This window comes from Lissotriton vulgaris, chromosome 1_1 (assembly GCF_964263255.1).
Source record: "Lissotriton vulgaris chromosome 1_1, aLisVul1.2, whole genome shotgun sequence".
Taxonomy (NCBI): domain Eukaryota; kingdom Metazoa; phylum Chordata; class Amphibia; order Caudata; family Salamandridae; genus Lissotriton; species Lissotriton vulgaris.
In genome coordinates this window covers 1,265,858,535-1,265,930,623 of record NC_141685.1, presented here as the reverse complement: position 1 = coordinate 1,265,930,623, position 72,089 = coordinate 1,265,858,535, and the positions used below count along the sequence as shown (strand labels likewise).

Here is a 72,089-nt window from a genome sequence, read left to right as displayed (position 1 = left end):
TACTTATATACCTATATTGGCATTACACCCCAGCACACATCCTATTCACTTATGCAGTCATTCTACTCACTTATGCAAACAATCGATCATACTTACATTTACTCAGCTACACACTTAAACAAACACCACTTCATGTATTCATATAGATAGTAACTCATTCTTAGTGTCTTATAAAATCACTATTACAAGTATACAGTTATCCATACAGTTACTCATACAATCACTGAGTCTTATGTATACTTATTTATATGCAACTGTAACAGACACTGCCTTTTATTTTTCTACTGTGTTGGACATGTACCATTGAGAGATATATTTGCTCATCACCACACCCATAAAGACATTCACTCACCCAAACTGTTTCTACATGCAGTCTTAACCTCATATACCTACTGAATCAACTATTCACATATATTTGGACAGTCACCCCCCCCCCCACCAAACCACCTACACATTCACTCTCCCATACAAATACTCAGTTAACTATTCAATTACTAATATAGACTTTCACCTAGCTAGTAATCGACTGATGCAGTATTTTACACAACAACAGAGTGATACAGATATTAACACAGTTTAGTCACTATCCAATATGTTTAGTGAGACACTTTAAATTAGTCACTTAAACAGTAAATCACACTGCTTCTAAATCCTCCATCCAGACACTTATACATCCACTCATTCTTCAATGCAGATTGCTATATATATAATACATATTTAAATATCGAACCAAACCACATTTACTGGATGATGTCATCAGTGATGTCATCAGTGATGTCATTTGAGATGTCATCAGTGATGTCACTGACCATGTAATATGTGAATCATCGGCAGTGGATAACGGAGGGATTTTAATGGTTTTGTACTAGTGAAATGACGAGCTAACTATAACAGCCCTGGAACCTATGGTTTTTGCAGCGAATATATATATATATATATATATATATATATATATATATATATATATATATATATATATATAGCGCTCCAAAACTCCCAGGAAAATGACTCCAAAGGAAAGTAGCACACGCAGGGGAGGTTTCCACAGATGTTTAATGAAGAAACCAACAGCAACGACGCGTTTCGCCTTGGGGCTTCGTCAAGTTGCACAAGGGCGGCCTCATTAGATGATGGACACGGAGCAGTCCATCCAAACACCAGAAAGTGTGAAAAAAAAATGAAAAAAAAAGATGAGGCCAATTACTGGCAATGACGCTTTTATTCAGTATCAGCAGCACAACATCCTTCCTGTTACCTAACGTTTCAGCCTCACTGGCCTTGCTCACAGGTGGAAGGTTGAATGATTAACTCGCCAGGTGCGCTTGTGCATGCTTTTAGAGAGTTCTTAGGTCATGTGGCTGCATATAAAAATACAAATCCCATAGTGCACTGTCCAATGTCACAGAAATTACGATCTAGCAGTCCTTGTTATTTCAGAGTTTTGTATGTCTAAAAGGATATATATATATTTATTATTTTTTTCTTACAATGTGCCCGTAGCTTTCAGGAGTCACTTGACAGCTCGCCTCTGCCTCGACATCTTGAATAGCAGTTGCTAAGCCTGACGCGTTTCAAGGCCGTCCACCTCTCATCAGGGGCTGGCTTTTCACTACTGGTGCCTGAACGTTTTCCTTCATTTCTGCATACTTAATTAATTGATTGCCCCCAGTGGGCCACACTTCGTGCGCCGAACTGTATGCAGGGACATGTGGCCCCAGAGAGAAAATTGGTTACCCACAGTGGGCTCCAGGCGCCGAGTTCATGTAAAAATATTTCCTTTCCTTGGTAGGAGTTCAAATTAGTCGAGGCAATGTCCTTTGTAGTTTGGGCTTGCTGTGCTGCTCGGATTGACGTATTTCCCAGTCGCAGCCTCTACACTTCAGATGGTGCTCTCCTGCGTGGCCGAACAACCCCACCAGTATTTTTCTCCCGATGAGCACCATCTGAAGTGTACAGGCTTCGGCGGGGAACTATGTCCATCCGAGCAGCACAGCAAGCCCAAACTACAAAGGACATTACCCTTTATTATTTTGTATTCCAATCAGGTTTAATTGGGGCGCACTCCACTGCAGGACTAGTGTTGTTCACCATTAAAGAAAAATACTGAGTATTAACTGAATGTTGCGTCTCTCTCTCTCTCTATATATATATATATATATATATATATATATATATATATATCCTCCTCACTTCGCTTGGTGCCGCTTTCACAGCAATCACAGTCACTTCCAGACCGTCAAAGAAACGAAAAAGGCAGACCCATGAAATTTTCCAGTGCAGTGATTTAATCCATGTTAAAATTCAAAAATACAACCCAGCAAGCCCGCATGACGCGTTTCGCCTCCAGCCGGAGGCTTGATCACATGATACATTGCTAGTAATGGAAGAGGGTACTTAAGGAGTGGAGAATATTCGGTGGGCGGTACCATCCAGGTAAGAAACGCCCATACCATTGACCTCATGTTACATATATTACATGTATATACATTTTAGACCGTTTAGATCCTATTTACAAAAACCATAATGGTTCACAAACAGAGAAAATACAGGGCAAGTGCCCTCGTTTGAGAGTGGTCATAAACATAGTCCAATTGATGAATTGTCTGTAGATTATACGTGCAACATCCCGCAAAATACAAAACTGTACAAATATATAATCCATAATATAAACCAAAATTTTTTGGTACGTAGAAAAATATATATATATACATATATTTACATCTCTCATCCGTATATATCGATAAATAGACAGTTAGAAAAAGCCATATTCATTGTTATATGTACATTATATACACCTTGAAAGACCTACTGTTGAGTATTCGAGGTCTACTAGAAGATCTAACAGACTTAATTTCACCCATATAGACTAATTTACAACACACATTGTCCAATTACTCCTTATCTCTATTTATGGATCCATCTTAGTTTCCCATTCATCACATTAAAAAATGTGGACATGGTTGTATTGTATAACCCTATCAGATATGCAACCAGGGGCCTAGTTTAGTCCTAGTATTTGTTCTCTCCAATTTCGTACTAAATATAGCTCTTCCAAAAATTCCCCTAATAACCTAGTGCAAATAAATGTGCAAAAAATAATCTAAGCAAAAAATGTGCAGAATTTCTTATATGTGGTTTTAAAATTAATTTAATGGGAAAGATATGAGGGAATTTGGGGTAGGAAAGCTTTTGATTATTCATCACCCTTATCTTGTTTCGTATTTCCTTAATTCCCTTTACATAAAGAAACCTCAGTTCAAAAAGCATGGAAAAACCAACCTCAAAAAAGTTAAGGAAACTATTACTGAATGGAGTGTGGTAACCACTTAATATTCCCTGTAATCACTTCTACAGGCAGGTATACAAGTCTTCGCTCGCGTTCAAGCCCCGTGGGGCCTTACTATCGAGCTCAATTATATACCTTGTCTCCAACAGGCGAAGTTGAGCATCTCGATCTCCTCCCCTTTTGAGTGGTGTTACACAATCAATGGCATAATACAGCAGTGAAGAAGGATCACTATTGTGTGTGTTTTCGAAGTGGCGAGCCACTGGGTAAGTCTGATCTTTGCCCACAATGGCCCTGATGTGTTGTAGTACACGCTTGTGAACTGGCAAACGTGTGCTCCCCACATAGCGGAGATCACACGGGCATTGTAGAATGTATACTGCATAATCAGTTCTACAAGACATACGTTTTTTGATCTTGACGGGCTTGATTTTAAAAGGCACCGTATATTCTGTCTTGTTGCAGCCATTTTTACATGCCTTACAAACACTACACTTTTTGAACCCTCCTCCAATAGCACCCCAGGTGTTCGACACTCTTTTTTCCAGGAAGTTGCTCATTAATTTGTCACCCATTGAGATGGACTTCCTGAATGTAATGTCAGGTTTACTTGTGACATACTTCCCTATCACAGGATCCCCTATGATGAGGTCCCAATTTTTGTGAAAAATGCGTCGTAACTCCCTGTGCTGTCTACTGTAAGTTATGATCACTCTCGGTTTTATCTGCTTCTCCTCTGTTATTTGTACAGTCTCTTTACTTTTGGTAGCTAATGCTTCTTGTCTGGTTATTGAAGCCGCTCTCCTGATGGCTCTCTGAATGGTATTGAGAGAATAGCCTCTCGACAGAAACCGCGCCTTGCTCTCATTCTGCGACTTGGCGCATTCCTCAATATTGCTGCTTATACGTTTGATACGCAGCATCTCCCCGAAGGGAATGCTGCTGATCAAATGAGAAGGATGCCCACTAGACGCATGCAATATGGTGTTGCCTGCGGTAGGCTTTCTGTGCAATCTGGTGGCTATCTCTATATCACGTATATATATTTCCATGTCCAGGAATATTACTGATGTTGCATCAATGTTGGCAGTGAAACTCAAATTCAAATCATTATTATTCAGCTCCTTAACAAAATCATAGGCCTGCTCATGTGTACCTTTCCAGACCATGAACAGGTCATCAATGTACCTTAAATACAATAACATATGATTTTGGGTAATGTGTTTAAGGATGCCGTTGAGGACCCGCTCCTCCCACAGTCCCATGTGAAGACATGCTAGACTGGGGGAGAAGCAGGCCCCCATAGCAACACCCCTAACCTGCTGATAGAGTTGATTATCAAATAAAAAATAGTTATTCTCCAAACACATCTGAATCATAGTTAACAGCATTTTGTTGTGAGCTGAAAAGTTCATAGGTCTTTTGTTTAAGTAGAATTCCACTGCCCGTATCCCATCTGAATGTTTAATAGATGTATATAACGACGCGACATCTAGTGTCATGAGCAGATAGTCAGTGTTCCAAACCATTCCATCAATTTTTCGGATAAAATCTGCAGTATCCTGTACATAAGATGGTAACCCTTTTACCCATTCTTGAAGGAAAAAGTCGATATAGCGAGATATATTTTCTGTAGCGCTATTGATTGCCGAAATAATCGGTCTCCCAGGTGGCACATGAATGTTCTTGTGAACTTTCGGTATTAAGTAGAAAGTGGGTATAACGGGATGTTCCTTCTTCATGAAGTTATACTCATCATTTGAAAGTAATTTCGCACTACGCCATGCCATTAATTTTGAATTTTGGTCTTGCCAGGCAGCTCTAATTGTCATTAAGTTACTTTTTTTGTAACATGAGGTGTCGAAGAGCTGATTTTCTGCCTCTGCCACATACATTGCCCTTGGCCACAGAACTATATTCCCGCCTTTGTCTGCTTGGCGGACTATTACATCTTGTTCCTGTTCCAGTTTTTTAATTAGGTTGTAGTAGCATTGGTTTTTCTTATCAAAAATTCTTTGTTTCTTATTTGTATTGGCATAGAGTTGTTTTAAATCCTTGATGATTAAATCATGGTATACCTCCAAATTGTCATGAGTCAAGATAGGTTGAAATTTTGACTTTGGCTTAAATGGCGTTTGTATGTCTGCTTGGTCTTCACTAGAAACTACTAGAGGTAGATCGTTAGTTGTTGCTCCTTCGCATTGTAGGCTCCAGATTTCATCAAAATCCATACGATCTTCTGCTGCCAGTGTAGAAGTCTTTTGCGATGTTCCAATTGTTTTTTTCTTTTTTGGTTGTAAAAGAAAGAATTTGTTCAATTTTAACTTTCTTATGAAGCGATAAGTGTCCATTCTAGTATCGACATAATTAAAGTTTGAGGGTGCACAGTAAGATAATCCTAAACCTAGGATCATTTCATCATTGGCAGAGAGGGTAATTTTGGTTAAATTTATAATCGATTGTTTATTCAATTGGGGAGCTTTTTCCGATTCGATCTCCAGCGTCCCCTTGTGGCTTGATTCGCGTTTGGCTGTTTTCCGCTTGCTGCATTTTCTCCTGGCCCGCCGCTTTTGGTTGGCCCTGTAGCATTTGTCTGTTGGCCCCCTTTGGCACGAGATCTGAGTGTCTCCCGTCGATCTTGACATAGACACCCTACTTCTTGTGCTGGTGTTAGCTTTTCTGACCCCACCGTGGAGGGTCCCGCAGCCTCGTTTTCCGTCTCACTTCCTGAAGTTACACTAATGTCTGTTGATGAGACTGACACTGTTGTACTGTTTGTATTCAATTGTTTCGTTTTTCTTACACGTGCTTTGACGTTCTCGTACTTTTTAGCATACGTGAATATCTGTCCGTGTAAATAATCTAGACGGTCTCGCTCAAACTTGAACGCTTTGCGTTTTTTAATGATTTCTTCTTCCTTTTTTACCCTCTGCATCATTTCATTTCTGAATTTAGCTGCCTCCTCACTGGGTCCCAAACCCTGTATAACAGCTTCAAGTTCTTCAATCTCTGCTTGAATCTTCACACGGTCGCTCTCTGCATAGCGCACCAAAATTGCCATCAGCTTTGCAGAACATTCCAGGTTAGTACCTGCCCACTCAGTTAGCATAGCGGGATCCGGTGTCTCGTAACTTGGAGCCAAAGATATCCTCAGCCCCCTCGGAACTCTGCCAACTTCTATGTACCGTGAAAGTGATTTATTCTCCCACCACTTGGAGGTTTCCTTTTTGATTAGCTTCTCCAGCCTTCTGAAATGGTCTCTCAATGTGGGATTAGTATTGTCTTTGATGTTAGTAGCCGCCCTACTTGACGGGTTCGTTTCCCCAGCCGGGGATTTATCGAACATGCTTTCCGCTGCTTCCTCCCTCTCACGCAACGTATCCGCGGACATATTTATGCTTGCAACCTTTGGTTGTCAATGTTACGGGTAATTAATTAATGGATTCACTCACTGCCACAGCTGTAGCCGTCGCTTCTCGTCACCCGAGCTAGCGTATGCTCACAACCAGTCTGTGTGTCTCCCCACTGATATTTTCCGATGCGTCCTACCTTGAGTACGGGCTGCCAACGTTGCCTCCAGGTTTTCTTTCACTTCTGAAGGGCTTGACTCCCGTTCCGTTACAGGCAGGCGATTCACTCGGTTATCAGGGACCTTGCGGTGTGCTTCTTGCCGAAGCCGTGTAAATGTTTCCGGGTAAGCGGAACAGCTGCTTCCTACCGCCAGGCCAAACCCATGGGGGAGGGATCTGCCTTGCACCGATGAAGCCGGTTCCGGTGCAAACTATCCTCCTCACTTCGCTTGGTGCCGCTTTCACAGCAATCACAGTCACTTCCAGACCGTCAAACAAACGAAAAAGGCAGACCCATGAAATTTTCCAGTGCAGTGATTTAATCCATGTTAAAATTCAAAAATACAACCCAGCAAGCCCGCATGACGCGTTTCGCCTCCAGCCGGAGGCTTGATCACATGATACATTGCTAGTAATGGAAGAGGGTACTTAAGGAGTGGAGAATATTCGGTGGGCGGTACCATCCAGGTAAGAAACGCCCATACCATTGACCTCATGTTACATATATTACATGTATATACATTTTAGACCGTTTAGATCCTATTTACAAAAACCATAATGGTTCACAGACAGAGAAAATAGAGAATAAATATATATATATATATATATATATATATATATATATATATATATATATATATATATATATATATATATATATTACCTACTGGCGGTCGCCAGTAGGTATATATAGTTAGGATTTTTTCCCTATGGGATTTCTGAAAATTCTATGTCTAATAACTTTGGCGTTTGTGGACGGAATCGGCTGAAATTTTCAGGAAAATGGCACATTTTGTTTCTGAGCAGCCCCTGAAAATTTGGGGGGGGTTCGGCAAGGGGGGGCCGAGAAAAAAGGGGGGTCCCAAAACGCGTTTTTCCCATGTTAATTTCCATAGGGCGGTTGGCCTCACTTTTAGCCCGAACGGCTGAATGGATTTCCACGAAACTTGGCAAAATTGTAGGGACTGTTAGCCCGATGTGCCTTTGCTAGGTCTCAATATATGTGCTTCAGTGGATTTTGAGAAATTAACGTTTAAAACAAGATATATATCTGTAACAGCGCTCCAGGCTGCGCTCCGGTTCGCGTACTTTTCGCGTATCGGAACTTTGCGAAGCGAAGCTGATTGGCTCTCCGGTGTCTGTCAACATTCTAAACAGTCCGGAGCGGCCGCCATCTTGTCTCTCGGTAGGATCGAGAGACAAGAGGAGGCCAAAACAAAGGGGGAAATTAAGGAAAGGGGGCAAGGTAGACCCCTTCTGACCCCCTAGGATTGATGAGGGGGATATTATAGAGCCACGCGGGGCCCCAAAAAAAAAAATCCGATTTTTTCGCCGTAGAGACGCGTCTCGGTACGCGAACCGGGAAGCTAACCGGCAGTCTAACGGGAGTTTGAGGAGTAGCTGATTGGCTGTCAACATTGTAAACAGTCCGGAGCGGCCGCCATCTTGTCTCTCGGTAGGATCGAGAGACAAGAGGAGACCAAAACAAAGGGGGAAATGAAGGAAAGAGGGCAAGGTAGACCCCTTCTGACCCCATAGGATTGATGAGGGGGATAATATAAAGCCACGCGGGGCCCAAAAAATAAAAAAAATAAAAATTCCGATTTTTTTCGCCGTAGAGACGCGTCTTGGTACGCGAACCAGGCAGCTAACCAGGCAGCTAACCGGCAGTGTAACGGGAGTCTGAGGAGTAGCTGATTGGTAGGATTGAGAGACAAGAGGTGGAAAAAAAAGGTGTAAATGAATGAAAGGGGTAAGGCAGACCCCTCCTGAAACCCTAGGATTGATGAGGGGGCTATTAAAGTTCCCTGCGGGGCATAAGAAAAAAAAAATTGCGATTTTTCGCGGTAAAGGTGCTTCCTGGTACGTTAACCGGGCAGCTAACCGGCAGCGTAACGGGAGTCCGACATATTGTGTTTTTTGAACGTTTGTGATATGTGCACGTGTGGATTTTGTCTAATTAAGGTTAAAAAAAATATATATATCTTTAAGCGTGTTCTGGCGCGCTTACGTTTTGGGTTTGGTTTGCGCTGCAGAGACGATACGTCACGGTTATGCGATGCATCATGAGGCGTCTCACGGGCTACGTGATACGTCACTTAATAAAGAATATATTTTACAGCTATAGATATTAGCTTTTAAAAAACCAATGAAATTCACAGAAAAAACCATAGGTTATAGACCATATATAGTTAGGAATTTGCATTTACAAAACCTTGAAAATTCACTGAAAAAACCATAGGTTATAGACCATATATAGTTAGGGATTAGCATTTAAAAAACCTTATTTTATTTGCACAAAACCATTGAAATTCCATATATAGTTAGTTGCACTAACTATATATCGCGGACCCGCAATCCACTGCTAATGATGTCACATATTACATCATTCATGACATGGTCAGTGACATCACTGATGACATCACTGATGACATCTCAAATGACATCACTGATGACATCACTGACATCTCATTTGACATTACTGATTACATCACTGATGATATCATGTATGTGATAATACATCTTCAGACTCTAATATAACCTTAGATACACTCAGTGTAAACAGGCACTCACAGACTGTCACACATCCATGGAGTTACTCACACACCTAGTCAGTCATGCAAAGAATCAATCACATCTCCATTTCCTCAACTATACAGTTATACACACCTTACTTATTCAAACATATAGTAACACATATTTACTCTCTTATACAATCCTTGATACAAGTTCACAATGATTCATACAGCCACTCACACATTCACTGGCTCTTATGTTCAGTTATTTATATATGTCAACTCTCACATGGAGTGTGTTTTACATATGTACTTACTTTGACATGTAGCACTGAGATATCCATTCACTCACCAATATACTCATGCACACAGTCAACTGTCCATACAGCTGTTTCTACATGCACTTTTGAACCCATACACCTAGGGAATCAACTGCTCACACATCTATGCACAGAGTTATACACCTCCCAGCCACCCACACACATACTCAGTCTCCCATACAAATACTTGGGCAACCATTCAATAACCCATATAGTTACTGATATAGCTACTGATTTAAACATGCAGCAGTTTACAGAACAACATAAATAATGATTGCCAAATTAAGACATTTTAATCACTAACCCATACACTCAGTGAGACACATTTAATCATTCTCTCATACAGTCAGTCATGCACCTACTAAATCCTTCATCCAGACACTTATACATCCACTCATTCTTCAATATGTAAGACATATTTTAACTTTACAGAAACATACAGTCACTGGGTGTTGTCATCAATGATGTCATCAGTGATGTCATCAGTGATGTCATTTGAGATGTCATCAGTGATGTCATCAGTGATGTCACTGACCATGTCATGAATGATGTAATATGTGACATCATTAGCAGTGGATTGCGGGTCCGCGATATATAGTTAGTACAACTAACTATATATGGAATTTCAATGGTTTTGTGCAAATAAAATAAGGTTTATTAAATGCTAATCCCTAACTATATATGGTCTATAACCTATGGTTTTTTCAGTGAATATAAATATATATATACTAATCTCAAAATATACTGAGAAGCGAACATTGTTGACAATTTCAGAACCTTTAAGGAAATACTACAACAGAAGTAACTTACCATTACTAGAAAAAGTGCAGAGAACTTTAAATGAAGAGTCAGAGCAAAAAACAAACCACAATCCTTTAAAAAGGTTAAACGGTACATAATGATAGAAGAGAGGTGATTGTCATTGTCTTGTGGGGTATGTTAGAATCATTAGAAAGTCACATACTTGAATATCAAATACATTTAATGTTAGGTCATAATTAATATTGAAATGTTTTGCTAGTGAAAATGTTAATCTTATTACAGTTGATCTTTAGCAACCTGACAGGTACTCATCAAATATTCCTTGGCTGTGTGAGAGATTTATCAATTTAGTCCAGTAGGCTAGCGTGAGTGTGTAAAGGTCTTTGCCAATGTTACCCAGAACTGGTTCCACAAACAGAGTTGGATGGTTGGTTTCCATTATGGTTTTCAGTAATTCTTGATCATGTATTGTTTTGGAGAGTTACCAGGTATTCTTGGGTTTGCATACAGTATTCAGGTTGGGTCCAACATCACAATGCTAGAGCCATTTCACTTTGGAGTCAAAGAACTGTGCAAATTCCTCTGTCCTCTGGGTTGGGTCATCAAACTTGATGGAAGACATCACAACGCATGCTTTTACATCGCATGCTTTTACATCGCAAGTTTTACAATGCATGCTTTTACAACACATAGTGTTGAGGGGTGCTGGATAGTGAATAGTTTAATTACTATTCCAACTCCAGTCCCCGTGGATAGTAGGGAAGGTGTTGGATAGTAAATTACATCTATTCCCTATCCTAGAGCGCCCCCCAGCGCAATGCGTTGCAATGATTGTAAAAGTTGTGATGTAAAAGCACTGCGTTGTAAAGGATGTTTCCCGTTGTTACTGGTTTTGATCTGATTGAAAATGTATTTACATCCATTCGTAACTGAGTCTAAAAGAGAACTGAAATGTTTTGATTTTGATTGAATGTATTTTTTTGAAAAAATTTATCTAGCTTTTCGGAGACATGTGGGAAAAAAAGGCGGAGGGATATTGTCTCCATTTCTTCTTTGGGATTGAATTATTCCTGTACTAAAAAAGAGAAATTAACACCCCCACCCTAAATTTGGTGCCCACTTTACCTGTTCTTTATTTTCTTTTTTTTCATATACTTTAATATGTTCAGAGGGGTTCTTTGCTCAAAACAAAATGATTTCCTTTCTTATTTTGCTGGCAATATTTGTTAAAACAGTTAGTAACCAATGGTCTTGGGCATAAAAACCACCTGTCATCAAAATAATACTTTCTAAAGCCTCTAACTGCAGCCCGGATTTTTTTTTATTTGCATGCTGAGGGTCCTTCATAATCTGGTATTGGGAAACTGCTTTCAGACAGAGCGCAGAACCTTGCAGCCCCGGCAGTGCATGGGGATAACAAACCCTTCAGGGTGGTCCCTTTTTCAGCCAAAGGAAAATTATTATCTCTAACATATAGGAGACGCTGGACCCACTCTTCAGATTCTGCAAGGGGTCCTGACATTTTTAGGCCGATTCCGATTCGGTAAAATCCCTTACAAATAGCCGTACGGAGCATATTTCCCGTTCAAATCATACCCTTAAACGTCCCCGTACGTACGATGAAGTACGATTAGGATCCAAAGCAGATCTCCGTACGAATCGTACGAAAGACCACACGACTTAAAAATCCGTGCAAATTGCATTCGGAACACGCTTTACGCGACGTCCGTACGGATCAAAGCAGCATTTTCCGACCCAGCAAGTATGATTCGATTAGAATCCAGTGCCCCCCAAAGCAAGTCATTGTAACAATACTTCCATTCATACACTTCAATGATTTTACAATGTTATGTTATGAGCTGGTATATTATGATGTGATGTTATGTTATGCTTTTCCCCACAAGCGTAACAACACTTACCTGAATCACGCATCTGCCTCAACCACTTATATGCGTTGTTAAGGCAGGTAACAGTCTAGTGTCCAGATTGGCGGTGACTGAAGAGGAAGTGTTGTGACAGGAGGATCTGGATGCAGACAGGTTAGTGCGGCTGGGGTTGAGTTTGGGGGGGTCGTTTTTAGGGGTGGGGGTCGGTGTTAGGACTCAGGGCGGGGGGGGTCAGGTTGTGTTTGGAAGGGGGCAGTGTTTTTAGACTCAGGGCAGGGGGAAAGTTGTTGTAACTTAATGAGCTGGGTTTGGGGGTTTCTTTTTAGGTTTGGGGTCTGTTTTAGCACTCAGGGCGGGAGGCCAGGCAGTTTTTTTAGAAGTGATCAGGGTTTTAGGGCTCAGGGTGGGGGGTAGTTTTGCGTGCTGGTGCCAGGCTTAGGGTGAGATTTTAGGGGTGGGGTAGGTTTTAGGGCTCAGGGTAGGGGGGTCGGTTAATTTTTTTTAAAGGTGGCAGGGCTTTAGGTGACAGGGTGGGAGAAGGGGTACTTTATAGGGCAGTGAATGGATACGTTTTAGGGATCAGAGTGGGGGGCTGGGGTCAGACCAGTTTTTGGTAGGGGGCAGGGTTTGAGACCTCAGGGCGGGGGGAGGGGGCTGGTAGTATTAAGGGCAGGGCAGGGATGGTTTAGGGCTCAGGGTGGGGGGAGGTTAGAAGATAGAGTTTTAGGGCTTAGGGCGGGGAAGTGGGTCGGGGGAGTGATAATTTACCACGCATATCTCTTTAGAAAACATGCTGTTACAACAAAATTCATTGTAAAGTAATGCATGGTAAAAGAATGCTTGGTTAAGATGCATTTGTTGTTGAGACCGCCTTATAGAGGCATGCATGGTTCAGCCATGCGTGCGTCTATCATACAATCATGTTATGTCAATATTTTATAAGCATTCAAATACCTAAAAGCTGTCCTGGTGCAGAAAGAATGATGACAACTCTCCCCAGGCATTGGACTATTCAAAACGAAGAAAGAATGAGCAGATGAGCTGTCTCAAGACAGTAGTCATAATAGGATACTAAATTCAAACAACAATCCCGGTCCAGACAAATGGAATAAAGAAAGCCTTAGCCACATCTATACCATTGCCCTCCTTCACACTATAATTGAAGTTTGAGTCTATACATCCAAGTTTTCACAGCTTTCCTACGGTGCAAATGCAGCACTATATTCTGCAATGAGAAAGGAAGGCATTCCACAGCTGTGCAGAAAGCCATGTGCGGACATGCGTGCAGATCATCAAAGCCAACCATGTCCTGAAATCCTCTCAATCCGGCTTCCGAAGCAACCACAGCACCAAGGCCGCCCTCCTCTCCGCTACTGATGACACCCACTTCCTCCTCAACCATTGAGAAACCGCAGCCCTCATCCTCCTCAACCTCTCACCACCTTCGACAGAGTCTCCCACTACATGCTAATCAGGAGACTCCACAATGCTGGCACCCACGACAAAGCCCTGATCTGGATCTTTTCCTTCCTCACCGGTAGAATACAGCGAGTCAGCCTTCCCCCGCTCCTCTCGGAACCCACTGAGATCAGCCGTGGAGTGACTCAGGGCCGCTCCTTGAGCCCCAGGCTGTTTATCATCTACATGGCCCACTCGCATCCATCGTCAGGATCCACGGATTCAACATTGTTTCCTACGCCAATTAAACCAAGCTGATTCTCTCCCTCACCAACAAGCCCACCACCACCAGCATCAGTCTTCACAACAGGATGAAGGTTGAACCACCTCGATGAGAGACAAGACCGAAGTCCTCATCCTGGGACCCAACACCTCTGCTTGAGAAGACACATGGTGGCCTGCCGAGCTAGGAACTGCCCCCACACCCACCGACCACACATGAAACCTCGACATCATACTGGAATTCTTCGCTCACCATGAACAAACAGATCAACGCCATCATCTCATCATGCTTCCACATTCTTTGCCTGCTTCGGAAGACCTTCAGATGGATCTCCACAGAGGCCAGGAAGATGGTCACCCATGCACTCATCAGCAGCAGACTCGACTACTCTATGCAGGCGACACCCAAAAACTCCTCCGGAAACTTCAGAACATGCAGAATGCCACAGCCAGACTGGTCCTCAGCGTCCCCTTCGCCAAAACCACATTTCCGAACACCTGCGAGAACTCCACTCACTCCCAGTCAAAAAACTCCCAGTCAAAAAAAGAGTCACGTTCAAGCTCCTCACACACGCCTACAAAGCCCTCCATGACACCGGACCCGCATACCTGAACCACCGCCTCTCATTTCACATACCCACCAGCCACCTCCTCTCAACTGACCATCACCACCATCCCTCGGATCAACAAGACCAGGACTAGAGGAAGATCCTTCTCCTACCTCGCCGCCAAATCCTGGAATTCCATGCCTCTCCACCTCAGGCTCTCCTCGTATCTGACACAATTCAGGAAAGATCTCAAGACCTGGATTTTCGAATGAATCACAGTGCCCAGTCGGACCTCCAATCCTCCTCCCAGCGTCTTGAGATCCTCACCGGTGAGTAGCCATGCTTAACAAGCACTGATTGATTGACTGATGAGATGATAAAGCTCACTGGCATAACCACTATTTAGACTTGGTTAGGGGTAGATCAGCAAGATGCACACTCATCTACTCTACATGAGTGCATGATACAAATTTTTCTCGGAGCACGGTTGCATCCTGAGCCTTAGGATTAGTTCAATTCTGGTTACATTTACAAGCATCGCAAATGCTGGAAAATGGTTAATTCGAACAATGACTTCTGGGAAATGGGGGACTGAGGGTATGCAGTCCTCAAATGGGAGACCTTGTGCTTGCTTCAAAATAAGAAGAGTGTAAAATTGTTGTAAATAGTGTAGGTTAATTTCCTCAGCTCCTAAATAAATATTTAGCTCAATTTAAAGTCAGATCGACAAAGCTATCTGCCCTCGTTTTGAGTGGGTCAGTTAATTGAGCTATGTGGGGTAACTACTATTAACACACATAGCACAATCAGGACTTTGGTCGCTAACACTCCCTGTCCGCATTTTACCCTAAATACAGGTCAGCAGAACAACCGTGCTGAAATGTATAGGCTTAAAAAGGCCCGAAAACTAAAGAGGCATGCAGACTGGGTGCGTCCAGGACCAAAATCTGCATTTTAGTCCCCAAGGTCCTGGACAAATTCGTCCTTGGTACTGATGTACTGGACCTGTTGAATTCTTTCAGGTCCGATAAATTCTGGTCCAATTACCTGACTAGTAGTCATGAGGGCAACAGATTTTAAAGACAAGCAATGCAATAAATTCAGAAAATACACAGCTGGGCAAGATCCACAACTTTATTTGAGAAAAAAAGCTGCTGTCCGTTTCTTTACAAAAGAATAAAACATTTGCTTCCGGTAGAAAATAAAATGAAAGCCGAGCAGTTGTTGGACTGTACAAAGCAGGGATTTGTGTTTATAAACTGTACTCGGAATCATTCAACAAATACAGCAAAATATCCACCGACCAATCCCTAGGCCGTAATAAGCGCATCTTAAAAATATCTGTGGCTTCTGTGCTTTTTCATTTTCTTTTCTTTTAAGGAAAACATTAAGCAAAGTGTAATTGCATAGTCTTTAGGGTTATTGCTGTTTTTTTTTTTTAATCTTTACAAGAACAGACTCGGGCATAGACATGGTCTTCTGGTGGCCTCATAGGGGCCGAAGAGGGGAGACATCCTGGGTGAAAAAGATCTGCTGGACTCAGCTGCTTATCTGTTGCTGCGGGGCAGACACCAAGGGAGCACATTTGCCTCTTCTGACATCATTCTGCGCCCTCTAGAAAACAATAGCAACTTCCAAAATAACTTAAATAAATTAAAAGGCTAATAAATACAATGATAGAATCAAATTACAGCACAGTACTGTGACAAAACTAGGCAACGACAGAGCCTGGAAGAAGCAAGACTTCAGCTCGTTATTCATTTTACGCAAATAAGTAAATAGAAACAATAAATAAAAAAATTAGAAAATAAATTAAAGTTGAGGGTTGAAGATGCTGTTTTGAAGGACACGTGCAAGGACATCTGATAGTTCCAACAGGTGAACAGTACTCAGACATAGTGTATCCTTCTTCGAAAAAGCACAACTCAGTCCTGTTTGTAAGTGATGCTGTGAGGGAATGAGTGTTTGGAGTGACCAGTGATAATACTGGTTCTGAGTTGATAGTGGGTGTGCAATTCCAGGACTTGGTCTTCTTGTTTTACAGTAATATTTGGTTGAGATTCGTCTTAAGGAATGTGCAGTCTTACCATGCTTCGTTTATTTAGACAATTTCCACCTGCGTTTTTCAAACTATATTTTTAGATGGTTTGTAAGTCTAACCTTTGGCATGTGTGACAACGCCTCATTTTTTTTATTTTATTGTATTGCTGAATTAAGAGTATATGACATCAAATGTTCTTTTTTTTTTTTTTTTAGCCCTGCCCCATGTGCATTTAATTGGATGTGTCCATTCTACACCAATGGGTCTGAGTGATCTGGTAACTCACCCTTAAACTCTTTCAATATTCTGCCATATTTTATTTGCTGTTTGTGGGAGGTGTGCAAGCCACAAGGAGCATCTTCTTGCTGAAGGCAGATCTACGGTGAACGGGGCCTGCTGTCTCGCCATTTTCTATGGACTTCATCAGTTCATGGGAGTGCAACATGTTTCAGGCTATTAAATCTGCACAGCACATGTTGGGAGGGAGCACCGAATAGCCACTGCAGCACTTTTTGGGGGATGAGCGGCTTACCTGGTGTTCAATATGGATGTATAACGTTACCACGCATACTTTTACCACGCATACCTTTACAACGCGGTATTTACAACGAATACCGTTACAACGCATAGCGCTTAGAGGTGCTGGATAGTGGTAAGTATAATTTTCTATTCCAACTCCAGTCCCCGTGGACACTAGGGAAGGTGTTGGATAGAAAATTAAACTTATTCCCTATCCTAGAGCGCCCCCCAGCGCAATGCGTTGTAATGGTATGCGTGGTAATGCCTGCGTTGTAATGGTAGTGTGTTGTAAAAACTTTGTTGTAAACGTTACATACCGTTCAATATGTGTCCCATGATAATAGGATAAAGCAAACACGAATTTGAAACTTAAATGAATGTTTATATAGAACTGCAGTTAAAACAAGCGGATGTCACTCGTGTGAAAGGGCAGTAGATGGATATTAAAAGCTAACTTTTTTTAAAGTGGTGAAAGTGTGTTATATAAATTAGACTATATATTTATGAATATGAATGAGACCATTTTGAATGAGAAATGCAGGCTATAGACGAATAGTGACCAAAATACATAGCCAAGTGAAGGCTAAAAATGACTCTTTTGGAAGCATCTTACATTATGATGGAGTGTGCAGTAGTAATCTAAGAAACCTGTGGTTATTTAAATTGTGGGGGAATTCATGGAGAATTGAGTAGAATATAGTTCATGTATATATGCAACTTCAAAAATTATTTGTCTCCGTATGATTAGGGGCTAACAAACTGAACACAATCGAATATTTGTACGAAAATAAAGTGTCTTGTAAAAGAGGCTAAAACTGGGGGAAGTAATTTAATATATATGGAATGTTTTGATTTGATGCGTAGTACATTAGTCTGTGAATTGAAGTGTCTCAGTAGTTAAGAACAAGTGCTTATCTCAATCTCAGATGTGGTGGGCTATCGATGAGTCAACGATTGCTAGTGACAGTATACAACATTGACACATAGTGTATGCGATCTAGTACAGTACTGAGTCTGGTAGTGCAGATATCACGGATGAGAGGGTCTATGTCGGCAGTGGTTAGTTGCGGTTCACGAGCAGAAGTGCCTAGGTTAATAAATTCTGCCCTTGCACAAATAGCTAGATTTCCTTCATATCTTTTCTTTCCGGAGTCTTTATTTTACATGAATACTTGTCAGGAGGTCAGCAGCAATATGCAAGCAAGGCAAATTGTTTGCACATGTAGGTAGAGTGACCTCTTGAGCTTGGATCTATTTTTAATGTAGATTGACAATTGTAGCAAAAATGTTAGCATACTCTATAAGTTGTGTTGTGTTGTTTTGTTTTAGTGTAGCAAAACATTTCAAAAAGGCTCAGCCTTTGGCCGCTGAGATCCGGTATGTAGCACTCACTGTAAGGGGTGGGGGCACTAGAATGAGGCTTGTCTTTCATTTTTAAACAATGTGACACCGCTCTCCGCTCACAAGATGTGTGTCTACAGAGGATAACCAGTGAGAAACTAACCAGTGCATGTGTGTGGGTGTACTTGTGCTTTTGCACTCTGAGTTTTCCACATGAACAGAGTTTTATTGTTGATTTGAGGCGCTCCCTCTTTGAGAGCCATCCACCCACAGGAGCAAGTGATCTTGAGCCTGTCCTCCCCAGTGGCTTTACACCCTTCTTTCCACACATCAAGGGTGGGTGCATGAGTGTATTTACCCCTGATTCAAAGGTGTGAATGTGAGAATCAGTTAATTTGATGATAACTGCATAACAAAATTATGTATCCACCATGCAATTTTTTTTTGCTCAAAACATCTGAGCACTTAAGGTGGTGTTAGATTTTAGTGACAATATCAATCAGTCCTAGAAAGTTCAAGGCATTCATATCAGAGTCTTTATGTCTTTCAATAGACTTGGGACAATCAGTATTGGTAATCTTCTGCTTGGGTGTTGCAGTTGCAGCTTTCGGGTCTATAGGCCATTGAGGATCGAATACCCACAGAAAGGTCTTCTAGGAAACCAGGACAAGGGAAGACCGTTCAGATTCTGAAGGTTTGGGTCCCTCATTCAAACCAAGGAGATAAAAGCTTCAAGATGACACTCCAACAGGTGGTTGTGATGAAGCCCCAGCAGCAGTGCATAAAGTCTTTAATGTTTGATTCTGGCAGTCCTTGATGGATGCAATGGGCTTTCCTTCGAGGTTATTAAGGAACTCATTGCTACATATGCTTCAATTACTCTTTCAGTGTTTTTTCAGTTAGGGTTGTATTGACAAACGAAGCTTTCTCAGAGTTTGCTCGTTGACGTTTCTTTGAGTTCTGGAGTGGACAGGAGGGAAGTTCTGCTACTCATTATATATAGCATGGGTCCCAACTACATGATGTGGATAGGTTTCATAGGTCATGTCTAGAGGGATCTCATACCGAGGCACTGAGGTCTGAAAGTGGGGCCCGTGTCCATGAACTCCACCCATGCCGACTGATGGATAATGGGCCATGAAGGCGTAGGATTTGTCTAGGTCCGGAGAACTCTCTTGCTTCAAGGAGAAGTTACCAGTGATGCTCAGTGGAGGGGTTAGAGGGCCATCATAAGGTGGGGTAGTGCAGTCTGAAGGGTGAGTGACAAAGGAAGGGTCCACTAGGCTTTTAAATGTGGGCGGCTTCAAATGCAGGAGATGGGATTCCATGCTTCCGTATGGAGGACTTGGAAGTCCAGGAGTCTGATAGCTAAAAGGATGTCCCGGATGGCCTGGAATGACTGCTTCACACATGTGTGTCTTCTCTTCTGGTTTTTCAAAAAACATTGTTTGAGATCCTAATTGCATGCAGCCAGCTACTAAATTGCTGGTAGGCTGTGACAGTCCTTTACATAGCATCTCAATAAAGCCTTTCTCTTCTGCCGTTTGTCCGCTTTCTAGTACCTCTGACAAGGCCCAGATGTAGTTCCTGGCAAGCCTCAATGTTTCAATCTTTGAGAGCTTCTGAGTCTTGGAATAACAAGGCATCACTCGTCGAAGATTCTCCAAAGCATCATTGAGCCCATGCATGCGTGAACGCTCTCTGGCGTTGGCCTTCACGCGACGCACTTTGAACCTCTCTATCCTTGCCTTTGTCATTTTCTTCTTCTTTGGTCCTCTTCTCTTGGGTTTTTCACCATCACCATCACCCTCTTCCTCTTCTTCCTCTTCCTCCTCCATGCTACCATGGTCTTCGGTGTTTATGGAGCTTAGCATGTCATAGGAAGAATGTTGGTGGTCCGACTCTGCCATGTCATCCTGGGAGCTCATTGTATCATCCATCCATGCCTGAACATTAACTAACTCGTCCATTTCTTTGGATTTTGCAAAGGTCTTGGTCATAGTGGAAACCTAGGAGAAAAGAATGAGAAAAATGTTTTAGTAAGTTATCCACTTAAAGAGCTTTGCACAAGACATGGAATGCAACTGTTTATCTTGGTCCATTTTATCCAGAAATGTTCAAGGGCAAGAATCGATATTGCACATAACCCCTGGACCACACTCATTTATCAGTGTGAATCATGTGGACACAGTGTATTCTGCCCATCCCATGTATTTTTACAAACCAGCATAGTAATCTAAAGAGCTCATGAGGGTTTGAGTTTCACAAGTAATGAAGTGGGCAGATTCGACTTAACTGATTCTCGTTTCCACAGTCCTATTCACTTTTGGTTTCATGGGTTACCCCGAAAGTCTGGGAAATTCGCAGGCATTTTTATCTCTACAATGAAAGTACAAGGAACATTGCCGCATCGCCTCCACATTCTTTGTCATTTTTAGACGAGGCGGCTGCATGACATCTAGTAGCAAATGGTGCTCTAGAGTGAGGTCTATCCCTCAGTGCGGTGATCTCATGTTGTTGCTACTTGCATGCTTCATCCAGTGCTTCCTATTATTTTAAGGACCTTTCAGAACATTCTATATCTTTGGCTCCAAAGAGTTCGGCTTCTTTTTCTTGTTCCTTGAAACAACCACAGGATTATAATTCTGATTTCTCTAACTACCACATTTAGTAATTGGACAGGATAGAAAGATCCATTAATTGATCAGAGGATTGGCTTGTTCTTTGAAAGAAGCGACTGGTGAGAGAAAATTTAAGTTTGTTTCACTTCTGTGTGAATAAAAGCATTAGTAGTGGCTGAATCTATACTGTGCTTTTCTTTTATTGTTAATGCGACATGAGGTGCATTTTAATATTACAGATCTTCATGTATGCCTCTCAGTTTGTCTAATTTTAGATTTTATGAATATTTACACTTTTATAGGACTTTTTAATGGAGAATTGTCAGCTTTTGAGAGCATATATGATAGCGGTAGCATTGTCCTAGAATCAGATATTTTGGTTGCCTTAGATATCTGGCTCGGTTTACTCTAGCTCTGCATAAATGGTCAGTAACTATGCTGGGTCTCCTCCCACTTAAGTTTCTTCTTATCTATGGTGTAAGTGCCTCATTGGTTACTGACTGGTTCTTAATAAAAGGGAAATGTACTCCTTCCTTTGCAAAGAGTGACTAATGTCTCACAAATACCAAGCAGGATACAGAAAACAACACTTGTCTGGAAGGAAACACTAGTAGGAAAGACCGACGTGCCGCTTCCTTGTGTCAGAGGTCATGCCTACTAATCTTTATCTTGCTTTCGAACCGAGCAAGAACAGGTGTCCATTCTGCACACGCCATCAACAAGGTTGCTTTCAAGATCTTTGGCGGCTCAGGTCTCTTTGCACAGTATGCTGGGAAGGGCTGGATCCACGCTAGATATTTAGGACAGCCACAACCAATAAACATTTATAGTGGGACTCTAAATAGTGTTCATTTACATAGTTCACTTTAACCTCAAATTCTGGCATGGATCTGGCCTTCCTGGACCTACTTCGGGCACCCTAGGCCTAGATGCAGTGACATGTGTCCTTGTGTTGGTGAATTATGTCGTCATGTGCTGCATACAGGAGTACCTTGGCATGGTCTGCACGTGGTACTCTTGCCAGTCATTTCTTCTTTTGTGCTAGTATTCACCACAACGTGAACACAAAGACACCTTTCTCAAGAACATGTTTTGTTGATGGGACATTTTTGATGACATTAATGCCCAGTGGCTTCTTTATGGTGATGTTTGACCTTTGCAAAACACTGTAAAAGTTAATGTGTCATCACTTGGTGTGAAACCCATGTCCTACATACTTTTATGGTTGGCGCAATAAGGAGAGCTGGACAATACATGGTGGATCCCACCACTGAAGCGAACAGATTCCCCTTTTCCTAATTTTTTGGTACACTGCAGTCATAAGTATGAGTCAATTTATTTATGATCGGTGCCTGCTGCCCTGACATATTTTTTCCGTAGTCTTATCGTATAGTGCAATGACATCCTAGACCTGTTCCTTATTCTTTACACACCATGTGCCCCCAGCTGCTTTAGGAAGGAGCCCTAATGATCAAATCACAGCGTGTCTCTGCGGATCAGCAGAGACCAGTAGGCCTAGCCGCAGGATGCGAGAGAAAGGTAGTGTTCCAATTTTTAAGCTCCTGGTTTGTTTTTTTCCCCCTCATCTTCGGTAACCTGAGCGTTATCCTTTCGTTGAACCTTGGTTACCTCTTTTGAATTATTAAAGCATTTGCGCTCACACAAACACAACCCAATCTGGGCCTCGTGTTAATCAGGACAGCAAATCCCATCGTCGACGCTTACGCAGTCCTCGCGGCTTAACGTGTAAGCTTCAGCCCTTACGTCAGTCGCCTCCGCTTCCTGCCACGTGACCCGCTGAGGCGCCTGCAGCCCCGCCCTCTCTGGGGCCAGCCGCCTCGTCACCTCAGCGAAGGAGCTGCTGTCGGTGTATTCGAGTGTGTTAGACCGAGGACAGCTTCTCTGCTGCCTGTTCTGGAGCAGCCAGGCATTCCGGAGAGGGGGTTGCTGCACTGCCTGCTCCGGCCCGTCAGCAGTTAACCCAGTGCAGAGCTGCTAAGGTTTCAGATTGCTATCTGTGACATTTTCATAATTTTAGTGTAATTATGAGTGACATTTCAAGAACTACGAGTGACACTTTCTACCGAGCAAAATCAAGCGATGAAGTGAAGGGAAAACAAATACCACAAATTACACCAATTTGAGCAACAAGAAGCTCTAAGGTCTTAAAAACTGGTGCAAAGCGCCAGAAATGGAAGGGCACTGAGTCATGTCATGGCCTCTCGTACAATAATAGGTTTTTCCTAACCTATGGGTTGGAAATGTATTTTGTCAGCAGCTTAAAGGAGTGTTCTATAACACATGGCAGCTGGGAACACGGTTTGAGCACATGAAATGGCTTGTCAACAGCAAGCAAGCCTTTGTTTTACGGCGGTGGGCGTCTGGACAGTGTTTTCGGTTAGAAGAGCAGACGGAACTTAATCAGCGTAGCGCTTCGAAGCTGACATCGCTTCTATGTGGCCCTTCTGTGGAACATAAACCCTGCGTGAAGGCTGTTAATAATGGTACACATCTTGACCTCTTAGCCTTCACAAGGATTTCTCATTCTGGTAGATATGGAGACCTATGCACAGGGGTAGAAAAGGGCGATAATATCTGCTCAAGATCACACAGTTTAGTTAAGTGAAGAGAGTGTGTGCATGTCTGTTAGGTAACCATTTGAATGGCTTCTCTGCCCTGGCTGTGTTCATAGTATAGAGCCCTGATATTGGACGTGGAGGTGAAAGAGATATTTAGAACAACAACAGATACTTAACCCAGATATTCCCATGTGCTTTAATGAAATACAAGCTTGCGGCAGAGGCTCACCTAACATTGCCAGCTTTTGCCCACACCATCCTCCTCCCAATCAGGAGAGTGTCAGGACTCCAGGGCCTCTCTTTGTCTACATGGGGGGGCCCTGCCCAACAGGAAGGATGTGTGAGGCCCCAACATGAACAGTTACACACAGATCCATCTCAGCTGCCTCAGTCTGACGTGGACTTGCACACAGACAGCCACCATTTTGCATCAGACTGAGGTCGCACCCCACAGTATTCTCATAGCATTATAGCCGACAGTTAGTACGGCTGTTAGGGAAGGCCGCACGCGCACATACCTGAGGAGCAATGGAGGTCTGACTTTACTAGTTACAAAGGCATGATATCCCTCTGAGAGCTGCGCCACGGCATAAATCAAACCCCTTATTCTGGGTTCACATGCAATGCTGTAACAGCCTGCCAGCAGCGGCTGCTAGTAGATCAGCCAGCCTGAGGAAGCAGCGTGCATATTCCACAGCGTGCTGCCAGCTGCCGCAACAGTTTAATTTATCAGTTGTAGGGCTGCGCTAGCGGCTTGAGTGAAAGCCGAGGTGCTTTGCCTATAATACTTGACAATGCATTTCAGTACAGTGATACAAAGCACCACACTGAAATGCGTTACTCTAACTCCTAATGCGTGGTACTTGGCAGGACAGCCTGTGATGATGCTGTAGTGGGCCTGACAGAATGCAGCCCAGAGTCAGCTTGTCATTAATGGAACAGGCTTGTGTTCCCAAAAGGCCCACTGCTGTTCTGCCTGCGCTGGTTCTGCCAGCTTCCCCCTGTGTTGCAGTCCAGAGAGTCGCATGCTGTCACAGGAAGCTGTGGGTCGCCTTCCCTGGAACTGTCATTGAAGGCTCTGACATGGAAAAGCCAGAGTGCATTCCATAAAAGCAGCTGCTTTGTGGGGCTGCGTAGACCTTCTGAGAAAAGAGTCCTAGAGAGCAGCAAGCAAGGCTGCCTGCTCAGGACTTTCCCGGCTGCAGTTCGATTGAGGAAACTGCAGTGGCACCTTGTTTACAGGTGCCCGATTTCATTCTCAGAGAAGAAGCTGCGGGACTGCCTACTCTAGTGTTTCCATGGTGTAGGTAGGAAGGAAGCTGCTGTACTGCCTGCGCTGTTCCTGCTGGTTTGCTGCCTGGGAGTGACTCCTTGCTGCGCTGCAGTCCTAGAGAGGAAGTCTTTCTGCAGCATGTTCTGGACTGCCCGGACCTTAGTGTCGGACAGGAAGTGGGATTATGCCCCTAGCTTTAAAGCTTTCATGAATACTTCAAGAGAAGTTGCTTTTGAACTGTCTCCTCTGGTTCTTCCATCCTGCAGTCTAGAGGCAGCTTCTGTGTCTCTCCAGAGTGTGCCCCAATGAGGAAACTGGTATGGGAAAAGGAAGGAGGAACAGTAGTGAGCGACATTACTACAGGGAGGGGGTATTGAGGGGGGGGGTTACATGGAGTCTTCTGGGGTCTTTAAAAGGGTCAGTTGGTGACATGATAGTTTTTAAAGGGTCTGTTTGGGCATCAACCTCGTTCCCGACAAAAAAAACAAAATGGCGAACTCCAGCCTTACCACCCCAGGCTAGCAAAACCCCATTGTGGTGAATTTCCAAATCAGCTTTTCCAACAAACATGTGACATTTTCAACAAACAAAAACAGCAATAAAAGTGGGACAGTGGAGACAAGAAAACGGGTAAGGAGGCAAAGTGGCAGGAGTAACCGGCTGAAGGCAGAGATACTAGCACACCTACTAGGACATGTGTGACCTGGTGTAGGGTGCAGGTAGGGTTGGAGGTTCAATGTCTCTGTGAGAAGAGTTCTTGCCATATCTAGATGAAGTAGTATTACCAAGACCTTTTTACTTTTACAAAATGCCTTTCATTTTGAGCCCTCACACTTCCAATTACTGCTGTAAGGCGTACAGGAATAATACGAGGGCATTGGTTTCCAGCTGTGGAGTGTATGTATTCGGCAAAGGTCTTGTGGTTCCGGCAGTGCCCATCCTTCTTGTTTCTCCCAGGACTTTTGAGTACTGAAGCACATGTCTCAGTACTCCACCTGCTGGGATCTATGTTTGCCCCATGGTCACAGTTGCAGATACTGAGGGACCTCTCGAGCTTGATAAACTGAGTGCCACTGAGTTGGTTATTCATATATATGTGGTGATCAACGCCTGGGTATACCCGAGGGTGACTGCATTCTTTATAAGTAGATGTTGGGTTTCATTATATTTTGTTGTCACACATAGGCAGGTATTCAACAACTTCCTAGAGTTATCCTGTTGTGAGATTCGGAGCTTTAGTCATCATTTAGCTTTGCTAAATCTTTTTTTCCAAATTCCTCGAAATAGTATCTCTTCCTTGGTTGACATTCACTTTGAAAGTGTTAGAATAAAATGAGTTTAATCTTCTAAAAGTATAGAATCGACTACATAACAGCGTACTCAGTATCTACCAGGCCAACATCGTTATGTGCCAGGCTGGCACCGCCGTGAGAAACGCACACCGATCTCTGCTCTGGATCCAGCAGGCATCCAATACTAAATTGGTTGGATGAAGTCCCCAAATTTTCCTACATTCCAGTCCAGTTTTTCTATGACTATTTCGGCGTTCATTCTTTGCTGGTAATGTAACACTTCTGGAGAATGGTGTGTAATCTGCAGATTGCATCCTTGTCTCGGTGGCACAACTCGTTTGGTTAATGTGCTTGCGGTTGATATCGAAACCTTTGGTCACAGGAGTGAACTATGAGGTAGCTCAGTGCATAAGAACATTTATGGCAGTTATTGATGAGTAGCAAGTGATCCCAAAAGGATAGCTTGCTGAGGTTATGCGCATGATGCAGAATGCACGTCTGTCAAAGGTTGCAGTTCCTGCATTTCTCAGGCTAGTGAAAGAACTAAGGGGTTGGGAAGTTGTAACAGCTGTTATTAAGGGTCGAAATGGCAAGCTGGGTTCAGATGAGTCGTATCCCAATGATTGTTAAATATAACTTATATTAGAACATTGGAATGTGGAGCACTCCATTGAATAAAATGGAGTGCTCCGAGCTTCTACGGCCGGTAAAAGCCCACAAAGCAAGATGTTGTTTTAAAGTGGCCTCTCGGAGCCCGAGGGGATTTAAACAAAGCAACATTCCAATGTTGTTTTACATAGGCCTCTCGGAGCCCCAGGGGATGTAAACCCCGTCGGAATCCAGAGAGGCCTTTGTTTTATTTGTTAGAACATTCTGCCCTCTAGTGGCAGAATTGTCTAATAGCCTAATAGCCCTTCATAGCTGGGTTATACCAGCTATTAAAGTCCCGCTCCTTTGTTAAAGGCCCGAGCCGAGGAGCTGGCCTTTAATAGCAGGTATAGCCCCCTGGCTATGAGGCTATAATAAGGCATGAGAGAGAGACTATTACATTCTGCAGCAGTGTCCACTCAGGCCTCGCCGACATTACTGTCGTAAGAAGGCTTTTTGCTTCCCCACTCGTTGACGCACCGTTACAACAGGGTTCCTGGCTATCTAACTGTCTGGAATTCACCATACATTCATATCTGCAGAACAATACTCCTGAAATGCCGAATTTCACACAGACCTTGTAGAATTTGGTCTTGACCTGCATTAGTCTACCAAGGACTGACTAGAGGTAAACAGTTGCTTAGTTGTGATCAACAGGTTGATCAGCACACTGGAGCAGGACTACTTTGTGATGTATTTAATCGAGTGGAGGTCTGCACATTCCGATATTTCTAAACTGGGGACTTTTTGGAGAAGGGTGAGTTCAGCAGAAGCAAAACTTTCTTGTGGAGACCCCTGTCTTTTTCATGTACAGAGCTTTGCATGGTCCGGGGCAACCAAAGAGCAATCGTGCTTGTTCCTTAGCACTATCATATTTAGCGTGTATTGTTTTTTTGTATTTTAGTCATAAGGTGTTTTTCAGTGTAACAATTTTAGTTATGGCAATGCAGCCAATAAAGTTTTGATACTTGTAAAAAAGAAGCAACATTTTAAGTCCACTATTTATAGGTTAATGCCATCATTAAATGCTTTCATTTTATGTTACAGTCTTATTCGATCCAATATTGCTAAATTAGAAAAATGTCACTTTTTCGCTGGTAAACATTTTTATCATCTGCTCTGTGTCAGCAGATTTGCTGAAGGAGCTGCCATTATGATCTCATAATTAGCATGTTGGTCTTAAAAAATTCATATGCTACTAAACTATATTTATTATCCCTGCATCTAACACAGAATCCGTTTATTTATTATTGCTCAGAGGAGTCATTTATTGTAAAAGTGGTTATATTTTAACAGTTTCATACTAAATTATTCGTAAAAATGACCTGAAGCAGACCTTTACTGATTGTAGGGCTATCGAAACACTAGCGCATAGCATTAGTTGTTAGAATGATTTCATCCTATATATTATTCTTTTCCAAGGCAGAAGTAAAATATCTGAGGGTAAATATCCTTTGGATTTCAGATGCTGAGTCGAAGATCATCTGCATAAAAGGGCATAAAATATGTTCTCTTTTTGTATCTTGGCCCCCACACTGTACTGTTCTTATCGCATATCTGTCAAGTACCTCTGCTCTACAACTCGTTCCATCCCTAGAGCAGTCATGATCTTTAAAAGGGAATGTCCCCTCTTAGTGCCACTCATAAGAGATATTGGGCAAGCATAGACACCATCTGTTTGGGACAATGATCAAGATTCTGGTACTTTCAGATGGCACATCTCATCATCAGAATTTGGCCCAGAGCAAAAGAAAAGCAGAGAACTGAGAGAGGAGGGAAAGCGCGATAGTCGAAGAGTGGCAAATGGAGAGAGCAAGGATGCAAAACAACTTACAAGATAGAAATAGAGATGAGAAGTATATGATAAGTGTATGATAATATAGAAAGGTATGAGTTGGAAGTGCCAATGTTTTGTTCAGAAGCTTGAAGCCCGTGGCCAGTGATATCAAAGATCGGGTGCAGAATACTAAGCCTGCAAAGTCTTGATTCAACCCCATTCCTCTTTAATTCCCCACCAGACACCTCCTGCCTCTTCATCTCACTTTTGCAGGTACTTCTCCTCTGTTTTTCCCTTTTCCCACTGTTTTTTCATCGTTCACCTTCTTTCCCTTTTTTATATATTTCTATTTCTTGCCTGGTACACAGATTGTTGAGGAAAAATAAACGCCAGTCCCCAAAAATAAAATATACAGATTTTAGACAGTGCAGTTGTATGGGGTGAAAAGTGCCCCTCTATTAATAGGCTTTTTTATCCCGTGTATGTCCTCGGATGAAAAAGTATTGTAGTCCTTGCACAGATGAGACGTACATTGTAGCCCACTCCATGTAGCTAAATAGGCCAGTGGGTGAAAATAATACACAAATATTGTCGTTCTCCTTACATGACAAAGGGTCGTCTGATAGTTCTGTCACCCTTGGTGTGAGAGAAATCATTTTTCCCATCAGTACCACGGACCTGGTCTTCTCGTGCCCTTTATAAAGAGTTGACTGTGAACTCCATACAACTCATCTAGGCTGTTTCCAGGCAGGGATGTATCTTTCGTTACTGATGTTTTTCAAGTGGTTTCATCACATATAGGTCTCATGTTTAAATTTTCCTCCAACCCGTGGTTAAATGTGTGTCAGGCACACAATGGCAATATGGCACTGCACCGATTTGTGTAACAGTTGCTATAGCAACAAGAGCTATATGGGTAGCAAGATTTCTCCTTTTGAATTGCTGTTTGCTTGTGGATTGTCAACAATTTCTTCTTGGGGTACCACTATGCGGATAACTCTTTCTTCCCTTTCAAATCTTCTTCCAACTTCTGGCAACCTACATGTGGGGTTTAGCAGGAAGCGAATCCTCTTCGACTGTTCTATTTAAAGAAGGCCAGATCTGGAATAAAACGAATAACGTTTTTGATTGCCAAAATAACTGATGCCTAGAGGCTTTTTCTGCGTTTCCCGAGGAGCAGCAAACCTTAGACAGTGATGTGACACTAGAACCAGAGCAACCTTCGCTGGGCATTGACGACCGTGTACAGCATCTTGAATCAGAGAACCGGTCCACCTCATGCATCTCAAAAGGACTCCCTAAGAAAGGCAGGGGGGGTGAATTTCTAATACTGTTGACACTCATTGGCGGCTTTCCCAGATCCCAGAGTCGAGCATGTAACGACTATTGAATTCTTAGACAGAGTGGGTGGAACAGGTTGTCCTGTCTGTCATATGAGATAAGGATTTGTGGTGCTTGAGCCTTTTTGTAGGGTTGAAGTGTTGCATACACGAGGTTGACGTTTAATAAGTAGTCTACAGGGGGCATCCAATGTTCCTAAATGTTGTGGGCATTCCTGTGTGCTAGAACCAGAAACTGTCCCATTCTAAACTGTACTACAGTGTCCACAGGCAGCCTGGCATAAATGGACACTGCTCTTGCATGGCTTCCCCTCATTTTGTCTCCACCATGACCGAAGACAGAAGAGCTACATTATTTGCAAAACCTTCTTACCCACCTTTTGAGTGCTTTCTTTGTCATGATTGTAGCAGGAAACACCCTCACTGGTTCCTTGGCCTAGCTCTCCATCTTAGCAAAGATTTATTGGTGTGGCTTCCACAGCAATCTCTCTCAGTTACCGGAGACCGACTGCTGCAACAACCACAGCAATCTCTCTATACTATATGGACCATAAACAACGTTAAATAGTTTTATGTCTTTGTCTATTACTTGCTACCATGAGTCTCCTTCCTCTTTCTTTTATAGTTAACTGGCAACATGGCGCCAGGCAGCTGGCATTCTTTTGACAGATACTTACCAGTTGTCGAATTGAGAACTGAATTTGAGCTCGTGCCTGACTAAAGGATCTATTTCGAACTGCACAGGCCTTGCGGTGTTACAGCAAGAATGGATATATCCCCATTTCATAAACTCCCTTTTATAGTACATATTCAAGTGTTGAAGACACCTCTCGTGAGGTCACCACCAGCTTCCCCTCACTAATGTGCATACATTCCCATCTTGTTGTCTTAGATCGATCCTCCTGAATTCAGTTATCCAGATTAAACATCTTCAGAATCTAATGGGACATGTCTTAAGCTGCACACGATGACAATCCTTGATGCATATTGTGCGAGCCATTCAGTTCTATACATACATACATCCCACTACAATTTGGTATTTAGGGATGCCCTAAACACACCCCTTCCAAATTCTGAATCGCTAAGCCAAATTGCAATTCAGTAATGACTTACTAAATCTAAGAAATGTTTAAAAACCTGGTTGTTCTAGGGGGTCGGTGTGGGCAGGGGTCTTGCTAGTGTGCTGCCATCCACCAAGAGATCCCAATGGGTATGATTTGCTGCGCCATATAAATGTCAAATAAAAAATAAATACATTTGGTATATATATATTTTAAAAATTGCTAAAGCTTGCAACTGCAAAAATGTAATTGCAAAAAGGCTATGCACCTAGGCTCCCTAGTCTTTTGAAACATGTTATGTTCACCACATTGTGCACCTTTTGTAAATTGACACCAAAATTACTGTTAATTTATATCATGTCTCTACAACTGTTCTATAAACAAGATGAAGAGGACTGAGAAAATATTACACCGCTCTCCCTCGTATATGGTCCTACCACTTATGTCTGTAAGGCTACTGTGCAAACAGATTTTTCCAGAAAGCACTGTCATTTGGTTTGCAGATTTAGAGACCCTCCTTGCAGAGGCCTATTGAGGGGTGGATCTGGTACAGATTACCACAATCTGGGTTTTAAATCCATATGCTACAAAGTCAATCCGTTGATTGTTGTAATGAAGTTGTGTATCACAATTTTCTTCTATAGTCGCTGAATGTTGACAAGGTGAGAATTTGTGACTTTGTGGATGCAGTCGACATCCTTCTCTGTACACTGAAAACTGATTTTGTTTTTTTCTGTGGGGCTATTAATGTCAAACTGGAGTGTCTCTTCTTGAGATTTGAATTTCTTTCATCAATTGCAATTATTCTCATTTTGCTATAGGGACCTCCTATTTATACTAGCAACTCTATTTATTCTTCGTTCTTTGTCATTCTTCAACCACGCTATATTTAAATGTGCGATGCCCTATTCATAGACAGAGGAGCTATTGGTCTATGTGAGACCATGCTGACCCTACAAACATTCTAGCCAATGTGCTTTGCTCTCTTGAGCTTTTCGGGGTGTCAGAGCTTTGCTGATACATTGTTAATTAGGTATCGATTTTTAGGGGGTGGGCAGAATGTTTCATTGTGGCCCCGGAATTGGCCGAATTTTAGACACTCTGAGTTACTCTTTAACACGGAGTTCTGCCCAAATTCTGCCAATCGCTGAACGGCAGAATTTTTATCTTGGGATGCTGCAGAAAATGTGAGCTTGCAAGAGAGATTTGGCGTCCCCTAGCCTGATTTTCTAGCGCAGGCATGCATGGCCTGAGGCTGCCCCTCGAATACATTTTTACTCCAGTGGCAGCAAAATCAACTCGAATGGCCTGCGCTCTTGTGGAATGCCTGGTTCCATTGGTGCTGATTTTCAGCGCTGCTCATGCTACCAGCGCTAAATTGCAGCATATTTTCTTCCCATTGGCAGAACTCTGTGAAATCTTCCGGAGTTTTCATATAATTTTGCGGAATTCGGCAGAGTGAAATTCAGCAAGTTCTGCCCACCCCTACAAAATGTATTCATTTCCATAAAGGGAAATTTAAGAAAGGACACAATCTTAAATATATTTAAGGTGAGAGGTTGCCCAGATTTGCGTTCCTGTTCCCCTTATTCCATCTCGTCAGTATATAGGGATTGCATTGTACATTGGGGTATGTAAAAGTATCAATTTACTGGCAAAGTATTCGGCCTTCCCCAAACGTATCTTCTGGGGCTAAATTTCCTACAAATACTCTTTTGTGCAAAAATCCCCCTGCAAAACTTTATTTCTGCAGGCTTTTCTTCCACAAACCCTACACAACTTTTATTTTTTAACTGCAGTTTTTCTGATATTGACCACTTCTAAGGTTGGAGATATTTATGAAACTATTTGAGAGTTTGGTGTAATCCAACTTTGAAATCCCTTGGATTTTTGTAACACTGACATTTCTTTCATTAGTTTCTCAAGGTAACATGTTTTTCTGGTTGTGTGAGCATTGAAAATCTTGTTGGTCGAGGAGGGTGCTATAACTTTCCAGATATTCTAAAGGAAAACTTAAGTATATATGTATGTGGTTGTGATATTTATAGCAGTGCCAATGCAGCCAGTGGAGTGGTTTACAGCATAATGGGCAGAGGCAGAGTAAACGAGTGATTGGAGGATAGCCAGGATCTACCAGTTGTGATGGACTATTACTATATCATGCTGTAGTGTTCTTTAAAGAGGTGTGTCTTCAGCTAGTTCCAAAATTAGAGCAGAGTTGGGGGAAGTCCTGGAGGATACAGGGTTGCCAGGTCAGGTCCTTAGAGCACACATGGAGTAGACCTGTTTCCTTGTTTTTAATGTTTGCAACTTATTTGTCAAGAGCCTTAGGGTTTCCTGGTTGAGACTGTGACAAGAGCTACCAGAAGCAGTGAGCTTGTCAGCCAAATAGGTTGCACGGGGGTGTTCATGATGGCTTTGTACTGATATTGTAATTTTGAATTGTTAAATTTGCCTCGATAGAGACGTTTATCCTTTCACTAAAGCAAATTGCTTCCTTACTTTTTGTAGACGAGACCCAAATCTTAGTGTCATAAAATGACATGTAATTAGTGACCTATTCGATGACCATCTGTAGGGGTTTTCAGACCACATTTGTTAAAAAAATCTGGAATTTATGTGACATCGAGTGTTGCCTGGTCAAACCATAGACTGTGATGTGGTCTTCATCAGTTAGTCCTTGAGCAGTAGAAGTTATACGAATAATGAGGATCCTGAATTATTCTCTGAACCGTCTTGAGGGTAGCAGTTGTAGTATTTTCTAAAGGATGGATAAAGTTGTCATTATTTTGCATTGATCACCACTCCAGGTCTCCCGCCTGGTCAGCTGCTATCCTTCGATTGGAGAAATGCACTTATGGTGACGGCAGTTGAGCCTCAATGTGCTTTTGAATGTGGAAGTTGGGGTTTTGCCTTTTATTAACTCGCTGAAAATGATCTCCAGCTCTTGAAATGCAGGAACTGCAACAAATAAAGCGGGCTAGGTGCGAATGAACTGCTGTGCTGCACTGCCTTTTATACCAACCTGAGCTGATGGAGAAGCATTTTGTTGTTAGGTAATACTTGCATAGCAGACAATATGGCATTTTAGGACATCTCAGCACCTTTTGGTATTCATTTTTGAGAGGCAACATTGCTAGCCTTATTGTGAAAACAAGGGCTGTTCCAAGTCCATAAAATCTTTCCTATTTTTCCAGAGTTCTTTCATGGCGAGCTGGGACATTATGTCCACTAAATGGTGGCGTTAGTGTGCACTGACATCAAAATAATCTCTTACCTTGAATTTTTATTCCTGGTGGTGCAAGTGCAAAATCTGTGCAAGATTGGATTTGCCGGAAGCTCAGCATCATGGTACGCACACTATTGAGTGCATTGTCCTACTAGTAATAATGCCCCAGTGTGCTGTTAGGTGCTGTACGGCTGCCCCACATCCAGCTTCGACTTGGATAACACTGACGCTCAATAGTAACTACTATAGGCCAGTGGTTCCCAACCTGTGGTCCGGGGACCATGGGGGTCCGTGAAGCCTCCTCAGAGGGTCCCCGGCTACTTAGAAAATGTAATATTATTAACAGATTAATAAAGTATATATATAAATAAAGAATCTAAATGTAAAATTGAACATTTTTAAATATACTGTAAATCGGAAGTCATTTGATATTGGAGACTACACATTTAAGTGCTATCTTCAGATTGATTTGTGGGAGCAGAGCAGGTGCATTAACAGAATACGGTTTGAATAATAAGTGGCCACAAATGAATTTAGAAAAGCTCCAACATTTATTTTAAATGTAGTTTTTTTTAAATATACGTATATGTGTTTCCGAATTAAATAAAATGTGCCATTATTTGTGTATTTGAAAGTTTTTTAATGTATTTTTTGTTCTTTGTTTTGCAGTTCAAATCATCAACAATGCTTATGCTGGGGCCCTTGGCTAGCAGTCACGACTCAGTGGGGGTGTCCAGATTTTCCAGTAATGATTAATTGGGGGTCCCCAGAAGTCAAAAGCTTGAGAACCGCTGCTATAGGCTATTCCACCACCGACGTCTACGGAAATAATGGCTCCCTTCCTGATCTGTCTTCACAAATCCCTGACATTCTAATCAGCTCTGAGACACCCCATGCTAATTGATAAAGCAATGCATATGCTAATCCGGACCCTCCTGGATATCTTGTTTCCCGGCTGTTGAGCAAGGAGCTTTGCCCTTGCTGCCTGCACAAAAACAGATGATGTAAGAGTCATGTGTGACCTTTAATCCGCATGCATGTTCATGGACGGCAAGGGCAGGTATTCAGCAACAAGGAGGTAACAGAAGAAACCTCGGGTTTGTCTTCATCTAGGGGCGAGGACATCATACAGACCCTTTTATCCGCAGGTAATGGCCCACTGTACACCGGTTGCACGTTATGAAGCATGTTATGGATCCAGGCCTGAGAACCCTCTGCAGACAGGCTCCATGCGCATCGCATGTCTGCAGACGTCACTGAACTGTAGAGACCATTTTACACAGCTTCCTAAATGTCTGCAGAGAGGTTACACATGCATCTCATTCAATGCTCCCACCTCGCAGCACTTAACAGACAGATGTACACTGCACCTGAACCGCCCATACCTCGCCCCACCACACATGTCATTATGAAGCATGTCCAGGTCTCAGGCCTCTTATGCTCTCCGGACTGATTGCAGGTGCAACCTATTCTCCTTCAGATCTCACAGCACTTTACAGACAGTTCTGATGCGCCTTTTAGCGCCATTCTTCGCACCCTTCATTAGATGGGTTAACCATCATAAAGCGCGTGCTATTCTCCGACTTCCTAAAGCTTTAAAGATAGACCCCACATCACCCCCTTTCTGTCCGAAGACCTCACTGCACTGGCGCATAACGCTGCCCTTTCAGTCCAGGCAGCTTCACAGCGCCTTGCAGACGCTTTCAGTCTTCAGGACTCGCAGCACTAAAGACAGGCTGCTGCTTACACAGCACATTTCACCCTCAGGCCTCACGGCAAACACAGGCTCAGCAGCTTCTGTCGTCTGAGCACACACTGCCGGCAGACCGGTTACACATTAACAGCAGGTCCCCCCCTAGGCCTCCCGACGCAGGAGCCAGGTAGGACGTCATTCAAGAGGGGCCTCCTTTCCTCCGACTCTGCAGAGCTACACAGGAAAGTGCCTACACTGCAACATCACGTCACAGCACTTGGCAGATGCATCGCCTTCTACCTTGATAACTCGTGGTGCTTTAAAAACGGGTAACATATTGTAGGAAACACCTGCCAGACCTTAACGTGCGTCACACGGGTCTTCGCTTTGCAGCTAGTCCCATTCACCCAAGATAACGTTTTTCTTCGTCTGGCTAGCAAGGGCCTGCGGCTGGACGTCCTGCTGAGCAAGGGGCAGGGCTTTAAGTGGGATGAATCAACTGGGGGTCTCTCAAGGGGGTGTGGCCAATGTAATTAAGGGCGTGGCTTAAAACACATAGGCTAAAAGTGTGTGCTTAGCATAGTGTGCCGCCTGACTGGTATTTTGTTTTGTCTGTCATTGCAGGGGACACCTAACTTACCCTGCACTGAAGCGGAAAGCTCCACTCTAGCGGACAAACAGCGTATCAGCCTCCCAGCCCACCTCTCGCCGCACCCGCTTCGCGGGTGCCGCTTCGTCGGTGGGTGTCGGTAGAGGCAGCATCCAGAGGACCAGAGGCGAGGAATCCAGGACAAAGGCAGCAAGGCGGTAAGGGGCGCGAGGGACCAGCGGGGCTGCGAGCGTGCGGGGACTTCATTTCCCAGAAGTCCCTGCAAGACCACGGAAGAGCTTCCGGTCCGCTCTCCCTGCTGGCCCCGCCCCCCGCCCACCTGAACCTGCTAAAGGCGTCCCTTTCCTTCCACCTTGTGGGACACCTGACTTACCCTGCACTGAAGCGGAAAGCTCCACTCTAGCGGACAAACAGCGTATCAGCCTCCCAGCCCACCTCTCGCCGCACCCGCTTCGCGGGTGCCGCTTCGTCGGTGGGTGTCGGTAGAGGCAGCATCCAGAGGACCAGAGGCGAGGAATCCAGGACAAAGGCAGCAAGGCGGTAAGGGGCGCGAGGGACCAGCGGGGCTGCGAGCGTGCGGGGACTTCATTTCCCAGAAGTCCCTGCAAGACCACGGAAGAGCTTCCGGTCCGCTCTCCCTGCTGGCCCCGCCCCCCGCCCACCTGAACCTGCTAAAGGCGTCCCTTTCCTTCCACCTTGTGGGACACCTAACTTACCCTGCACTGAAGCGGAAAGCTCCACTCTAGCGGACAAACAGCGTATCAGCCTCCCAGCCCACCTCTCGCCGCACCCGCTTCGCGGGTGCCGCTTCGTCGGTGGGTGTCGGTAGAGGCAGCATCCAGAGGACCAGAGGCGAGGAATCCAGGACAAAGGCAGCAAGGCGGTAAGGGGCGCGAGGGACCAGCGGGGCTGCGAGCGTGCGGGGACTTCATTTCCCAGAAGTCCCTGCAAGACCACGGAAGAGCTTCCGGTCCGCTCTCCCTGCTGGCCCCGCCCCCCGCCCTTTAAGCCTCCTACATAACAACATCCCTCTCCCGCAGCGCGGGACGCAGCTCGGGCGAAGACAGGGCAAAGACAGGGCCGTTTGAGGCCGTTCGAGGACGGCAGAGGACGGCCCCGGCCCTGTCACCCTGAGCTCTACGACGATCCCCCTAGCCCCTCTCGAAGCCAAACGCACATTTTTGGGACCTAAGATGCGTCCCAAAACAAGAAGCGCAACCAAGAAAGTGGCTCTGGTGACACAAGTAACCGGCCCAATAGATCTCTTTATATCCAGGGTCAATGATACCATTGACAAAAGCATCATCTTACTGGAGAAAAGAGTCTCCTTGGACCTCATGCAGGCAAAACGATCTTCGCTCGGTTCACTTGCTACTGCAAATTCTCCCGTTCACCCGGTAGCTAATAATTGCTCCCTGCCACTACCAACAAATACTGCTCCTACGCTGACCGTTCCAAACTCTGTCGATTTGTCCGTAACCCAATCGGACTCTGATCCATCATACGTCGATCTCGACGCAACCCCAGACCTAGAAGCCTGCCAATCACCGGTCGAGAAACTAGACCAGAGTGACGACAATAATCTTGTACCACCCGACCCAGAAACGATCCAAGACACAACAAAAATAAGGGAAATTGTCTCCACCAATCTCAAGGCAACGCCAATCAGCAACGAAAAACCAAGGACAAAAAGCAAGAACCATAATTTGACTACACCCACCCCAAATTCCTCGGCAGGTATCCCCTGCTGGGTGGAAAATATGGTTATGGACTTAAAATCCGACCTTGAGGCAAAAATTACAGCGCAGATTAAACCACTCATATCAAAATTGGACAGACTTACGTCATTAATCAACACCAAATGTAGTTGTAAACCAAGCAGGAATGGTTCCGCCCCAATGCAGGGCGCACAGGAAATACCCCAAAAAAAACCATCCAACACCAAACAAATAACCAGCATAATAAATAAGACTAATTTATCATCAACCAAAAAAGCGGCAGTAACACATCCATTAGTCAAAAAAGCGACCAATCTGGATGCTTCCAAAAACACCCCGGAAGCGGTAGATCTTTCGTCCACTACCCAAATAGATCCAGTAGGTCAATCAAAATCAAAAACAAATAACAGGCAAATGAAAGGAAATCTCACCATTCCAGCAGAGACCCCCTCCCAAGAAAATCCACCAGATCTGAAGACCAAGCAACCTCGGCCCAAAATAATCAACTTACCCCCGGAAGCCTTTCCCTTCGTGGTGGTGTTAACAGCAGTTCCACCACTGAAGGAGGGCGTAAGAGAAACCTTCGCAGAGCTGAGGAATAAATGTGCCCAGTGGCTCCATATCCACAGACCACTACCCGCCCACATCAGGGGCGACATCTTCTCTGCACGTAGAGGAGATTGGGTTGGCAGAAGCACGAAGACAATAGCGGGGGACGTCATCAGTATCAAATTCAGGGAGATAGGGGCAGCAAACTACATTTGTAATTCGTCCAACAGAGGACCTGCCACACAAATAAACCCCCTTCCCTTGTCTTACTTCCTACCTCCATCCACAAGGCAAAATTTCTCCTCGTCAGCACACCCAATAAACCCCAACTTTATAAATCCCTCTGACTACAATATGTACCACCACCAATACCATTCAGAGAGGCCTAGATCCCTGCAAAACTTACAGTATCCAGCCTTTCAGTGGCATCCACCTGTTTCATTTCCCCAATCCACTCCCTTTGTCACCCCACCTCCGGTAAACCCACCTCCATGGTCACATCACAATACCCAACAATGGTGGCAACCTCAGCAATCTACGCACTATAACACCCACTTATGGCAACAGCCGCGGCAAGGATGGCTTCCCCCATTCAAACCATTAGGCCCAAGTCACCAAGACAGAGACATGAATGAATGGAGTGGACTGGACCACCGGACAAAGAACAACGACCCCACACGCTGGGACAGTTGGAATGGTCCCCACCTAACAAACAGATATAGTCCCCTGGACGGCGTCGATTGACCACCACAATTTCAGGCATATTCCCAAAACCATACAGATCGTATGGAACTCATTGAACTCCCATCAGTCTCTCCAGACCGAGAGATCCCACCCGCTCCCGTGAAACTAAAAAGAACACAAAGCCCAGATGACAGCTCAACAAACCTGAGCCTGATTTCATGGAACATTGCTGGTCTAAGGACAAAAATAGAGGATGGGACAATCCTGTATCATACGCTTAATCACCAAGTATTATGTATACAAGAGACATGGTCACTACAAGAATACCACCTGCAGGGGTACAAGACGTACTCGTCTCTCGCGCAGTCGGGACATCTAGGCAGACCAAAGGGAGGTCTGTGTATTTACCTAGCTAACACTATTCAAAAGAGTTAGAACAAAGGTTATTGAACTGACAACAAACCTGCAGATCCTAGGTCTTTATTTCCAGAAAAGAGAGTCGATGATCATTATTAACTTTTATAATAATCTGGAGGAACTGGACTTAGAGAGAGTTTTGGCCCATCTCCATGGAACATTAACCACCCTTATAATGCAGCAAGGGGTAGGAGGCCCGGCAACAATAGTATGGGCAGGCGACTTTAATCTTCACGCCTGCACCCAACTAAAAAGAAAATGCCCAGGCATGGTGACAGAAGATGGCCTCTTACTTACACATTTTTCGCACACCAAAATGGGAAGGCAAATGAACGATCTCCTATCCGATCTGGATCTCCAGATAGTAAACACCTCGGAATATGGGGAAAACTCACTTGCACCTACCTACATAGGACGAGGTCATCAAACCACGGTAGACTTTATAATTATATCAGCCTCTCTGCAAACAAGAGTAAAGAACTTCGAAGTGCTACCGAATTCTCAGAGTGATCATGCAATACTAACTCTAAAAGTCCGATTAATTCATCAAAAATGTACCCCAGCAATAATAGCAAATGCCCTGACTCAGGAAAACATCAATTTGGATAAAGCAAATGGGTATACCATAAAGTGGGAGAGGATCAATCCTGATGAACTCACCAAAGAACTAATAAGGTCAGTTTACCCCCAAATTGAAACCTGTTTGGACATAGCTACTAATGACACGGAGCTTTTAACTAACTTCGCCCAAATCATGGAAAAAACAAAGACGCTACTTACAAGAAAACAAAAAACTGACTCATCGCGGACCACTGGTTGGTTCAATCAAGAGTGCACTAAGGCACATACAAGACTAAAGTTAGCCTTAAACAAAAATGATAGGGACTTCAGTACAATAGCCACTCTCAGGAGCGAATACCTAAAAACAAGGAAAAAGAGGAAAGAGGAACTAAAGCAAGCGCTGTGGCACGAACTCCATACTAGCGCTCAAGAAAAAAATTCAACAGCATTCTGGAGAATTATTAGAACTCCTTTCCTGGCGGACGACTCGGGCCCAAAAATTGAAGTCGCCATAGATGCTGTAACTTGGGTATCACATTTCACTAGCATCTTTCAAAAACCAACTTACGACCCAGAGACAGAAGAAGGAGAAAAAACACTCCCACCATACCCAATAGACATTAAATTCGAAATTTCTGAAATTCTTGTGGCACTGAACTCCACCAAAAAAGGTAAGGCTCCAGGGCCGGATGGCGTCCCAGCTGACCTTTTTAAACACCAGACAGACCTCTGGGCACCAATTTTAACAAGGGTTTGTAGCGCTACGGCAAAAGTAGGAATTTTAGAGTCCTGGACCAAATCCATAATGGTCCCGATTTTTAAAAAAGGTAATCGTATGGACCCCGCCTGCTATCGCCCAATCTCCCTGTTGGACTCGTTGGGGAAAATAGCAGGAAGAGTGATACTAGAAAGATTACAGGACTGGGCGGAAGAAAAAGGTGTCCTATCCGATCTCCAATTCGGATTCAGAAAAGGATTAGGCACTGTTGAGCAAGCCTTAAACCTATCAATAATTGTCGGAAAATATGTGCATGCAAAGAAGGCAAAACTTTATATGACTTACGTAGATCTGTCCGCGGCTTTTGACTGCGTCTCCCACACAAAATTGTGGTCCCTTCTAGCACAGATGGGGGTAGACCAACCACTCCTGAACTTTTTAAGGGAACTCTACTCCAACCCATCCGCAAGAGTTCGCTTCGGGACAAAGGGAGAACTGACGGAGACCTTCACAGTAGAGCGGGGGGTCAGACAGGGATGCGTCCTGGCACCCTTTCTTTTCTCCCTCTACACCAACAACTTGGAGGGTGAGCTACTAAAGGGTGCCTGTGACCTCCCAAGGGCCAAACACCGCCCGATCCCCGCTCTGCTGTATGCGGATGACGCTGTCCTCCTTGCACAAACTCCCCGTGAACTCCAAAGGTCCCTAAATAGATATTCCCAGTATATGAAAACTCTTGACCTCCACATAAATGTGAAAAAAACTTTCGTAATGAAGGCTGGGGTCGGGAAAAATCAGCAAACATCCATCTACCTCGACAGCCAAAAAATTGCCTCAACAAACGATTATTGTTACCTGGGGGTCACGATAGACAATAAACTTTCCTGGAAACCAGCAATAGAAGCTAGAAAGCATTGTTTTAAAAGAGCACTAGCAGCTTTGGTGTCGTTTTCCCAAAAATTAGGAAAACGTCCACCCAGAGAACTGCTAACCATATATAGAGCCAAGTGCCAATCTACAGCCCTATATGGAGCAGGACTATGGGGATACACGGACGTTACTTCTCTGCAAACCGCAGAAAATAAGTTTTTTAGATTTATCCTATCTGCCCCCAAAACATCCTCCGTTTACGCCTGCCACTTAGAATTAGGGGCACCATATATTGAAGATCTTGCCAAAATCCAACCACTTCTACTCTGGCGACGTATTTGGGTATCAGACACAAACGACATCACAAAAACAATATTGACGGATGCAATGTCTCTGCACTATGCTCTTAAAATCAAATGGCTGGCCTATATCCGGACCTTTCTTGGCGACCTTGGATTGGAAAAATATTATCGTAATCCCGAAAAAATCGGAGAAATCGCAAACAACAATTTAAAGAAGCGAGCGTTGGATCACTTGACAAACATGAGACTTCAGGCAGAAGCTGGAAAACAGTCGGTGCAGCATGCTACGCTGGTCCAATCTACTCTTTCAATGCAGCCGTACTTAAAACTTGACATTGGTACCTTCGAACGCTTCCTCCTGATAAGATTTAGATTGAACATATTTCATAAACTGGTGGCCTTTCCAACGCCAAATGTGTGGGACTCAAATCCACCCCCATGCCCATGTGATGGGACATCAAGTCAATCTTCTATTCACACAGTCCTATTTTGCAAATTTTATCAGGAACACCGCAAACTCTGGCTACTGACCCTTTTAAAATCTTGGGGTCTTAGACAATGCAGAGCAGCCATGTTAAGTTTGCAGCTTTTGGACACCGAAGCCACATGTTACCATGTCCTTAATTTTCTGAAATGTATTTATAGACATCGGAAAAACCTTTAAACAGTACTGTAATTCATTTTCTGCTTTTTTAAACTTGTAAATTAGACCTCTATGAAAGACTTTTTTATTGTAATTGTAATGCTTTTATGGATCGTAATAATCCGAATAAAGTTTATATTTGAATTTGAATTTGAATCTGTCATTGCATCCAGATATATGATACAACAAGTAACATCATACTAACTAGTCAGGACTATTGGCTTTGTAAATGGTTGTTAGTTGCATAGGATATATAAGCAGCAACTGTGGCGTGTATATGATATTGAAAAAGCTTCCACATAAAGCCCTGGTGACATTACCACAATGCTGCTGCTTCTTAGCTCCGAAAAGAGAAGAGAAATCCAGTGAGAAAATAACTCTGTTTAAAGGATTTCCCTTCCTCTATAACGCACTAAAAAACGGACCTCCTGTGCCACGGCACAAAACAGAGCCCGATAGAGACCCGTTTCGAGGCCTCCTTAAAAAAACTGTCGGTGGTGAGACCCAGCCCACTTAAAGCCCTGGCAAGGGGGATACTAGAATCAATCTAGGCCATTGGCGATCACTCTGGGACTTGTTGCTGTCCATCGCTCTTGTGCCAGTCATGCCACCGCAGAGAGACACCGGCCATATGCAAATCAAGCTCCATCCTCCTTCGAAGAGCTACAGTCCAGCCCGATCGGCCAGGCAAGGTTCGCTCAGAAGGGGCACACAAGCAACCACAGGCCGGGGTTGGCTTATTTGGAGCTCCTCTGTGGTGTGTAGCTTGGCACCGTGAGCATGGGATCCACATCTGGGCATAGCCATCACACTAAGGTACAACAACAGCACGGGCAGCACATCGGGCTGCACAGAATCAAGGCACAGGCTGCCAGTCACCAGGATAGGTGTTTTATTCACTGCCGATCAGAGGTGTTCCTAGCCCTGAAGAACAACGGGTAAAACAGCGCGCGGGGGTAAATTCAGCTTTCCCGGAAGTCCTGCCACGTAAGGCGGGACATAGGAGTGAGTGACTCGTCTTTGCAGCGTTCCTCATCTCCGCTTGAAGGCTTCCATCATACGTCACATCTACCCTCGGCGCGTATAGACGCCATGCACGGGTGTACGCAGCACTTTCTATCATCAGAGTCCTCTCGCTGTTCAGGCGGCATCTCAGACCTTACAACCTGAGCGTACAGACAGGTTACACATTAGAGAGCGCCGTCTGTCCGGAGACCTCGCACTCCCTGTCAGACATAGCAGCACTTGGCAGGCAGGCTAAGCTCACACAACCCCTGCTCTTCAGACGCCGCGCTGCTTTGCAAACAAGTTCGACAAAACAGCATGGTCTGTCCTCAGCACTTACAGGACATTTCAGGCAGGTTACACACTACGACTTCCTGACCGCTGACGTCACTTTGTTAAGGCGGTTTTCACAGCGCGCACCATCTGTCATCAGAGCTCGCAACACTGAACAGATTGCACGGTTAGGAACCCGTTCTCACGGGTCGGGGACGAGAGAGGAAGGCAGGCCCAGGATCAGTGGTTATCTTGAGGGGAAATGTGGGTCTGCGCTCGGAATCACTTCCTTTCAGACAGGGTGCTACCCGTGCCCTTCACATAGATGAAGAATGTATTCATGAGTAGGATCCTGGGGGCCCTGGGAGGGAGAGGGGTCTGGAAAAAAAGTCTGAAGTCAGGCAGTCCAAAGCAAACAGAACTGTATGTTTGAAACTTGGTACCTTTCTGAGCCTGCACACAGATGACAAACATGTGAGCTTTCTATAACCAACGGTGGTGGAAATATGATGTTAGTTTAGAGCCCCTTCTGGAAGAAACAGAGACCCCGAAATATCTACAAGTTGCCATACCTGGTAGATCCAGAATAGCTGGGGTTCTAGGCTACCCATATGCTTGGAATGGATGGGTTACTTAGTTGCTACTGTAGATTCTCAATAATTGCAAGTTACCAAAGCGGGTAGCTCCAGACTGGCTGTGTTTCTATGCCACCCATATGCTTGGAAGTGATGGGTTAGTTGTTACTGTAGATTCTCAACATTGTTAAAGCGGGTAGCTCCAGACTGGCTGTGTTTCTATGCCACCCATATGCTTGGAAGTGATGGGTTAGTTGTTACTGTAGATTCTCAACATTGTTAAAGCAGGTAGCTCCAGACTGGCTGTGTTTCTATGCCACCCATATGCTTGGAATTGATGGGTTAGTTGTTACTGTAGATTCTCAGCATCTGTAAAGCGGGTAGCTCCAGACTGGCTGTGTTTCTATGCCACCCATATGCTTGGAAGTGATGGGTTAGTTGTTACTGTAGATTCTCAACATTGTTAAAGCAGGTAGCTCCAGACTGGCTGTGTTTCTATGCCACCCATATGCTTGGAATTGATGGGTTAGTTGCCACTGTAAACTCTCAATATCTGCATGGCAGTGCCTGAAAATAGAAGGGCATGTGTGCCTCCACTCCCTGAGTGCCAGAAAGAAGACGACAGTTGTGTCTCCGGTTTCTGTATGGCACTACGCCTGTGCAGCAAATACGTTGTGTGCCTAATCTCGGTGTCACGAGGTTCCTACTGAATGGTTGGCATCAGGCCTGACAAAAAGAGGCAATGTGAATTCTCTGCATTAATCTTACATAGGCCAAGTCACGGATTCAACAACATCAAGGCAAAGTGTGCATAGCAGGTCATTTCACACACATGTGACGTGTTAGCCTCCAGTGCACACAGACACTCTACATACACAGAGCGAACACTCGCACCTACATGTCCACCATTGGCTGCTTGAAGCTGGGGGTGAGAGGAAGAGGGCAATAATATGATGACACTTCACCACCACCTACAGGAGCCTCGCAGCCAGAATTCTACAAACTGTCAGAGTTGCTCATTACATCGAGGGACAGACAGACTGTGAATGCCCTGAACATGGTGATCCATGCGTCAGCCCTTGCCTGCATAGGGTATGCAGTTATAGGTGGTGCACTGTTCATCGCACTCAGTAATTACAGGATGCATTAAAGTCTGCTGCCCCCAACTTCGTGTTGAATTCTGACAAGGCAGGCCTGCCAGAATTTCACAGGTGAAAAATGCTTGAAAAAATATGCAATTTGTAGGTTTTGGTGCGGTCAGAAACAAAACCGGCATGTTATGCCCCATTTTAGGGGTTACATTCAGAACAGTTGATCATTAGTTCACCCAAAGAAGCCCAAACACCTCAGTGTCGGATGTTATCAGTAGTAATTTTGCACACACCACCATCTATATTTAACTTTAATGCCCACAATCTTTGGCATTATGTGTTCTCTGGGACGTTATTTCATTTCTGATGTCTACTCCTAGCACCGGCATCTGTTTCATGAGAGCCACTAGGGTGTTTTTTAGTTATTGGGACTTCTGCTCCTACCTTTTTATCGCATGAAATGACTTACATGGGGCATTTTATTTGTTTTATTAACTATATGTTTTTCCAATTGCTCACTTTTAAATTGTGGTTGTACATTGTAATGTATTTATGTTTTGTACAACTGTATTGTCTTGTTGTTTGCTGTACTTTCATAGTCTTGAAAACCGAATAAAATAGTATGACTGGCTGATAATTATCACATTCAACCAGGGTAAGTCGCAGTCAATCTGTCTGAACAGGTATTGAGTCGCCCATGGGGATCTGTCTTAACACTGTGTTGTTTTTCTCCTCTGACTATTTAACTTACAGGGGGTGAATCAAGAAATAAACTAAAATGTTGACTTATAATATGGTTGTTGCTTTTATATAGCTCTTCAGACATGAAACATACATGATTGTTTTGTGCTCTTCTGTGATAGTTGGTGGAGTTTAAAAATTAGACTTAGCCCTCATGCCACAAGTTTTACCAGAGGTGAAGTGTCCTCCGGGAAATTTGGGAGATTGCCTGTAGGAGAATGCCTCTTTAAGATAGGTAATGTGGGTCACAGCCAGCCACGTCACTTGAGGCTAAGCCAGAGTGATCAGGAGGGCTTGACATGTGGATCACTGTACCTCAATAACCCCAGCCTTTCAAAAGCACCAACCTGCCCCCGTAATCGTCCACTTTCTTTATATACAGATCCATCCCATTCTGAAATCAGAAAGTGTAGAGTAGCATAACTCTCATAAATGCTAGCATTTTTCTACATTATTTGAAAATCTGAAATATCAACCTGATCAGTAAGAAATCAATAAAGTAAAAAAAAAACAAAAAAAAACATAAGCATGGATAGTGGTGTATGGGGAAGGGGCGGCTCGTTAGTGAACTGCAAAGGTATATGGGAGCGCCAAACCTAAAAACAAATTGTGGGGACAGCTTCTTGCGAATGGGGTTGAGTTAATGGGCGTATTGACAATATGTTCTTTATTTTCACATAAATCCTGCGATTTGTCTTCCTCCAGTGTATACAGGACCGAACTCCTGTTTTTTCCAATGTTTGTTTTTAGGCCCAGGGTGGACACTGGCGAGAGTGCCTGTTCGCATCCCACGCAGTCTACTGGATGGAAGAGCCGGAGCATCTGGCGTTATTTTTGCTGCGCGCTCTGTTATGAAGACCAGCTTGTGGCTTAGCAGAATAATGATCCGTCCCTAATATCACTAATGAGCCTCTGGGGCCATCTGCCTTGCCAGCATCGGTTCTTCGAGGCGGAGCCCGAACATTCTTCAGGACGAGGCCTGCTCTGGCCAAGGGGTGCTTCCTGCATCTGATCATGTGTGGACCTCTAGGTGGTGAAGCAGAGTCGATGTCGAGCAGGGTTCTGATGATCTGTGGAGAGTGGGTTCATATTGTCCACCTGCTTGAGTGATCTCGCCCTTCTCTCCAAGGATGGCATTTATTTGTATTTATAATTATTTATTGGGTGCACAAATCATCCAAGAGGGGTTCTCCAGCGGGGGATATTACACTATAGGGTGGTAAGATTAATGGGTGAAAAAACAAGCTTTCAAGAGTTTTTTTTTTTAAAGAGAGTGAGATCAGAACAGGCACGGATGGACAAGGGCGGCTGGTTCCAGTGATGAGAGGCCAGGAATGAGAAGGGGCGGCTCTCAAGCATTGCTTTGACAGGAAGCTAATCCTGCATATGGAAGTGCTTTAGGATCTCTCCGAAATGTAGAATAATGCATTTTGTAAGATTCTTCAGAGAGATTTTCTAGCAGTAAATGGACGGTGAGTCTGCTCTGCCCGGTTGGGCCATTCTTGACAAGACCTGTCTTGAAGGCACGCCCATTGAACACTGGAGGTAGTTCTCGGCTTTACAGGTCTCACAGACTCGAACCTTATCCCCGCCATCGATCGAGTCTCGTAGGTTTCACGGCTTATCCCCTGGCGGACAAAGCTAGGCCTCGTGCAACACAAAACTACCGTGCTCAAGTTTCAGACCGCTGAGCTATCCCTCGTGTTACACAGATCTTACCGGCTCACGCCGTAGACCGCTGAGGTAAAGTGCACACATGGTTGAACCTTGTAACACACAAGCTGATTACACAGCATTTGTCTCAAGAATCACACGTTGTGTGGTATAGACAGCAGAGATATCTATCGGGTTCGCCGCATTCACAATCATATACTTTAAGCAGCAGATCCATTCCAAGAGGTTACACGGGTTTCAGACTTCAGACGAATTAGAGGCGCATCTTAGACAGCAGTGCTGTCCCCCAGGTCACGTTTCTCCGATGCACAGAGTCACCTCATCTGTGTGACAGGCTTGCATGTTAGACAGAAGAGCCATCCAGGCGGCCGCGTGACTGCCATGCAGGTATTTAAACATGAGGTGTCCCCGAGGCCACGTGTCCGGCACCTCAGTCATCGGAAACATGTCTCTCAATCCATGTAATTGATGCGGCCCAGTGGCCCCGGCCTTGTGCTCTGCGCAGTCCCCGCGGCAGCCCGGCAGCCCCGCTTTTCTTGTCACACAATAGCCCATCTGTGCCTCGCGCGCACAAAGACAAACACATCTGTGAACAGAGACCGTCCACCGCCCGGGAGTGAGAGCCACGCCGCGGGGCCCTCTGTGAGTGACTGACAGGAGTGACGTCTCTTCGGGCGCCGCGTACTCACCAGTGGGACCAGCGGAGTAACCCGTGCTTCATGGGCCCGGATACAAGTAAAGCAAGAGTCCTCTGTCGAATTCAGAAATAGCCAGGGCTCAGCGGACCCCTTACACTCTCTGGGCTCCGGTGCCATTGCACCTGCTGCACTAATGGAAACTACGCCCCCGAGTGGGGGTTCCTCTCTGAGGTTTTCACTCTGGGTGGGGTCCTTCGTTGAGTTATTTACTCAGCGATAGGCTATTTCCATGAGTGACTACTCGGTGGGGCTACCCCTGAGTGGGGAGGTCATCGAGCATGTCCTGCTGGTGGGATCCTTGGAAGTACAGGGGTGTGTAACACTCGCAGGTGTTGTGCAGCCCCTTTCTGTGTTACTTATGGGTGGCATTCCTCTGTGTGTGACTCAGCAAGAGTGGAAGGTTCCTCTGTGACTCACTGAGAAGAGGAGTCCGTCTGTGAGGGACTGAGTACATGCTGCGGGGCCTCGGCGAGGGAGTAATAGTAGTCCATTCTTAGGAATCCCTAAGAATGGACTACTGCCCTGGATTACTCCCTCACTGAGGCCTCTGACCGTGAGAGCATTCGGAGGCCGTTATTCATAGGCGGGGCCACGTATGACCGAAGTAGATCTGGGTCCTTATGTGAGGGACTGAGTACATGCTGCGGGGCCTCAGTGGGGGGTAATCCAGGGCAGTAGTCCATTCCTAGTGATTTCACCTCTGACCGTGAGAGCATTCGGAGGCCGTTCTTCATAGGCGGGGCCACGTATGACCGAAGTAGATCTGGGTCCTTATGTGAGGGACTGAGTACATGCTGCGGGGCCTCAGTGGGGGGGGGGGGGGGTAATCCAGGGCAGTAGTCCATTCCTAGTGATTTCACCTCTGACCGTGAGAGCATTCGGAGGCCGTTCTTCATAGGCGGGGCCACGTATGACCGAAGTAGATCTGGGTCCTTATGTGAGGGACTGAGTACATGCTGCGGGGCCTCAGTGGGGGGTAATCCAGGGCAGTAGTCCATTCCTAGTGATTTCACCTCTGACCGTGAGAGCATTCGGAGGCCGTTCTTCATAGGCGGGGCCACGTATGACCGAAGTAGATCTGGGTCCTTATGTGAGGGACTGAGTACATGCTGCGGGGCCTCAGTGGGGGGGGGGGGGGGGGGGGTAATCCAGGGCAGTAGTCCATTCCTAGTGATTTCACCTCTGACCGTGAGAGCATTCGGAGGCCGTTCTTCATAGGCGGGGCCACGTATGACCGAAGTAGATCTGGGTCCTTATGTGAGGGACTGAGTACATGCTGCGGGGCCTCAGTGGGGGGTAATCCAGGGCAGTAGTCCATTCCTAGTGATTTCACCTCTGACCGTGAGAGCATTCGGAGGCCGTTCTTCATAGGCGGGGCCACGTATGACCGAAGTAGATCTGGGTCCTTATGTGAGGGACTGAGTACATGCTGCGGGGCCTCAGTGGGGGGGGGGGGGGGGGGTAATCCAGGGCAGTAGTCCATTCCTAGTGATTTCACCTCTGACCGTGAGAACATTCGGAGGCCGTTCTTCATAGGCGGGGCCACGTATGACCGAAGTAGATCTGGGTCCTTATGTGAGGGACTGAGTACATGCTGCGGGGCCTCAGTGGGGGGGGGGGGGGGTAATCCAGGGCAGTAGTCCATTCCTAGTGATTTCACCTCTGACCGTGAGAGCATTCGGAGGCCGTTCTTCATAGGCGGGGCCACGTATGACCGAAGTAGATCTGGGTCCTTGTGTGAGGGAGCTGTCCAGGTGCTGAGGACGGCTCAACGTTGGTGGGTTGCTGAGAAGGGTGGCTGAGAAGGGTGGGAGGGGAAGACCGGCACTCTGTGGGAGAGTTGACGAGGTGGGGCCTGGGGCACGGAGTTGGTGAATTACTCAGAGATAACACAGGGGCAATGCTTTCAAGTGAGTGAATTGTGATCAGGGAGGGAGTGGATTGGTGGCCACTCTCTCAGAGTGCAAGCGGCGGGCAAGCCAACAAACAGGGAGGCCTCTCTTTCTTACCTCAAATATGAATGCTTTGCTTTTACTTTTTTAACTCTGAGCACGAGGGTCGAGCCAGTGTGGCAAGAGGAAGGGGCATGGGAGCTCGGTGCATTGTGGGCCCAGGGTTCCAACAGGACCTCGAGCCAGAGCCCTGCCTCTGGCTTGAGGTTTGTGGCTTCCCACCTCTACGAGGGAGACAATGTTGGTGCGAGCTACCCGGTAATGGGGAGAGGTTGGTGGCCGTGTCTTTTAGGAAACTCTGAGCTATGAAGTGTTCCTGTGTGCCACGGTTGACCCCTTTCCTTCAACGGAGATTGCTCTAGCCCCCCCCCCCCCCCTTTGAGAATGTCGTTGACAGCCACCGGGCACCAAGATCCAACAAGTAAGATGTGTGCCCCCAGCCCACCTAGGCCTGACGCCTCCTCCGCTGTGCTTACCTGTGAACCACTGTTAGGGCAATCAGTGCCTTCCTATGACAGGTGTGTCTTCTGTTTTTTCTACTTTAGCTTTCTCGCTTATTTTTTCTTTCACCTAGATTTCTTTTTAAGTTCACCCTTCGATGAAGATTTTGTTTCCCCCTTTTTTCAGTCTCGTTTTTTCTTTTTTATAGTCATATTTTAACCCCTTCTATTTTTCTCCCTCGACCTTTTCTCATTCTAACTTCTTTTTTCTGTATTTCATTTGTCATTTTGCTTCACTTAATCTTATTTCTGTATTTGATTGTCTTTCTTCATGCTTCTCTATTTTGTACATTTCCTTGTGACCCAGAGTCTCTGTATTCCCTTTTTTCGTTGTCTTTCTTTCATTTTTCCTCCAATCTGCTCTTCTCTACCTCTATTCATCGTTTGTTCTGTTGCTTTCCACATTGCAACTATTTTGCATCCAGTTTGCTGATTATTTTCTTCGTTTTTTCCACTTTTTGTTTCTTTTCCTTTGCGTTTCGTTCATTCTTTACTTTTACTCTTTAATCTTTCTTTGCCTGGTCCTTTTCCTTAAGATGTTGTTCTTTCCTGCCTGACTTTTTGCCTCTTCGTTCTATGAAATCTCCCCACCCTGTGTCACATTTTGTCATTACCTTGCCACTTGCATCTGTTCTGAACATTGCACAACAGAACATGCGTATAAAGTCCGAATGATATACACAGACCAAAATACATCGATGCTGTTCAACTATTGAATAGCGCAGAGAAGTCATTCCATCAAAAAAGTTAGACGAAAGTACATTTTGTGATTTAAAAAAATATCTCAGCTGAAAAGCACGTCTACTATAAACGGCGCATTAGAGAAAAAAAAAGCCACACCAACTTTTTTGTTGCCTGTTTACGTGTGCTCTTTCTCCCTATTATTCACATTAAAATTACATAACACTTAGCACAAGCTGCCGTGCACCCGTTTTACGCGTGCTCCTCCTCTATAAATGAGGGAAAAAAGACACGGGAACAGGTGAATCTTTGGAGTTGGAGTTCAACATCCAGATTTCGAGACAATTTCGACATTAGCTCAAATATCATTTGTTACACAAGGTTTAGATATTCCTTGTTAGATGCAAAGGTACCAACATAACAAAAAAAGGTTGCAAGAACTAAAAAACACGCCGCTCCCTGCATCTCAATACAAAACCATTACACCAAAAGAAGTGTTACCTGAAGACTAACCCTCGGCTTCGCTGAGCGCCTTTTGGGTTCCCTCAGATACCCTAAGCTCGCGCTGAGTAGGCTGGCATTCCAGCTGTCTGTACAGCTTTCAGAGCGGGGTACAGCTCCTCGATGAAAGTCCCCTCGGTGTGCTCAGGTATCCGGTGATAGCTGTGTGGACGTCGCCCAGCACCACATTCAGCACCTCCGGGAGGCGGTCAGCTCCCTTCTGCTTTCAGCACCCTTCCTCTGTGGACAGCTCAGCGCCTGTCAGTGTCCCGGTCTCAGACCCGTTCACTTCCTGCTCCGGAGGTCCCGGTCTCGTTCAGCACCCAGGTCCCCGGACAGCTTCTTCCTCCAGCTCTTAGCAGACAGCACACACTCGCTGGACAGCTGCGTGTCCGTCTGTGCGGCACCGTCAGCTCCAGGACGCTTTTGTGCGGGTGCCTCCCTCTCCAGTCACTTCTGGTCCACTGCGCGCAGGGATGCTCCGCCCCTCTCAGGTTGGTGGGTAGCAACTGGTGGTAGCCAGAAACCCCCCGCACGGGATGGGGAGGGCTAGCTGCCCTTTCAGACTCGTCTGACACCGGACCCCTAGCAGGGCCATCTGTGAAAATCATTAGAAATGTATTAGACTGTGATTTGTCATTCATTTGTTCTCCTAAGTGGCAGCAATAAGAACGCTAGCCATTATTTATGCAGCGCTTAATGCCACTGCCGTAAACTTCTTGACGCTTTTTTTTTGTTTTCATGATTTTAATTGAGGGTTGCAATAGAAAGTAGAGAATAACCGAATTGGCTGAAAAATGCTTTTCTCATCAAATGCATCATTATTAACCCCGCAGAACTTACCTTAAGCACTATCTTTAGTAAGGAGCTATTTTGATACTTAGTTTATTACTTGTATTCAATTAAAAAAAAAAAATATTCAGATCGTGTTTGTGCTGCACAAGCAGGGAATCTGGTTGTTTACAATCTGGTTTTAGAACAACATGCTGGGCCGGCTGGCATCCTAGGAGTTAAGCTTTCACACGGATTTTTGCAGCGGCTTCACTGAATCGCTGAGACACCTTTCCACTTGAGATATGTATGCCGGGTGTCGCCCAAGCACCTCTTGACCATTGTGTATTCTATTTCACCGTAATTGCCTTTATAGAGCGCCTACTACCCCTGGTGAGGCTTTGAAGCGGTTTGCGACATTCTTTGAAACTGACGTTACTGCACCTCAAGTTCCTGAGACAGGGAAATCTCGGTGATAACAGCACCCCAAGCCGAAACGAACTGGTGAAATTGTTAGTTTTAACAGTCGGAACAACGTCGCTCTCGTGTTATCAACTCTGTAATGACAAATGGTTAAGTCGGCCCTCCTGAAGTGCATTTTCTGGAAACATTGGCACCGCAAGTACTAAACCCACTCCTCTGTCCTGCTCTCTGGCATGCATTGTGCATCCCTCCTCCCGGAGGAAGGCTGCCTCACTAAATGCATCTCTGAAAAACACCGACGGGAAAGGTCTGGAGGAACTGGGAGCAGGGAAGGGAAAACCCGAGAACATCATGCTAGAATCTTCCAACTCTGTGCTGGGGGTCAATATCCAATTGTCCCGCGTCTTCTCTGAAACGAAATCCGTGCACAGATGGCACGGAGATGCCCGTGAGTGAGGCCGGGCTCGTCTGTGGTGGAAGCGACATCTGTGCCATGCTGTCAAGTGCAAAGCGTGGGGGGAGGGGAGCGCCTCATGATCTGAGGGCAGCCAGAGCCTGAGAGACGTAGCAACACGCGAAAAAGAGGACGCAGAGTTCAACACAAAGTGCAGCCCGAGAGTCGCCTCTTCCCTTCCCGTCAGTTAAGGCGGAGCTTCAGTCAGATAAGTTTGTCGTCCGTGCGTCATTGTAGTCTGGCTTTTGCGCCGATTTTACTCGCACGCGCAGCTGCTTTGTTTAAAGCAACGGTAATAATAACGTGCGGATTTCATTTTATATAGAGCTTACTGCATTCGATGTTTTTTGGATTTTGCAACAGTCTACCAGTTTTTTTTAATGATTTTAATTTGGGTTGCATTAGAAAGTAGAGAAAAACCGAATTGGTTGAAAAATGCTTTTCTCATCAAATGCATCATTATTAACCCCGCAGAACTTACCTTAAGCACTATCTTTAGTAAGGAGCCGATACAGCCAGGCATATTTTAAAACCAGCCTAATAAACTTTATCAACAGCAGTATTATAACTGCGAGTCTTTTGAGTTTAAAGAACTAATTTGTATTCTCCCGTGTCCCACATGCGTCCACTCCACTCAGCGGCTCTGCCACTTGCACTCGTGCCATATTCGAATGACGCAGAGTATTTCCATTTCAGTTGTCATGCAGAATTCAATTTGTAACGTGCACAGTGTGTGCAATAAAGAAAACACACGTTTTTTTATCACATCAGGGAGCAAGAGCCAATCAGGCCCAGTTGAGGAAATGCACTAACTTCAATTCTAGCCTGCTAGTTCAGTGTCAATAAGCTATCCTGAGGTCGCTACCACGAAATACTCGCCTGTCACCCAAGTTTTGTATCCGAAAACGAGTGTAAATCATCTCATTGCTAATGCGGTACACAACATTCACTAATGATTTTAGAGAATGTTCCTTAAAAGCAGCAGAGGTTTCCAAAATCTCTGGGCTTTAGATGAAAAGAAGCTGATATCAATCAATGAATGAACTTTATTCGATCTAAATTGGAGGCATAGATCATGAAAATATACATGAAAACAATTAATCTTCTTTCTTAATACAATAAAATTAGTTTAAAAACAGTGAATAAAAGCAGGTGTTACATAGCTCAGGTCTGTACAGCTTCAAGTTGACGGTATTCTAAAGTGCAATGATTCGCAGGTTAAACTCAAATACTTTGTGCAAAAAACGCAGTAGGGACATCAGGTAAGATGCAACGCAAACACATTTAGTAAATTAATTATTAAATAATTAATTAGAAATAAAAAGCCAATCTTTGGATCAAATACAAGTCATTTCATTTTTTATACGGATTCGTGCAAATCCATACCTGGAAACATGCCTAGTTCAGGTGTGTAATTTCTTACGTTATTGGGAACTCATTTGAGGACATACTATTAGATTTATACAATTGATCGTTATAGAAAATGCCTTCTTTGCTTGAAAGCCCAAAGAAATGATGCTACACAAAAGCAAACATGGAGATCGTGACACTTCTTATGAACAAACAAGGCGATGCGACATTGGTTAAAATTGTGCCACCTTAAAAGAGGCAACATTTATTTAATTCTCTGTTCTTTATAAAAGTGACAGAAGGAAAAGAGGTGGAGGTCTGATTGTGAGGATAGCTTATCACATGGGCATGGGTACAGGTTGTTAAAGGAATACCTTTTAGCAGGAAACCCCAGCATCAGGTGTATTAGGTTGGCACAAAACCTTAAAAGGATAAACCTATGGTGTTAACTTCTGACACCGTCCAAATACGAATATTCACCCTTCATTAAAGCTGGAATCAGATTGTAAAGTTTTACTGTCCTTCTTGTACAATAGGATTCCTTCCTCTCATAGGCTGCCTTTGTAGGAAAAAGGTCTTTTAGCCTCTTTTTCAGAAAGGTGGAGCAGGAACTCGGGTTCATGTATATTTCAGGTATGCTTAGTAGATTTTACGTACTCTAACCAGGGAATTTTAGGTGCTTTGTCCAATGAAAGACAGTTTTGAATGATGGACTGGCTAAGGTCCACTGTGTCTCTCTTCCAATTTGATAGCCACAACATAATCGGGCTAGTCTCACCAAGACAGCGACATAGAGTATATTCAGCTCTCAGTGGGTAACATAATTGGAGAATGAGGGAAAAAGCGAGGCAACCCTCTTAAGGAAGGCATTCTCTATCTTCTGAGGTAAGCTATTGGCGCTTGTTAGAAATGAGATTTCTGGTTGGCTAATGTTTGCACCAAAACCAGGCAGAAACCACCACTCTAGTCAGGATAAGGAAGTTACATTCCTAAAATAACCCCTGCTCACCCCCTTGGAAGCTTGGCATGAGCAGTCAGGCTTATCTTAGAGGCAGTGTGTAAAGCATTTGCACCAAACCAACAGTAATACAATGTAAGCACTACAAAAGGACACCACACCAGTTTAGAAAAATATTCAATATTTTTATATGCTTAAATAAGACCAAATACGATAAAAATCCACAATACAGTACTTTGAAAATAATTGCTTTACCAAATATCTTTAAATGGCAGGAACACGTTGAAAACACAGTTCGTACGAGTCGGTAGTTCGGTCCGAGTCTACTGCAATGCTGAAAACAACAGAGTCTTGAAGTTCCAGCTGACCGCATCGGTACGGGCCAGCAACAGCGAAACAGACTTGCTAACAGTACCTTTCTTAGTGCGGTTCACATGGAGGTGCGAGCCGGTCTTGGCATCCGTCGCAGTTGCGATGCAAAGTGGAAGCGGTGCATGGTGCGGTGTCCCTCGATGCGGTGCGAGCAGCGGCTCGGTGACGATCGTCCAGACAGCGTCAGTGAGACCAAGGCTTGCGGTGCAGGGTGAGTCGGTGCTCGATGCGGTGCTGGCAGGTTGTGGTGCAGGTGACAGAGCCGGTCATGGCGTCCGTCGCGGTTGCAGTGCAAAGTAGAAGCAGTGCATGGTGCGGTGTCCCGCGGTGCAAGCAGTGGCTCAGTGTGGATTGTCCAGATGGCCTTGGTGAGACCGAGGTGGATGGTGCAGGGCGAGACGGTTCTCAATGCGGTGCTGGCTAGTTGCAATGCAGCGGCACAGCCGGTTGGCGGGAATCAGTGCCGGCAAAGCTAGACAGCTGTGCGTGATGATGCGGTTATGGGTGTCGAGCCAGGGGCGACATTGTCGGTGAGACCAGGCCAGCGAAGTGAAGCGAGGTGGTGCCGGTTGCGGTGCCTCTCGATGCGGTGCAGGAAGCAGCTTGGTGACGATCGTGCGGACGGCGTCAGTGAGACCAAGGCGTGCGGTGCAGGGCGAGTCGGTGCAGCCTGCGGTGCCTTCAGGACACTAGGCCAGCGGCGGATTTGGATGACGGAGTCAGTCGCGGTTCCCTCTTCTCTGTGGCAACTGAAACAGTGGTTCCAGGAGCAGTACCCAGAGGTTGGTGAAGTCTTTGCAGTCCCTGAGACTTCTTAACAGGAGGCCAGCTCAGTTTCAGGCCCTCGGTGATACTCAGCACAAGTAGAGAAAGTTCAGTCCAGTCCTTTCACTGCCCAAGGCCGAAGCAGCAGCTGCAGGCTAACCCAACAAAGCAAGAACACAGCAAATGGGGCAGTAATCCTCCTGGCAGCTCTTCCAGCTCTTCTTCTTGGCAGGTTCCTTGATTCCAGCAAGTTCTAAAATCTTGGGGTCTGGGCCCCAATATTAACACTAGCAATCCTTTGTCCTCTGAAGGCAGAGGGGCCGGGACCTAGTTCAAATCAGTTTGGGGTGCATTCTGCCAGGGTGCACCTTCTCCCTTTGTCAGTGTTGGGCCAGGGTCCTCAGACACATCACAGGAGGTGGAGCCAGCATTGTGGAAGGCGAGCCCAGCCCTATTCAGACCCGGGTGCTACTCCTCCCACCCATCTATGTGTAGATGTGCCTATTCAGCCCTGCTGACTCACCCTGTCTCCCCCAGCCCCAGTCACTCACAAACCAGACAGCTAATACACAAGCTAGCAGAGGCAGGCTGGATGGTTAGGTTGGAAAATACCGACTTTCTAAAAGTGGTATTTTCAAACCCAGAAGGTTAAAACCAACTTCACTAAAATATGTATTTTATCATCCTGAGTTCAGGCATACAAAACTCGAATTCCTACCATGTTCCCTGGGTCAGTTAGGATCACAGGCTGTAATGATCAAACTGCCCATTCTGGCCTACTGATAACAGGTAGCCTTGTAATAGTGAAAAACGAAGTAGGCTGTGATTCACTATCAGGACATGCCACACACACCAGGGCATGTCCTACCTTTCACATACAATGCACCCTGCCCATGGGGATACTTTGGGCCTACCAGAGGGGTGACTCACATGTAGCAAAGGTACGGTCTAGGGACTTTCAAGTGGGTGCACTTGCCAAGTCGACATGGCAGCCCCAGGATGTTCCCAAGCTCTGCAATGGCAGGCCAGAGTCACACTTTATGGGCTGTTTGTGGGGGTGGCACAATCCAGTGCTGCAGCCCACCAACAGCATTTGATTCATAGGCCCTGGCACTTGCAGTGCACTTTACTAGGGACTGACACATACATCAATTAAGCCAATCATGGAAATACCAATCCATAACACATTTTATACCGGAGCACTTGCACTTTTTCACTGGACAGCAGTGCAGCAGTGAGGAAAGTGCACATAATCATTACACCAGCAAAAACAGAGTAAAAAATGGGAGGTCAGAAAGCAAAAAGTCACGGGACACACGCCAAAAGATGCTAGGTCTAACAGCGCTACACACCACACCCCTGCCCCGTATGTTGCAGCTGAGATAATTTTCGCACTATAGATCTTTTTATAATCGCTAAGGGTTTGAGCCCAGTTTCTTGGTGAAGTTAGAGACTGCAGCCAAATTGCGCTCCATACATAGCACCCTGCTACCCACCATACGTGACCAGGATTGTTTGCTGTCAAAAACAACTCCTAGATAAGAAAAGGTCTCCACAAGTGCTAATTTGCATGCTCCAACATAAAAAGATGGTAATGTTTTAGACAGGAGTGGTCCTGACACTAAAATGAAGGTTTTTGATTCATTTACCTAGGTCTAGAGATGACATGAAGTTCACGTAGACCTCTATTAGATGTTGAAGCTCTACACCTGTTCTGGCTATTAGAACGGCGTCGTCGGCATAGGCCAGGATCGGGAGTGCAGGTAGTGGAAAGGAATGGATGTCTACTGGAGATCGTTTTAAGGATGATATCCACTCTGCACCACTGTCTAGTAATTAGCAACACTATCTGAGTCACCGACAAGGTCTATGCAGCCTCTATTGCCAAGTAGTGCCTTTTAAGTGTGATCTCTTGGGCCAGCACAACCTGAACATTAAATTGGTGTAGTGCAGTGGTCTTCAAACTTTTTAATGCTGCACCATCCCAGTAGAAAACAAAATCAGGTCCCGTCACCATTTTTCACAACTATCTTATTATATTGGCAATGTTTAAATATGTCTGGACTTATTTAAAAATTGCAGTGAATTTCTATTACCATTTAAAAAATGAAATCAAATACATAATTGCCAAAAGTATTATTCCGGTCAGGCAGGCCTTACTAACATGTAAAAGTATCCACAATTTGAAATTAGACATGGGAGTGGGGCTTTTGAAGAATATTTGCTGTCCCTTCCCTTTTGACACATACCCCCCAGCTACGATATAAATGACAAAATATGTTTGTGATGGCCTTTACAGAGCAGCTTACTGCCGGTCATTTTTTCCTGCTTAAAAGAAAGCACTGTAATCAGCATAATGTTTCTTTTGGACAGATCTTGAAATCAATTGAGGATCCCCCAGTTTGAAGACCACATGTCTAGTGGAAGCCATGGTACTGTGGACCCCAGAATTTGACCCGGTCTCTGCACTCAAATACGACTGTTTAACTATCAGACCCAGACATAAGGGCTCACTTCTCCTCACTCACACTTGAGCAAATGTAAATTTTGCTAACAACAGCCGTATTAACATTTACATAGCATAATCAATGCTTAACAGGTCCAGTCTTCTGTAGAAGTTCCCCGAGCCCCGCCGGAACTATGGCAGTGAATGAACAGGGATAAACTGAGAACTCAACACTTAGGAGTGTGATTTTAATGTCGGTTTGATAAAATTCTTTCTCACGTGACAGTGAGCGGTATAGTGTCCTTTATAAACATTTCTACACAGGGATTCCAATAATAATATAGTTTTATGCAAATGATCATCATTCCAATACATTTTCAGTTTGCAACATGCTACCACATTATTTGCTATGTTGTTTAACTGCAAATAAAACCTATTTTACTCTCTTGATAGAAGTAAAATTCTTTTAATCTTTTATCTCATTTTTATTACTTTTTAAGTCGAGCCTGGGCAGCGCATGCGCTGCTCTGCGAGACATGCTGTTTTCGATTATGAACTTGAAGCCCCTTCCACGATCCGCCTATATTTGTCATTGGCTTTTGTCATTTTCCTTTGTAAATGCTAGCTTCTGATTTGTTAATAGGCTTGTTAGTCCTTCCTTAGTACTTCCTTGTCTTCATTTGTAACCTCCCATGAGGACTGACCCTTTTACTTTGGTTGTTACACAGTACATCTGTAAGCACTATTTTCTTTAATTAGTTTCTCCTACAGCAGGCACGAAATACCTTTCTGCAACATTCAGCGTTCCATGCGCGCTTTCACTTTCCAAGCAGCGTGGGACGATGGTGGCCTCTTCTTTGAAATGCAGTAGGACTCGCATTTACAAGAGTTTGAGCTATTAGCATTGTAAATGACAATGCCTTTTATGTATGTGTTAATTATCAAAAGAGATAAATAAAAGACATTGTCATTTACAATACCAATAGCTTAAACTCTCTAAAATGTGAGCCCCATTGCATTGCAAATTCTTGTTAAATGATGAAAATGTTCAATTTTATATTGCTTCTCTCCAGGCGTCCATTTGGGGCAAAATGAAGTACCACAACAATTGTTATATATAATAAAAGTGAAATCAACAATAGGAGATGAACACACAAAGACAATGGGGTAAATCAATTTCTTGTGATTAGTTGGCCCTCCCAGAACTCAAATGTATTTCATTCAGATTGCAGGTTACTCTGGTGAGTGTGTGTTGGACCTGGTACTCTCTTCAGGGTCACCACAAACATTTTGCCTTCACTCCCATGTTTGTGTCTATTAGGACTCTGAGCACTTAAAAATTTCTAACCCATGGTAAAACGCTTGTGTTCACTCCCTGAAATGTGGAAAAGTGTCTGCCACCTTATTAGCACATTCAATTTACTTAGATGTTCCTAGTGTATGGTTCTACATGTACCTTGGTCCTGACAAATAAATGCACCTAGTGGGCCTGCAGCACTCATTGTGCCACCCACTACAGTAGGCCTTTAAGATATGCCTCAGACCTGCCATTGAAGCCTATAGTTCAGTTTTAAACTGCAAATTTGACTTGCAAAATAAACCTTTTATCAGGTCTATACCTTCATTTTTAATACTTATAAGCCAACCATAAGGTAGAACATAAACAGCCAATGTGACAGGGAGCATTGTATTTAATATATTTAGAAAGTATGACATGTGCTGTCAAGTTATGTGTGTCTCGGCAGTGAAAAACAAGAACATTCGTTTTTCACTACTGAAAAGTGTACCTCTCCCATGGGATGACATTTGGTTACCTTATTTCATCTAAGACGTGCTAACTGTTCATTGAGCCATTCAACAACAAGGGTTTGGTTTTAGCGCAGTAAGTCTACGCCACTATTATGATCAACAAAACAAAATGCCAGTACTGCTCAATGTTTTTTCTAGTTAAGCAGAACAATGAAGACACAACTGTCCCGCACGGACCACTCGTTCAGTCCTGAATAAATCTCAAACAATTTATTTATTCATCTTTTTTAGTTTCTTTAAAAAAATTCTGATGTTTTTCACAATTATTTATAATCTAACAATTAGAATCATAGTATTTACAAGGGGAGTTCCTATTTACAAATTCTATGTGGAAGTATGTACAAGAAGACTGTGAATAGTAATAAAGTTTTGTTGAAAAAAGAAGAAACATGCATTCAACTTAAATTCATACCACTAACAATCTGTGTCACATTCATAACAAACTTGTATAGTACAATGTAGAAAAAGTAAGAAGGAAAAAGAAGAAGGAATCAGTGTGTGAGTGTCCCTCACCTATTGGTTTATGTTTTTGATCAGGCGGGGCAACTATTGCATAGTTACTTGTCCACTGTATTCAGTTATCAGACATTAGGCCATCATGAATTATTGCAAAATACAAACACATACAAATGATTGGCCTAGAAAAAATCAAACAAACAAAGGGGTCGACGCGTTTCAAATCCCCTCAAATGCGGGGATTAACTTCAGGACCACATGAAGAGTAAATCAGTCAATCTTCGAGATCTATTTTCTGTTGTAGTTTTGATGGCAGCGTCCCAGCTCTCTGTCTGTGAAAAACAGCTGAATTTTTGAAAAGAAACTAAAAAAGATTAATAAATAAATTATTTGAGATTACATCAGGACTGAACGAGTGGTCCGTGCGGCACAGTTGTGTCTTCATTGTTCTGCTTAACTAGAAAAAACATTGAGCAGTACTGGCATTTTGTTTTGTTGATCACAACTGTTCATTGAAAGCACGTAGAAATATCTTGTATTGATTCAAATGAATTATAATTTAAAATCCTCTTTAAAGGTAAAGTAAGATTTCAAGTCATAATAGAAAGATTTTTTTAATAATCTTTATTTTTCAGTTTTACACATTCATGTCCAAAAAGCAAAGCTCACAGCGGTACACAGTGAAGGCATATACATAAACAAATGCAATGCAATATAAGTTACATATTATAACCCATGGGAGCAGTAGGCAATGGAATAGAGAAGCAAGTCAAGTCATAACACCAATCAACCCGCAGGTCCATCTCAGCATCTATCATAGTCCATCCTCCCAACCAGACCCCGACCCAAACAATACTGGTATACATGTGTTACACAAAAGAACAATCATAGCATAGGAGCACACTACCTTCCCTCGCTCCTAGCCAACCCCCTCAGGAACAATTTCATGTGCGGCCTGAGTATCCGCCGCACTACGTTTCTTGGTGATGTATGCTCTGTACGGGCCCCAGATATCCACAGCACGTGGAGCTGGGCACTAAGGTCGCGTATTCCTCGCAATTCACATTACAAAATGCTAAACTGGGCAGCCATGCCTGTAGGGAAGGGACTTTCCTGCTACACCATAATAATAATGCCACCTCTCATTTGGCCAACAAAATTCCAAGTGCAGCAAACTTTCTAACCTTCTTGGGGAAATTAACCATGTATCCCAACAGTGCAATCTCAGGAGTGGGAATCAGTGTCATGGAAAGCATGTCACCCAGTGTGGCGTGCACCTGTACCCAGTAACGTTGTATCTCTGGACAGGTCCAGGAGAGATGAGCAAAGTCAGCATATGAAGCAGAACATTTCTGGCATTGGTGGGGTCTAGCGGGATCTATCTTATGAGACCATGCAGGGTTGAGGTACATCCGGCGGAGAAATTTGAAATATAACAGCTTATGCCTACTGTTCAGGGACACCTCCCTTGTGACCTTGCAACATTGCTCCCATTGATCATCAGTGATGGGCCGACCCAAATTACTTTCCCACGCTGTTCGAGTTTTAGCGTCAGAGAATGGCCGGACCAACACACATTGTTTATACAATTTAGAAATCATATGCGCGCCAGTTCGACTTTCTATAATTAGGGACAGTGGCTAGGCCGGTTCAGGAGCCACCGGAAAAGAAGGGAAGGTGACCCGCAACATGGAGTGCATACGTCACAGTACAAAGGCATCCATAAAGGAGCATTCGTGGAAACGCGCTTCCTCAGAGACGGAGAAAACATGATTGTCGGGGGAAAGGTCACCCATCTTGTGAATTTGAAATTTCTCCAATGTACGCTGAACTAAGGTTTTACTTGCTATGGGAAGTAGTGGAGGGTTTGGTAGCGGCAATGCCGGGGAATACAACAGGTCTAAACCCAACAGTCTTCGTAACCTGTCCCATGCCGAGCAAGTGGTAGATACAGCCAAATGTCTTGAGGGTCTCTTGGGATACCTTTAGGTAAAATGGCAGACAATTTCTGCGGAAGTACCAAATCAGCCTCTGGCTTTAAATAGGAGACTCGTGCATCCGGGTGGTACCAAGCATAGGAATAACAACACTGCGCGGCCAAATAGTACAGATACATATCAGGAACCCGAAACCCGCCCCGCTCATACGGCAGTGTCAGAGTCTGCCAGTTCACACGCGGCCTCTTGCCTCCCATACTAGTCGTAAAAGGAGTTGGCGCAGCTGTAGAAAAAAGGTCTTGGTGAGAGGGATAGGAATATTGTTAAAGAAATAAAGAAATCTTGGAAGAATCACCATTTTGATAATGGCCACTCTACCCACCATCAACAAAGGCAGCCGCAACCATCTCTCCACCTGCGATTCCAGCGAACTAATTGCCCGGCCATAGTTAAGACTGATGATAGTCGCTGTGTCTAAATTTGCACATAAACTCTGAGATACTTAACTGCATCCTGACACCACTCAAGCGGGAATTCGCATTCCCATGCAGTCGTACTGCTGGTTAACAGGAAAATCACGGATTTGTACCAAATAACACTTAGACCGGAGAACCTGCCAAATCGGATAATTTCCCTGATAAGGGGTTCAAGGTTAAGCTGGGACAGTCCAAAGTATAAACTTGTATCACCGGCATACAGGACACCAAAAGAGGGCCTGTACGAAACTTCAAGCCATGGTGCAAGTGTTTCTCTTGAAAATGCCGGACCAATGTGTCCATTGCTAAAATGAAAAGTAATGGGAACAGGGGGCAACCCTGCAGAGTGCCGCGAGACAGACGAAAAGGCTCGGAGATAGTACCATTCAGGTGCAGTCTAGCTGTGGGTTCAGTGTATAATAGAGCGGTCGTAGAGACAAAACACTCAGGCATTCCCATACGGTGAATCACGGACAGAAAAAAGGGCCACTCAAGAGAGTCGAACGCCTTCTCGGCGTCAAGGAGCACCGCAGCGGCCTGTGTATTAGGGTCTATTCTATGTAGCACCGTAAACAAGGTCCGTAAATTGAGCGAGGTGGACCTGTGGGGGACGAAACCAGACTGGGCCAATGAAATAATGTATTCCATTAACCCCTTCCATGCTCATGACGAACCCCAGCCGTCATGCACTACGGTGCTCGTGTGCTGATGACGGCTGGGGTTCAGCACGGCCCTCCCCTGTTCGTGCTGTTTACAGCACACCAGGGGAATCGCGGCCGCATCAAAGGGGTTAATAAAGACAACCGGATAGCTGTCACTTTAGCCAGTGTTTTATAATCAAGATTTAGCAGGGACAACGGCCGGTAGGAGCCGCAGAGCTTAGGGTCCTTGCCCGGCTTTGGGAGAAGGATAATGACCGCCTCTCTGAAATTTATATGCTTTGAAAAAATCTGCGGTGAACCCGTCGAGGTCGGGCGCAGAGGTACCTCTAAGCACATCGATGGCCTCCACTACACTCTCCTGAGAAATGGGGATGACTAGGAAGTCTTGCATATGCCTCTCCAGATATACCAGCGCAATGCTCGCGAGGTGCTCCCATTGTTCATGGAGGTCCTCGGTAACTCTGGAGGTGTACAAAGTTTTAAAAAGAGAGAGGAACGTATCGCATATGTCCGGAGTGGAATACAACACCTGGTCATCCAGGCCTGTGATTTCAGTGATATAGGCTTTGTCATGTGGGGGGCGGAGCGTGTGTGCCAAAATCTTACCGGGCCGTTCGCCGTCCCCATATCTTCTGGCTACATGCTGTTTGCTGAGGTATAACAATTCTCGCTCAGTGGCCTCTCGAAACTCCATCATCAAAGCTAAACGACGAGTCTCGTCAGCCTCCGAACCATTCTCTAGCAGTTCCAAATCCAGGACCGTAATTTCTGTCTCAATGCGGCTTAAAGTGGATCGTAGAGCTCTCAGGACCCCTGCATTTTTAGCAATACAAACTCTCCTGATATACGCCTTAAAGCCCTCCTAAAGCACACCCAGGAATCCACCGACCCCGTTTTAATCTAAAATAATCCTCAATAGCCTCCCTCACTTCCTCAAGAAACACTTGATCTTGAAGTGCCTTCCCAGGGAACAGCCATTGCCTCTCATAACCCCCAGGCCTAGGAATGTTGAGTCTTAGCAGGACCGGCGAATGGTCCGAGAACGTACGTGGTAATGTATCTAACCTACTAAACCATCCAGCGGCTCCAGGGGAAACCAACCAATAGTCTATTCTAGTCCAGGTGTTGTGGAACCCAGAATAGTGTGTGTATGATGCGAGGTGCGGGTGATGCGTGCATTCAATATCTATCAGGTAGAAGTGCCTACAGATGTCCTGCAGCGCATGGCGTGAGCGGGGTTTGGAGTCTGGCGAGGAGGAGGTGCTATCCCTAGCAGGATCTAGCAATAAATTAAAATCTCCTCCCATTATCAATAGACAAGGGTCCAAAGCCAGGAGACACACTTGCAACTCGTGGTAGAACTCAGGCGAGTCTACGTTAGGACCATATACGCCCACCAGAGCAACGTTGTGTCCCATCAAGGAGCCGGCAACTATCAACAAGCAGCCCTCCCTGTCGGTCACCACCCTGTACAGAGAGAAATGAACCCTTTTATGGATAAATATGGCAACCCCTCTCGCACAACTACTATAGTTGGAAAAATATCTATGGGAACCCCAGCTTGCCACCATAGGTGGCGCATCAGACTTGGACAAGTGGGTCTCCTGCATGTAAACTATATCAATTTTATGCCTTGCAATATAATTAAGGACTTGCCGTCGCTTGCGTGTATTGTTCAACACCCTGACATTCCAGGACATCAGAGAGAGCCCGGAGGGACCGGGCTGCCAGCCTAACTGTGCCATTTAATAAACATTACAACAATCGTGCAGCTTTTCAAACCAACCCAGCGCCATGTACCAGTAACCTGTGCAGCTATATCTAAAGATCCATGAAAAACCAGCAAATGTCCCCCCCCCCCCCCCCCCCCCCACCTCCCAGCCTCACCCCCGTCCCCGGCGAGGCAGAACCTAACCCCATAGACCAACTGACAGTGCAATATGAACAGGCGTTGCAATACAGAGATCAAACTTACACACAATAAACTTGGCATATTTAGCAAAGATACCTTGATGTTCACCATGAGGCGCAGCAACGACACACCGGCCGGGCAATACTGCATACTATAGTGACACTTGGACAAAAATTACAAATATGGTAATAACACAGCAGAACCTAAAAGAAAAGCACAATAATGAATCAACCAGTCCCAGGATTAGAGAAGAGTTCAATGCTGGCCTCCGACCCACTATGAGCAGGGGATGTCGCACATGAAGTGGCCGCCATTCCGTCGTTGTTCTTCTTATATTCTTGACAAAACTCCTGTGCCTCAGTCGGGGTTTCAAAGATGCGGGATCTACCATCCACATCCATCTTCAGTCTGGCCGTATAGAGCATACAATACCTAAGACCCTGATTCTTTAAGGTGGCTTTCACTCCATTGAATATGTGTCTTGCATCTTGTACCATGACAGTGAAGTCTGGGAAAATGATAGTCTACTCCCCTGCCAATGAACCTCCCCCTGCTCAGGGGCAGAACGAAGAGCTGTGTCCCTGTCCCTGAAGTTCATGAATCTGGCAATGATGGATCTCAGAGGCTGCCCGGGTTTAGGGCGAGGTCCCAACGATCGGTGTGCACGTTCCACCACAAAACCCTGTGTGAATGACTCTCTGCCAAACAAATCCGTTAGTAGTTGCTCCACGAAGATGTCCATGCGGCAAGTAGTGGCAGTGTCCGGTACGCCAATAATGCGGACGTTGTTCTGTCGACTACGGGCTTCTAAATCTTCATTCTTTATCGCCACTTCTTTCAGAATTCTGTCCACCCTCTCTAGTCGTTTCTGTGATTGCACTGCTCCGTCCTCAATATCTGAGACCCTGGTCTCCACTACATCCAACCGCAGGTAATGCGCCTGGACCTTTGCACCCATAGCAGCCAGTCTCTTATCTAATGCATCAAATCTGCCATCCAGGGCCTTGAAGCCAGCCCTCATCCCCTTGAGCATAGCCGCCACGAGGGAGGCATGTCTTCAACATCCTCATTGCCCTGTGCCCCATCCGCCATGTCTGTAAGGTAGTCAGAAGAGGTGCCAGGGACCTTATCAAACTGCAGGGTCCGCTGATAAGGATCCTTCCTCCCCATAGCTCAGGGAGGCAGTCCGTGCATTCAGGCACAAGCGGAGCGTGGCAGAGATGCGACCCAAGAATGGGTATAGAAGCAAGCCCACGACAGTGTGGATACACTGAAAGACACGTCCCTCAGGGCCGAGCCTCGCAATGTAGCCCAGCAGTGCAGGGGGCCTGCGTACCAAATCAAATGGATGCACACAGCAATACTGGCCACGAAGTAGGTCGGAGTTAGTGCCTCCCAGGGATGGAGAGCCACAGGTGCGAGTAGATATGAAGCAGTTACAGCACGGCGCCGGTCCGCCTACCAAGAGATATGTAGGGTTGAGGGAGTGCGCTGCTCGCCAAGCAAGTACAACAGGTAGCATGGATGGTGTGATCGTTGAGGTCAACAGTAACGCAGAAGAATCAGTGTATGAGCGCTAGGCACCCTCCCGATGATATGGCCATACTACAGCAGGGGTCAGCCAGACGTTAAAAGGGAGGGCCTCCTCCCTGAGGTGCGGCAGCAGCAGCGTCGAAGCCAATGATGATATCCCCCCTCCTCTGCTGTCAGGTAATACGTGAGGCCAGGGTGAGCAGGGCCCAGCTCAGCTCAAAGCTGCGACTGGCTTCTGGCTATTAGTAACAGCCTGCCTGGGTCGACGTCTCACACAACAGCCAGGGCCTTTCGCAGAGGACGGGAGGGAGCCAGCCCACCCGATCCGGCCCAGCGCCTTCGTGGCCCTCACAGCGAGAATCAGGTCCCCCTCTCTAGCCCACCACACCCCCCACCGGAACACCTCGCGCCAAGGCCCAGCGCAACCGCGACCACGAGGCCGCTAAAGCCCCGCGACTGCGCACACACAGCGGGACACAACACGCAGCACCCAGCGGGGCGATGGGCAACCAAGCAAGCAGGAGGGAGGGCCGAACCCGGCACAAGACGCCTACCAGGAGCCTCTGCTCACCTCACGGATCCAGCGCAGCTCGTCTCGCAGCAGCATCACCCACAGGAAGGCCTCAGGACCTGCGTTCGGGTCTCAGTAGCGCAGGTCCAGGGAAAGGCTGCTCCGCATCTCTTCCTGGGCAAAAAGAGAAGACGTCTGCTGAGTCATGAGCAGCCTACATCGATGAAATCAGGCTAAAACAGTACCCGGCCGGCGGACCTTCAAGCACGGGTGGCCATCTTGGTCGCCTGCATGGCCACGCCCCAGTCACAATAGAAAGTTGGCATTTTCTTCTCCTAAACATTTGGTGTCTGCTGCTACTATCATAGGTCACAAGACTGTGAATGGATTAGACTTTGGACTCTTTGTATTCCTTCCAGACAGTGAGACAAAAGAGGAATAGGTGTTGTGGCATGAGCCATCCCGCCAAGATGGCTTGTCGTGGAGCTGTTCCCTGCCTCACTCACATGTTTTCTAATGCTGCCTGATTTTAAAATTGCTTAACATTTAAACTGCAATAGCGTGGCTCAACTCTCACCTATCTCGGATTCGCATCAGTGAGGTGTGCTTTCCTGCCCCGGCCCACCGCTGCAATTAGTACAGATTGAGTGGAGGGCAGCGCTCCATCTTGAGTGTATTTCTGGATCCTGGTTGTGGCTGGAGTTGGTGCGCTAGTTGGGGGAGGGAATATCCTACATAACGCGCATGCCTGAATGGACGTGTAGCGGACGCGCGCAGCGGGCTCGCCGCCGGCCCGCCAAAGGCAAGCCCCTTTGCGCTCGTCTGCGTCCTGGGAGCATCCAGCACCAGCCACGCTGGTCGTCTCCAGACAAAGCCGCGGGGTGGCCGGAGGTGTTTTAGCCATGAGGAACTCCTGGATCTCAATTGGGCTAAGGGTAAACGTGATTACCACTGGGCGGTGCTTTAAAATTTGTCTAGGACGTGCGACAATTATACATTTTGCTGATAGTTCCTGCCCCTGCAGCTGCCCCGGTTACTAGTATCCAGGAGGGGGACTGCATTTGGACAGCGGTAATTAACTCTCGCTCACTGGTTAAGCATGCCCCAGATATATTTGAGCTCCTCCCAGATGAGCAGCTAGATTTGTTATTCGTAACCGAAACTTGGCTTAACGAGTTTTCTGCCCCACTGGTCGAGTTAGCCATCCCTAGGAGATAAAAAAATAGCGAGGGCAGACCATAAAATGGGTAGGGGTGGAGGGATTGCTGTGGTGTTTAGGGGCGCGTGGGTTTTTCCCGCGAGGAAACACTGGGCATTGGCGATGGGGAGGCATTTGATTTTACCATCACTATGTCGCCACATTTTACGCTTGGTGTCACACCGGTGTACTGACCCCCCAGCCCCACTGGAGCTTTTTTGAAAGCGCTGGATGAAGTAATTGTTCCCCGGGCACTACGCTTTTCAAATGTTCTACTGGGCGATTTTATTATTCACTTGGATTGCTCTGAAGCTAGCGACTCTAGGGAACTAAAAGACTCGCTTAATCTGGCACAATTGACCCAATGGATCAACTCTCCCTCCCACAAAGGGGAGCACACTATAGACGTGGTCTGTTCCAACTTTCCCCTGTCCATCAGGGAACCCCTCGAGGTCTATTGGTCGGAGCATTACCTGATCTAGTTTTCTTGGACCATTGCAAAGCCCCTTTCCCTTAAAGTTATGGCTCAAGGCAGACCATCACAGAGCATAGATACCCCTGTTTTCTGTGAGGCTCTAGTAGATACTAGATACACGGCCTACTGCTGCTCTTAACCTGGAAGGAGCGCTGGATAGCCTTTCCAATTGGATTTCCCAGGGGATCGAATCTGTAACCACACCCCTTTCGAACAGACAAGTAAGCAATGCTCCCTCAAAACCCTGGTACACTGGCAAACTTAGAGACCTTAAACAGGGATGCAAAAAATGTGAACTTTGCTGCAGATTGGATTACTACCCCTGGCTAAAATTGCTATACGAAGGGCTCAGAGAGACTATTCTGCAGCCATCAGGGGGGCAAAAAGGAGCTTCTATGTGGAGCGCATCACTAGGTCCAACAACAACAGAAAGGGAATTTTCACCATTGTTTAGAGCTTCCTATTACCTTGCGCTGAACACATTGCTCTCTTGGCCTCGGCAAAATTGTGTGAGGAGCTGTCATGCTTCTTTATTGAGAAAATACAGACTATTCAGGCTAGTCTAGGGACTGGCTCCCCTGAGCAGGCAGAGTCCCACATCCAGTCCCCATTCCGTCAGCTTCCCCGCTGATGGAATTCTCTTTCATTGCTTTGTCGGACACATTGTCTATCCTCAAATCACTTAAGTTGGGCTCTATCCACAGACCCGTCTCTGGCTAGGTTATTAGCAGGGGCTGCGGAGGTGGTTAACCCGAAGGTAAATACAATCATTAATCTGTCTTTACAGACCGCCACTGTTCCACTGTCATGGAAACAGGCTAAACTGTTGCCACTTCT

At 45.1% G+C, this 72,089-nt stretch overlaps 1 protein-coding gene across 1 annotated transcript; it reads right to left on the bottom strand.

The window, feature by feature from the left end:
• Positions 1-17,444: 17,444 nt before the first annotated feature.
• On the bottom strand, positions 17,445-53,144 carry NEUROD4 (neuronal differentiation 4). The gene is made up of 2 exons (XM_086964705.1): positions 52,745-53,144; positions 17,445-20,477 (listed from the first exon to the last, which is right to left on the bottom strand). The coding sequence occupies exon 2, from the start codon at positions 20,466-20,468 to the stop codon at positions 19,455-19,457; it is 1,014 nt and encodes a 337-aa protein (XP_086820831.1). The 5' UTR covers positions 20,469-20,477; positions 52,745-53,144; the 3' UTR covers positions 17,445-19,454.
• Between the last annotated feature and the right edge of the window lie 18,945 nt (positions 53,145-72,089).

What these genes read in the sequence shown, in the direction of transcription:
- NEUROD4 (XM_086964705.1), bottom strand. Translation starts at nt 20,468, where the DNA reads ATGACCAAGACCTTTGCAAAATCCAAAGAAATGGACGAGTTAGTTAAT.